The sequence below is a fragment of the Cheilinus undulatus genome, linkage group 18 (genome assembly GCF_018320785.1).
Source record: "Cheilinus undulatus linkage group 18, ASM1832078v1, whole genome shotgun sequence".
NCBI classification, from domain to species: Eukaryota; Metazoa; Chordata; class Actinopteri; order Labriformes; family Labridae; genus Cheilinus; species Cheilinus undulatus.
The window spans coordinates 37,134,874-37,206,962 of record NC_054882.1 but is presented as its reverse complement, the minus strand read 5'-3'; the positions used below and the strand labels follow the sequence as shown (position 1 = coordinate 37,206,962).

The 72,089-nt window shown below is 38.7% G+C and overlaps 1 protein-coding gene across 1 annotated transcript; it reads left to right on the top strand.

The window, feature by feature from the left end:
• The first annotated feature begins 23,578 nt into the window (after positions 1-23,578).
• On the top strand, positions 23,579-50,242 carry osr1 (odd-skipped related transcription factor 1). The gene is made up of 3 exons (XM_041812149.1): positions 23,579-23,909; positions 42,657-43,361; positions 49,560-50,242. The coding sequence occupies exons 2-3, from the start codon at positions 42,658-42,660 to the stop codon at positions 49,690-49,692; spliced, it is 837 nt and encodes a 278-aa protein (XP_041668083.1). The 5' UTR covers positions 23,579-23,909; position 42,657; the 3' UTR covers positions 49,693-50,242.
• Positions 50,243-72,089: the final 21,847 nt, after the last annotated feature.

Below are 72,089 nucleotides of genomic sequence, written 5' to 3'. Positions count from 1 at the left end.
ACCATAGGTGAGGGTTGAGACAAAGATCGACTGGTAAATTGAGAGTTTTGCCTTCTAGCTCAGCTCCCTCTTCACCACGACAGTGTGGTACTACGTCTACAATACCGCAGACGCTGCACCGATCCACCTGTCAATCTCACAGTCCCCTCTACCCTCACTCATGAACAAGACCCTGAGGTACTTAAACTCCTTCACTTGGGGCAAAGACTGGCAAAAAATGGCGTGAGAGCTTTCCTCCATTTAGAGTGTAACATTTTTTAAATCTGAGAGGATCGTATTTCTTCTGAGTGGGCGTGGCTTCAGCTCATCCAAAAGACACGCCCACACCATCCTGGAGCAGATTTTACTGCCTCATTTTTCATGATTTTGAAGCTTTGTTTTATAAACTTGGAGATGTTTTTTTTTTTTTTTTTTTTTAATACTGAAATTTGATTTAGGGGTTCGTAACGCAGTGACCTGTCATACAACAAACCTAACTACAGATTTATTTTCACTTTACACTTTAAGACTTGTTAAAAAACATTTCACTATGTTTTCCACCCATTTCTGCCATCATTAACCCTTTTTCACTCATTTTTTTGCCCATTTTGCAAATCTTGATGTATTTCACTACCTGTTATGCTCATTTTTACTACTTTTAACCCATTTTTGCCCCCTTCGCCTACTTTTTTGCCTCTATTATCCGACTTTTACCACTTTCACCAACTTTCTGCTACTTTTAAAGTCCCATTCACCACATTATCTGCCCATTTTGCCATCAGGCAACACTCACTGCATTAAACAGTACTGGCTTCTTTTGAGCTGAACCTGGTGTGTGAACTAGTTAGGCCTGGGCGATATGGCCTAAAAATCATATCACGATATTTTTCTTGCCTTTGACGATAACGGTATTATATCACAGTATTACAAAATTAAAAAGAGATCATGCTTTTTAATCCAAATTCAGGTGTTATAAACCCCCTTCTCCCCTTAACCCTATGATGCACAACATGGGTAAAAAGTGACCCGGATGAGTTTCTATCATCTATATCTTTTGAATAAATTAATTTCGTCATTCAGTCCTCCAGGTATTCCTCAATTAACTTGTTTTTAATCATCAAACATCCTCATTTGATTTTTTAATTTCTTACTTTTCAGTTAAACCACTTTTTTCATCACTACCCGTCTAATGCACAACATTTGTCAAAAATGACCCGTATCCATTTCCTGTGTTATTTCATGTATATGGCTGAGAATTTCTATGAAATTTAAAGATTTTTTTTATCAGTAACTATTCCAGTTATGCAGTAAATATCTTGTTTTTGTAATGTTCAAATCATCATTTTTTATTTTCCTTTCCTTACTTTATGAACAATCAGACCTTTTGTATTTCTACATCAGGTTTACACACATGGGTCAGAAATGACCCGCACACGTAAAAGTACTTTGTGGGATATGTTAATGTGTTTCAGACACTTCACAGCTCAACACAGCTGCCCTTGCACATCTGGTAGATGTAAGTATTTGTTTTTTGTTGTTGTTGTTTTTTTTTTAAACAATTGTTACAACCTTACCTCTGAAAATAAAATGACAGTTCTGAAAGATTACTGTAAATACTGTGGTTAATTTGAGGTTACCTTGAGACAGAGAGAATACATTCCTTGTCAGAGAGTGACAGTAATAACTATTAGCTAGCTAGCTAGCTGTTGACACAATTCATTTTATTTATATTTTATTTTATTATTTAGTTGCTAACCTTTGTAGTTAGCATTGCTAGGCTGCTAATCTTATGAACACAGTTACAAGGAGAATTTAATGACATGGACTGCATTTTTGCAGAGTGAATGATTAGTAGATCATAAAAATAGGAGGGCTTTTCCTATTTAAAAAAGACATAAAATGTTAAAATTTTCAAAAAATTAGGAGTATCTGTCCTGTACAGCATGGAACTCTGTCCCTTATTTGTAAAAATTATTTTGATATTAAAGTCAAATGATCATGTTTCCTCTTCAAATTGACCCATTGACATCAAACAAAAAACTGAAAGGGAGCTTAAAAATCACCCTTTCCACACAAAGTGATTACAGTGCAACATGTTGCTTTGTTTACTTGCTACCACAAAATGAAAATAGCACAAGATGCCATCACACTGATGTGATTATGGACTTCTTTGGTTGAAAGAATCCAGAAAGCTTAGCTTTCCAACTCTTCTCTCCACTGATAAACCGAGTGAGTTTAAGCTCAAGAGGATTATGTCACAAAGGTGTGAACAATCATCAAGGAGCTGGGCAAAGAGCTTGTAATGCCACGTATGAAGAGGTGCGTGGAGGGCACGCTGAAACTCCAAAAACATGTCACTGAGGCAGCGGGAAAGATGTGGGTTAAAAAAAGACAACACAGCCACCACTCAGCCACACGAAGACATCAGGCAGGAGGGCCGAAGAAAGAGGAAGAGGTGTGTGATCTGCCCAGTTTCTAAAGACAGAAAAAGCTGCAGCTGGTGTTCCCAGTGCACCAGGCCTGTGTACCAGGAGCACAAACAGACTGATCCTTTGTGAGGCAGGCAAAAATTAGGATGGCAGTTTGTGATTTACTGAAGTGCTGTGTTTAGTTGAACACAGTCAGAACACAATTCAGCAATTTTCTGTTATAAAACAAAAGTACAGTTCAGTTCAGTAGCTGCTTTATCTGTTATCTGTGTATGTGTGACAAAATTACAAATAACACGTTGCAAACATTGACTACAAAAGTGTTTGGCCCCACTTACTGCTAAAGAAATAATACAAGATCGAATCATTCAATTATAAATCACACATGGAAGGATGGGTCATTTTTGACCCATGTGTGTAAACGTCGTAATATAAAAGCTGGTTATTTTCATAGCATAAAGAGGGAAAAAATTAAAATAATAATATGTGGTAATCAAAAAAAGCATATTGAAAGAATGAAGTCAAATGAAATGAATTTATTTTAAAAGATGGAACAAAGATAAACTCAGCAAGCATTAAATAGCCATGGAAATGAATATGGGTCATTTTTGACCCAGAACACAGAAAACATGTTTTTATTTTTTTTTAAGTCTCTCTAGGTTTACTTCTGTCTAACTGCACTCCAAGTTTAACATTTCATCTCTAACCTGATGAGGTGTGTTAAGCTGCTAATGAATTGAACACGTTTCCTAGTGAAGGCCTTCACAATAAAAGTGTTTCAGAAAAATAACAGCCGTAGACTTTTATTTTGAAGAGCTTGAGGGAAGTATTGTGTTTAGCATTGAGTTAGCTTAGCTTTGGCTGCCGTACCGGAGAATACGGCTAGTTTACAGCAGCTGTTCTGACCTCATTTAACATCGCGGCCTGGATCTTTGACTCACTGTGGACTTAGAAAAGAAAGTCTTAAGTTAAAATAGACTTTTAAAATGTTCTTTATGCCGTTGTAAGAGGAAGAGCTGCAGTGCTGGGCTCAGACCAGCCAAAGCAGCACTTAGCTTGTGTTAAAGCCCCAGGCAGACCGACAGAGACAGCACACTGACTTTGTCGCGGTACAGCCGTCAGACTTTGAGAGGAAAAAACACGTGTTTTTGCCTGCTAACTGTGCCTAGTTACAGCAGCAAGAGTCCTTGACATTCGGTTAGTCACCTGGCTACACACTATGCTAGAGCTAAACGTGCTATCGACTCAGCCTGAGCTGTGTGTCACAACTCACTCTCTCCACCGCCCGCCTCTACGTAGCACCGTTTTTTTAACCAGCTCCTCCTGCTCCGCGGTCTCTGTGCTTGAAGCCATTGTCACACTGAGGCAGAAACAATGACGTCATCAACAAGTGTTATCACGATTGGTCAGTAGAGTCCAAACTCTGCTGTAGGCCAAATTTATATCATTTATACCTCATATGCTGCGCACCCCTGGTGCTATAAAGCTATACACCACTGATCATCAACTGGCGGCCCCGGGGCCATATCAGGCCCCCCAGAGCTTTCTGTGCGGCCCCCAGAAGATCATCAAATTTATAAAAAGAGGAAAAGAAGATGTTGGCTTGTTAAATCCACCCCAAAAATGATTCATATTGAAATAGTTTTAGAATGACTTAACATCTGACTGTTCTTTATAGAAATTTACTTGCCAGCTATTATTAGTAAAAAAATGTTTTAAATAGGGTTAAATATGGAAGAAATGTTGCAAAAATGGACAGATGAATTGGTGCAAAAGGATTAAAGAGTGGAAAAAGGAGCAAAATGGGTTGTAGAGTGGCACAAAGGGACAAAAAATTGACAGGAAAAGTAGTGAAAAGAGGTTGGAAGGTTGGAAAAAAAAGGTAAAAGAGGGAAAAGGGGGAAAGAAGTATCAAAAATGGGTCAAAAGTGGCAAAACAATACAAAAAAGTAATTTAAATGGGACAAAAAGTGGCAAAAATATACAAAAAGAGGCAAAAATGGATAAAAGTACGGAAAAGTACTAGGGCCACTGAAAAAAAATTTTTGAGACAAATTTTTTTTTTCAATTGTGAGAAAAAAGTCAGAATTCTGAGTTTGAAGCCAGAATTCTGACTTTAATCTCAGAATTCTGGCTTTAAACTCAGAATTCTGACTTTTTTCTCAGAGTTGTGACTTCTATCTCAGAATTCTGACTTTAATCTCACAATTGAAAAAAAAAAAAGTCTCAAATAATTTTTTTTTTCAGTGGCCCTTATACTCTTCGGTATAAAAGAGTGGCACAGAGGGGATAAAACATGCAGGAAAAGTGGTTTAAAAGGGTTAGATAATGGAAACAATTAGGTTAAACTATCAAAAAGGGGCAGAAATATAGCAAAAACAGCCTGGCACAGCAGTGAAAAGATGTTAAAGAGAGGCACACAGGGGCAATGGTTAGCAAGTGAGTTGCAAAAAAGGGGTTAAAGAGTGGCAAAATGGGTGAAAAGTGGAAAAAAAGTTGGTTGAAAAGTGGCAGAAAAGTACTGAAAAGGGGTTAGTAATTTGCATAAATTGATAAAAGAGTGGCACAAAGGGGATAAAAAATGCAGGAAAATTAGTTCAAAAGGTGTTAAAGAATGTCAAAAACTTGGTTAAAGAGGCAGAAAATTATCAAAAAGGGGTTAAAAGTGTAAAAAATGAGTTTTTACTGGTGCTATGTGGGCAGTCCTGCTGCTCATTAATATGTTAATCAGACCAAAATATTGATGTAATTTTAGTTTATTTGAAAATCCTGCCCCCAGAGTTTCTGCCGAGGCTAAATTTGTCCCTTGCGCAGATGTACTTGATCACCCCTGCTATACACCCAGACTACTCCATTGGAGGCCCTGGGGCCAAATCAGGCCTTCTAGGTCCTTTTTGTGGCCCCTTAAAGATACAATATGTATAATTCTTGCTCTATAACATCTATATTGATTTAAAAATTGACCACAAATTCTTGCTTGCAGTTGTTGCTGCAAAGGGTGGCACAAATACTTTCCACATCACTGGCCCTTCATTAGGATGCTTTATGAGGAAGTGGCCCCCACTCCAAACTAATTGAATAGCCCTGCTACACACACTTAATGCGAGAGTATTACCACCTGATGCCAAAGCTGCATGTTTCTGAAAGCCAGGAGCATTCTATGGGAATAAGGTTGACACCACTTTTCCTGTTACTCCTCATTCACGCTGCAAGCTGTGTGTAACTTATTTGCATAAAACCTTAAACGTGCATATACTTACACACTGTTCGGTTTCTTTTGCACTTTTCCCCTATTTTTTCTCAGCTTGCTTTTATAAACTTTGTCTTTGTGTTTATGAGAATCTTGACACCAAAAGTACTGCTGTTTAATAGCCATTTACTTCTTCAGTGTTCATTATTTTCGCACCAAAACACCAACACTCTTTTCATGTGTTAACAAGCTGGAGAATAAACCAAATTCTGACTTTAATTGTGATTAATGGTTAATAGTGGTCTTCACAGGTAAAAGTTTGGGATTTATAAGTTGTATTGTGGCTAATCCCAATCCCATGTGTGTCCATCAGATGGATATACAGGCATACTGTGGCCTAACAACACTGCTGCTGCTACGTCCCACAGCTCTTACTGACTGGATGACTCGTATCACGACACAATCGACCCCCGCTGACCTCCACGCCGCTCCCTGTGCATGCATCCAGGCTGAACTTCTTTCTCGGTACAGCCGTGTTAAGAATCTATCACAGAGAGGAAAAACAATGCAAAGCAAAGTCACGCTGCTCGTGCCAAAAGCTGTCGACCACGTTGCTGTGAAGCATTGTTTCAAACAGATTCCTGAGACCAAACTGCACTGAACTACAGAGAACAATGTGAAATCGTTTCAAGCAATAAAACGCTGCTCTCTACCAGCAGCAGTCCGAGGCATGCTGAAGTCATAGAAGAGGCCTGGTGCGTGCAGTATGGCGTGTGTAACGTGTTTGTGTGTATGTGCACGCTAACACACCTGCACGCAGTCCTAAATTTGTTCAAATCAAAAGCAGCTCCAACCACAAATAGTTCCAGTGTGAGTCAACAGTGTTGGTTTCTACGAACAACCACCCTCTGTGGTTTCATACGCTTGTAAAATTACACATTCCTTTATAGTCTCCTGGCTCCGACCCAAAGGCAAGTGCTAAAACGCATCAGGAATATTGTCACAAGGTGAAGAGCATTACATGCACTTAGAGAGGAAAACAAAAGGAATAATTAGAGAGAGAGATGGAGCTCTGTGTGTGTTGTGTTTGCTCCGCTCAGCTCTAATCATGACCTGCTGTTTGAGCTCAGCTCAAACTAACAAGGGCCCCAAACAACAAATAAGATTAGATGGGATAAAACTTAATTGACGCCCATGGCTACACTGAGTCACTGCAACAGCAGAGAGTTTTATGACACAAAAGAAAATATGTGGAATATAAAGGAGTCGTGTTACTACGGGAGAGTACCGGGGTCAGGCATGAGAAAGGAAAGTGAGAGGACAACTATTTCTTTATTCAGCGTACTCTCTGAGAAAAGATGAAATGTAAAAAACAAAAACAAAAGTTACGCTGAAATAGGGTTTTGGAGATGATGTTATTCTCAGCTCTTTATTAACATTTTAACAGGAAAAGTAGAGAAAACATTTAAAATGTTACAAAAGAAATATTAAAATGATCATAAGCAAGATAAATGTTCATGAAAAAAGCCAGTATGACCAGTAAGAAAGTCAAACTGTCCAGAGAATGAAAAATAAAATGGAAATGTCTTGAAGGTAAAATATAAAAAAGAAAAAATGCCATTGAGGAAAAAGTCGCAGTGTCCAGAAAACTAGTCAAAAATTTCAGGAGAAGGTCAACACTTTAATTACGACAAAATTAAAAAGTAGAATTTTTGAGAATAGCAAAGACATTGACAAAAAGTCCAAATGTTGGGGAAAAAGTTAAATGTTTAAACGTTGTAAAAAGAAGAAAAATGTCCATGAACAAAATTAACATCGTGAATAATTGAAAAACTTTTCAAGAAAGTTAAAATATCAAAGAAAAAAGTTGTACAAGTCAAATTGTCCAGACAAATAGTCAAAATTTAGTGAAAAATAAGGTTAAGATATTTGTTTTAACAGGTCAGGATGTTAGGAAAAAAAAAAAGTTGCTAACTTGTGGCAAAATACTCAAACTGATGGTTACTACAGAGACGACACTTTAGAGTCAACTATCAAAGTTCAGATTTCCCTGCGTTGGTCCTGATGATGCTGAACAGCATCAGAGTTTAATCAGCAAAGATGTACAAGCTAATGACTGCAGAAGGCTAAGAGAACCCCGGGTTATACTGAGACAAAGCACTAAGTCTACAGACCAAACAGGGGACTTTTTTAAACAGGAAGTAAAAGACTTCAGTCACTGAAGACATTCAGCATCATAAACACTAAGACAGCTTCTGCAAGTGCAGGTATTTGATCATCAACAATGATCAAAAGCAAATACCAGGCAAGGCTGAAGGTGGAGGATGATGAGCATTTATATAACGTTCCAGATGCAAACTCAAAGTTCCCACTAAATTAGAGAGCAGAGCATAACAGTTAGGTAGTTTTGGTAATAAGTTCAACTCAATAACTGATTGCCTGAGTAAGATGGATGTTTGAAGACATATGCAGACCAAAATATCAAAAATATAGAATAAAAATGTTTAACAATGAGATATAAATGGTTGCAAATAGAGTTGTTCACATTTTTCCAGTCTTATTTTTTCTTATGGGGATGGGGGTCCATGGGATGAATAATTTTCTCTGGGAGGTTCACTCTCCCACACTTTGAAAACTCCCGTCTGGAAAAATGTGCTGAGGAAAAAGTGAAAATCACGTAGCAAATGTTTAAAATTTGAGAAAAATTTGAAATGTCAAGAATAATGGCCCCAATTTTCAGGAAGGTGGAGATTTATTTACATTTTTCAGAGAAAAATGTAAATAAATAAACAAATTTAAATGTGGAGGAAAAAGAAAATCATTGAGGAAAGGGTTAAAATGTTGGCAAAAAATTTAAAATGATGAGGAGGAAGTCAGCCGTGAGGAAAAGTCAAAATGCTGACAGCAAAAAGTCAGAATATTGAAAAAAAAAGGCAAAGAAGTCAACAAAAAGGTTAAAAGTCTGAAGGAAAAAATCAAGATATGAGTAAATGAAAATGTGGGAAAGAAAGTAAAATGAAGAAAAAAGTCAATGTCTCAATGTTTAGTAAAAGTACAATCCTTGAGGGAAAATGTAAATGTTGAAAAGAAGCTAAAAGAAAAAGTCAAAATATTAAGAAAAATATGAACATTTTTACGAAAAATTGAAGTGAGAAAGAAAAGTGGAAATGATGAGGAAAAAGGAAGAAGATGTCACAATTTTAAGGGGAAAAAAGCAGAAATGTCAAGAAAAATGTCCTCAGTTTTCAGGAAAAGGTCAAGATTTATTACAAAGGTTGAGAAATGTTTCGGTAAAAATAAGACAGGTGAGTAGAAAGCCAGGTTTTGAGGAATAACTCAAAATGAGGAAAAAAGTCAAAATATCACTAAAGAAAGACCAACTGTTGAGGAAAAGTCAAAATATCACTAAAGAAAGACCAACTGTTGAGGAGAAAAGTCAAAATATCACTAAAGAAAGACCAACTGTTGAGGAAAAGTCAAAATATCACTAAAGAAAGACCAACTGTTGAGGAGAAAAGTCAAAATATCACTAAAGAAAGACCAACTGTTGAGGAGAAAAGTCAAAATATCACTAAAGAAAGACCAACTGTTGAGGAGAAAAGTCAAAATATCACTAAAGAAAGACCAACTGTTGAGGAGAAAAGTCAAAATATCACTAAAGAAAGACCAACTGTTGAGGAGAAAAGTCAAAATATCACTAAAGAAAGACCAACTGTTGAGGAGAAAAGTCAAAATATCACTAAAGAAAGACCAACTGTTGAGGAGAAGTCAACATGTGGAGGTTAAACAAGTTGAAATGTTGAGTAAAAGTAAAAACCTTGAGGAAAAAGTTAAACTGATGACTAAAAGTTTAAGAAGGACAAAGTCAACACTTTGAGGAAAATGGTAATATTTTGACAAAAAAACAAACAAACAAAAAAGAAAAAAAAATGTAAATTAAAAAGCCAATATGTTTTGAAGAAAAAGTCATTTTTTAAGTTAGAAAAGTAGAAAAAGTGAAAACATTGATGATAAAGTAAAAACGCTGAAAAAAAACGACAAGGATGAAAGTCAAAATGCCGAGGATAAAGTCGACCATTGAAGAGAAAAGTCAAAACTTTAATGATCAAGTTCAAATGAGAGATAAAAGAGTTCAGGGAGGAATAGTTCAACTGTTGAGGAAAAATCAATGATGGGAAAAAAATCATCCCTAAAACTGTACTTCAGCATTACTCTTGACCTTTTCTCCATTTATTATTTAACATTCTGACTTTTATTGACATTTTTCTCATTTTTTCTGTTTTACTCCTCCTGATTTCTCAGGATGAGCTGAGGACTGAAACAGTCTCTTTCCCTCATCCTTCAGGACGACATGTGGACCTTCAGTTAAATCAAGATAAAGCCGGTAATAGATCTGGACAGTCCAGGTTAGAGGCCAAAAGAGAAAGCCAGGAGTCTCCTCGGGACGGCCCAGGAGATTTAAAGGAGAGGCTCAGAGTGAGAGAAATATTTAAGCTTTCTCTGTCAGAATCATTCCTTCAAATCAAGACTCAACCTACGGACATGGCACAGATACGTCAGGATGTTTGACGCAGCATTTTCTGCAACACCGATCAATGATTAGGGTGTTTCCACATCAGGGATGAATGTTGTGGTACCCTAGCACCATTACTCCCCCCTCGGTCTGCGTTCACCTGACTTCCATTGTTCAATTATTAAGCAAAGTTGGTTTGTTTGGAGCATTTTTCTTCCTTTAAGGTCAAATGTCTTTAAAATGTGAAACACATGTGAAGCAAATCTTGGTACAAATTGATTAAATGTAAAGCAATCCACATTTAGATTGAAAAGCGGACCGAAAGTCACTCTGTGCAGCTTAATTTAATTCATCCTCCCTGGAATAAATACAGTATGTGTGCAACATGTGAAAGTGATGATATTTCTGTCAGAGAGATGCTGGTTTGATTCTTTGGGGATGTTTGTGGTGTACACTGTGGATTTCCCCTCATTACTGCGATTCTGTAGTATCATGTAGCCTTGTTAAGGCTTTTGATTGGTATATCATGTTGTAACTTAATAATTACTTCCCCTTTAATACAGAAACACAATATTATAATGTCATGACGTTGTCATCATTTCCTTGCGAGCAGTAATTATTCTGTAAAGACGTGATGAAACACCATTTAAATTTGCCGGGGGGTGTGGAGGAGGCGGGGGTCCCAGGGGCTCTCTTGGTCTGAAGTGTTGGCTGTGCCGCTCTCTAATCGAATCATGCTGTTTCCAGAGTGACAGCCACCGCGATCCAAGAAGTGATGCAACTCTGCAGCGCAACAAATTGCAGGAGTTTTCACTTTACTCTTCACGCATGTTTCGGTTACGGGGATACAGTTTCGGTTTTACCCCCGCAACAGCAGATTCAGATGGGATGGGATGAGGAGGGATATAACAGCGGTGAGGACTTTCATCAGCCAGAACCAATCAGAGGAGAGCATCCCAGTCAAGATTCACCATCAGAGTGTCTACATGCACCTCATTACTGCAAGCAATATTCAACCCTATTTCTATTTTTGGAGTCATTAAAAGAAGTGAAACTTGAGCTCTACTTTGAGGGTTCTCCAGCTCCAACATTGTTGCATATTTCTTTTTCATTCTCAACCTGGTCTCTGTATTTAATACAAAAGCCTGTTAAGGTGCACTCATCCATACTGTGCACATTTAAGGGGCAATGTCCATTTTCTTTTCTTTTAAGATTTTTTGGGCTTTACTGAATTTATTTATAGAGGAAAGTCAGAAACAGTCCAGACTTGATCCCAGGCTGTCCATGTTCACGGAACACAACCTAACGCCGTGCAATCTACCAGAGGGAGTGCTCTGTACTGGGCTACAGCGGGGATACTTTCTTGGCCATGGCATGGATGGAAGAGGTGACCCCCTCACAGCACTGAGTCTGTGTGGATGGGTCTCAATCAGGCTGGCACATCTGGACACTGGAATTTTACTCCATTCTTTTTTTGCAAAACTACTCAAGCCCTATCAGATTGCACAGAGTGCAAAAACTCTCTCTTGGATTGAGGTCTGGGCTTTGACTCATCCACCTTGTTGTCTTTAAACCATTTCTGTTTAGCTTTCTCTGTATGCTTCGGGTCATGGTCTTGCTGGAAAATAAATCTTCTCTCAAGTCATATTTCTCTTGCAGACTGAATAAGATTGTCCTCCAGGATTTTCCTATATTTGCTGCATTCATTTTACCCTCTACCTCACTGATCATCAACTGGCGGCCCAGGGGCCATATCAGGCCCCCCAAAGCTTCCTGTCTGGCCCCCGAAAGATCATTAAATTCAGAAAAGGAGGAAAAGAAGATGTTGTGGTTTTAAGAGTATCCTTTGGCTTTAAATGACTGCAGGTTTTAAATCCAACCCACAAACAATTAACATTGAAATAGTTGTAGAATAACTTAACATTTGATCTGTTTTTTATACAAATTTACTCTCATAATCAGTACATATTTGAAAAAGGGTTGGCAGAAGTGCTGCAAAAATGGCCAGATAAAGTGGTGAGTGGGGTTAGAGAGAAGCAACAATGGGTGATGAGTGGCAAAAAGGGACAGAAATTGGCAGAAAAAAGTTGTGAAAAGAGGTGAAAATGTGGTGAAAATTGGTAAAAGAGGAAAAAAGGGGCAACATATATTAAAAATAGGTTACAAATGACAAGACAGTGCTAAAAAAGTAATGAAAAGGGGTTAAAAAGTGGCAAAAATAGAAGAAAAGTGGCCAAAATGGATGAGTGCAACAAAGGGGATAAAACACGCAGGAAAAGTGGTTTAAAAGGAGTTAAAATCTTGCAAAAATTGGGTTAAAGAGGCAAAAGGGGGCAAAAAGTATCAAAAAGAGGTTAAAAGTAGGATCGGGGGATTAATCAAAAGTTAGATTAAATCACAATATGGCCTGCTGCAATTTTCAAATCGCAAGAATAGTCTACAAAAAGTCCTATCTTCTCCATTTTTGTACTTTTTTCTTATTAAATATGAGGATGACAAAAACCCTTCAATGCAACAATTCATATCCAATTTGCAACACGAGTCAAAATCATCAGAATTAGATTGTTTTTAAAGAATTATTCAGCCCTAGTTAAAAGTGCCAAAAATGAACTAATACTATTACTAAATCACAGTTGGGGAGCGCCCGTTCTCTGGGATTTTCAGGGGCCAGCCAGTTCAGTTGTCAGGTCTGTCTCCTTGTGGCCTGCTGCATTATAGATAATAGGGACAGGTCTCACTGATAATAACTAAAAATCTCCTGCATTCTGAAAGAAAATACAACTACTACTAAATTAGTGTTTCAGTTGGGCCAAAATATTTATTTAATTTTTGTGTATTTGAAAGTCCGGCCCTCAGAGTTTCTGTCGAGACTAAATCTGGCCCCTGTGCAAATGTACTTGATGACCCCTGCTCTAGCTTTACAAGCCTTCTAGGGACAGCTGACAAGAAATATCCCCACAGCATGATGCTGCCACCACTGGGATTCACAGTGGGGATGGTGTGTTTGGTGTCAAAAATGTCTTGTCTCATGGAGAAAAACCACCATTTTGGTCTCATCAGACCGAACAACTTTCATCCACTTGACTGTGGAGTCTTCTAATGTCTTTTGGCAAAGTCTAGTCTAGATTTAATGAGTTTTCTTCAACAGTGTCATTTTTGACACTCTCCCATAAAGCTTTGACTGGTGAGGAAACCGGGCAACAGTTGTTGTCTGCAGAGTCTCTCCCATCTTAGCTGCTAAAGCGTAACTCCATCAGTGTAGTCGTAGGTGTCATGGTGGCCTATCTCTCTACACCCCATTTCAAACGATCATGCAAATGATATTTTTTTCTTATTTTCCTAAAAATTCAATGCAAATAACAGTCAGTATAATTTTCAAGTCATCAACTGTCATCAACTTTTTTTCAAAAATAAAAAAACTCAAAATGCACTGTTCCACATTTTTATGCACAACAGAGTTTCAGAACATTTTATAGGTTGTAAAGAACCAAAAATGGTAATGAGTTGAGTTTGCAGCATCAGGAGATCATATTTACTGAAATCAAAGCTATTTTAATCAAAAACATCTTAACAGGCCAAGTTCCATGTTAACATAGGAGCCATTCTTTGATATCACTTTCACAATTCTTGCATCCATTGAACTTGTGAGTTTTTTTGAGAGTTTCTGCTTGAATGTCTTTGCAAGATGTCAGAATGTCCTCCCAGAGCTGCTGTTTTGATGTGAACTGCCTCCCACCCTCATAGATCTTTAGCTTGAGGATACTCCAAAGGTTCTCAGTAGGGTTGAGGTCAGGGGAGGATGGGGGCCACACCATGAGTTTCTCTCCTTTTATGCCCATAGCAGCCAATGACACAGAGGGATTCTTTGCAGCAGGAGATGGTGCATTGTCATGCATGAAGATCATTTTTCTACAGAAGGCACGGTTCTTCTTTTTGTACCATGGAAGAAAATGGTTAGTTAGAAACTCTATATACTTTGCCGAGGTCATTTTCACAACTTCAGGGACCCTAAAGGGGCCTACCAGCTCTCTGGTCCATCCAGGGTTGCATGGCACTCATCAGTAAACAAGACTGTTTGAAAATGAGTCTTCATGTATTTCTGGGCCCACTGCAACTGTTTCTGCTTGTGAGCATTGGTTAGGGTGGCTAATTAGTAGGTTTATGCACGACTGCAAGCCTCTGGGGGATCCTACACCATGAGGTTGGTGGGACTCCAGCAGCTTCAAATACCTAATTGCTTCTTTGTAATGACATTTTAGCAGCTGCTCTCTTAATCTGATGAATTTGTTGAAAAGAAACCTTCCTCATTGTGCATTTATCTGCACAAACCTGTCTTTGCTCTGAATTAGCCACAGATTTCTTCACAGTATGATGATCTCGCTTGTGTTTTCATGAGATATCTAACGTTTTCATACCTTGTCCACGGCATTGCACTATTTGAGGTTTTTCATCAGTAGAGAGATCCTTTCTCTTTCCCATATTGCTGAAACCTGTGGCCTGCTTAATAATGTGGAACGTCCTTCTTAAGTAGTTTTCCTTCAATTGGGCTCACCTGGCAAACTAATGATCACAGGTGTCTGAGATTGATTTCAGTGATACAGAGAGCCCTGAGACACAATACCATCCATGAGTTGAATTTTTATGACGCTAAAATACAAATTGCATAATAATTTGGAACGTGGAGCCCACAGTTTTGAACTCATCCAGTGCGAACGTGAAAAATCAAAGAGACTGGACAAAACAAGCATTTTTTAAGTGTTAATGGTGTAATTCTTGTTTCCAGGAGCACAATCATGTCAGGTTTTTGGGTCCTGACCCACCAGTGGAGAACCACTGATCTTTAATAGACACTTCCTGGACTTCCATTAGACAAACGTTGAAAACTAACCTGATCACAAATTATGTTTGCATCTCTACATGTTAGATAAAAACAATAATGAAGTGTTCTCCTTCTGCAGCTGTTAAAAATAGCTTAATATATACAGTCTTCTTCTAATATATACTGAGAAAAAAATGGTTCATTCTGTTTAACATTGCTACAACTCCATCAGTTCATGTTGCCACAGAAGCCCAGCTACCCGTCTCGCCCCCGCCTCACAGGGCAATAAAACCCAGCAGTCAGACATCATTTACATTGTGTTAGGCAGCAGAAGACACACTCTGTAAATTATGTCTCTGTTTAAGTGCCCATTGTGAGCTTCTCTGCACACATACACAGCAGTGCGTCTACGCTCGCTGACCCTCCTCTGAAACAATGTTTGCTATTCACTTACACACTGTACACGCTGTTTACATCACTTCACATGTAATCCAAATACTCAGCAGCCGATAGGAAGCGGCTGCCAGCGCGTCCAAATCCATCAAACCCTCAGCACCAGAGTTTCTAATAATGAAGGCAGAGACTGTATACACTACTGGCTTAACCACTGTAACATCATCTATTATATTCTGACTGCCCATTTGAAGCCTCAACAGCTGCCATGTTGGATTTCAGGAACCAGAAGTGACCATATTTGGAGGAGCAAGAAAGACTGACACAGTCCTAATAATCATTACTGTTGACTTGGACTTGAGCATTGGCTCCATTTGGACTAGAAGATGTGGAGGACTTGGACTTATTTAGTAGGAAAGACCCACACTTGGCATTATTTGTACTTGCTGTGTAAAATGTAAATAAAAACAGAATGCAATTAATTTTCACATCTGATAAACCCATATTTTATTCAAAATAGAACATTAACAACATATCAGATACAGAAATTGTGACATTTTACCATTTCATTAAAAAAAATCTGCTAATTTTGAAGAAACTGTCACTTTGATGTACGCTGTTTTATACAGTTACTAACATCTTAAAGGGATACTTCAACATTTTGGCAAATTCACCCATTGCCATAATTCCTTTAGTCTTAGTAATAGGTTCGTTTCCTTTAGTTGTCGGTGCAAGCTGTTTCTAGATATGGGGGGACCGTTAAACCAGCTGCACAGCTAACGCTATGGAAGCAGATGGGGTGTTTTTTTTCCCCTGTCAAACTCATCAAATACACAATCCAACAACTCCAAAACGCTCTCGTGGGCAAGTTGTGACCTGCACATTCACCACGCTTTGAAATAATAACAAAAAATTATGTAACATTACAACACATGAAGCAAATACTCAGAACTATTTCTTAAGTAAACCGCTGGGCGGAGTGACACAGTGCAGCAGCCATGTCTGGAGTGTAGTTCCGGCTGTGTGCCGGTAGTTTCGAGTGTAGTCTTGTAATGTTCCATGATTATTTCATAGCGTGGTGAATGTGCAGGTCACAACTTGTCCACGAGAGCATTTTGGAGTTGTTGGATTGTGTATTTGATGAGTTTGATGAGGGAAAGCAGAAAACACCGTCTGCCTTCATAGCGTTAGCTGTGCAGCTGGTATATCGGTCCCCCCAGATCTAGAAACAGCTTGCACCAACAACTAAAGGAAACGAACCTATTACTAAGACTATAGGAATTATGGCAATGGGCGAATTTGCCAAAATGTTGAAGTATCTCTTTAACCAGCCAGGCCTGAGCACAGACATCACATGGAAATATGAGCTTTACAAGATGTGCTGTCTCACAGAGTCAGCACAATGGAGGAATACACAAATAACATGACGGCAAATGATGGTGCTTATAAAACACGCTGATATTTAACCCTTTTATAGTTTTTATAAATCAATCATGAGAGAAATTACAAAACCAAACCAAAACAGATTTCTACGAAGTAATTTCAATTAAATAAAAACATTTATGGTTAAATCAGTGACTGCATAAATATTCCCCCCTTTACTGAACCAGTTCAGCAGAGGACCAGCCAACTGGTGCTAGTAGTCTCACAGGCAGTGAAATAGGGGTGAAGTGAAGTGAATGTATTTCAAGTGATTGTATGTTCACTGGTTAATCAGTATTCATAGCTACCATTACACCATGAAGACAAAAGAACAGAAAAAATCTCAGATAAAAGGTTATTGAAAAGTATAAATCAGGGGATGGATATGGAAGGAATATGGCACATATGTAACTTTGCCTAGATCAGACTGTCCTCACAAACTGAGTGAGCATGCAAGAGGGAGACTATGTAGAGACCTTCAAAGGGTTAAAGTGAACTCTGAGTTGGATTAACTCTGTCAATACTTCTGTATATTTTACTTTATTAAAGAGATGTGACTTTATCTGAACAACCTGGTTGGGGATTTATTCCCCTGTTGTTCTTGCCAGAAAGGATCAGTAGTTACTCAGTTTCCACAACTTTAAATAAGCTTTAAATTAAAGACATTTTACATTTACTTTAGTAGATCTACAGACCAGTACTTTTACTTTTACTTCCATAATTTTGACCAGAGAAACTGTACTTTTACTTGAGTGCAGGAGTTTAAAAAACAGCTTAAAAAAACAATCTACATGTTGCTTCTGTAAGTATCAGAGACAGACTTTGTCAGTAAAAGACTGATTTACCAGCTTATATTTGTTTATATCCTTAAAAACAGCTTATTCCTTTGAACAAGTTGATATTTTTTAATGCTGTTAGTTGACGCTGAGAGGAAAAACTGGCTAAAAGGTCAGCAGTTCTTTGTCATTCAGGGTCAAGTCGTCTGTAATTCAGAGTCGTCCAGCAGAGGGCAGAGTTCATTCACTGAACACAGCTGCAGCCCAGAGAGCCATGAGGGGACGTCCTGCATTACCTGGAGCTTCATAACTTCATCTCACCGATATTTACAACTGCAGGTGACTTCCACTAACAGAGAGAGCTCTGGTATTCTTTCAGTAAGACAATGCAATGCAACCTTGTTATTAAATACTGCATATGATGACTGTCAGTGTTGGTGTTTATTTCTTCTCCTGTTCTTTTAGAAGTTATTAAATTGAAAGTATGCTGCATCTGTTGTATTTAAATCCACTGTCTTTAAGTGATTATAATCTGTTTTCCATCATCCAGATGACATTGATGTCTTAATGATTTTGTTTAAAGGAGGAAAATGAAATATAATAATCATAATTTTGATTATGAGAAAGGTACAATACTTTTAATAAGCAATACCAGTACAAGAATGGAAAATGTAAAAAGTTAAGATTACAGCTGATGGCTAGTTCTCTTAGATGACCATGAAAGAAAACATAAATAAACTAGAATTACCACCTTTTTGTTTGCATTTTTGTCACACTTAAATGTTTTAGCTCATCCAGCCGATTTTGATTTAAACTAAGATAACCTAAGTAAATACAGAATGCTGTTTTTGGTTGATGATTTCCTTTATTAAGGGTAAAAAGGGATCAGTTCACTAGCCACACCCAGGCCTGATGACTGTTGGACCTGTTGAATCAAGAAATCTCAAGTTCAAGATTCTAACGGACTGCAAAGGGTTACAAAGGCATTTCTCAGGCTTTGGAACTCCAGCGAACCTCGGTGAGAACCATTATCCACAAATGGAGAAAACTGGGAACAGTAGAGAACCCTCCCAGGGAGTGGCCATCCAACCAAAATGACTCCAAGAACGCATGGACGACTCATCAGAAGAATCCAGAACATCTAAAGACCTGCAGGCCTCACTTGACTAAGTTAAGGTCAGAGTTCATGATTCATCAATAAAAGAGACTGGGCAAAAACCACTGCTGACCAAAGAGAACCCCAAGGCTCATCTCACATTGGACAAACAATATCCCGATGATCCCCAAGACTTTTGGAAAAATGTTCCATAGACTGATGAGTCAAAGTTACATTTTTTGAAAGTTGTGCTCCCAGTTACATGTGGTGTAAATCAAACAGTATTTCATCCAAAAAACACCATACTAGCAGTCAAACATGGTGGTGTGATGTTACTTGCTGTAACCATGAAAACATGAATTCTGCTCTCTACTAGAAAATCCTGAAGGAGAATCTCCGGCCATCACTTTGTGACCCCAGTCTCAAGCACATGTGGGTTATGCAGCAGGACAAGGATCTGAAACACAGCAGCAAGTCCACCTCTGAATAGCTTAAAAAAAAGAAGGGTTTTCTTTGTGAGTGGCCTAGTCAAAGTCCGGACGTAAATCTGATTGAGATGCTGTGGCATGACCTCAAACATGCTCAAAAATCCTCTAGTGTGGCTGAATGAAAGCAACTCTGCACAGAAGAGTGGGCCAAAATCCCCTCAGAGTGATGCAAAAGACTCACACAGTTCGATCCAATCGTTCAGCATTGTTACAAGAGGAATATATGAACTCCATCGACAGCAGGAGGGGGAGGTTAGCATGAATCATGCCGACTAATGTGGGCCACATACAAGGGTTTTTATGAGCAGTGCTGCAGAGTCACAAACTCCACAAGAGCAGTAGAAACTGACTAAAAGCAATGAAATATTACAACCAAAAAAAAAAAGGCAGACCTGCAAGAATAGCCTAAAGAATGATCTCAATGTTACCTAAGCTAGTGCCAACGTTTACCTAACAATGATGGAAGCCAGGGAGACGTTTTCATCCATCCGTCTGCAGGACACGCATGAGAACACAATATGTCAGGGGAGTATGGAGATTTTCTTTTCATCCCTTCTGCAGCAAGATTGAACTGATTCGATTTTGGAGGGCAAAGGTCAAGGTCATTGGGCCTCAAGTTCATCCTTTGCTTGTAAATGTAATATCTCGAGGATGCTCCAACCTTGCTTGAATATCCACTCTGTTTCAAGAATAAAGTCCATTTATTTTGGAGGAATAAAACAAATCTTGGCCCTTCTTTTTGACTCACTGACATCCATGACACACTGACCCAGAGATCACACTCAAATGTTCTGATTTCCTCTTCTCTTCATCATTTCATCTTTTTATTTGTCTGCATCTTCAATCTGATGGTCTTCTCCTAAAGGGCTAACATTTGTGGGGTTTTTCCTATTTTTTTTAAATAAAATCCAACATCAGAAAACTCTGCCTTGCTCATTAAACCATCATGTGATGTCATACATTTTATATTGTGTTCATACATGTGAAACAATGGATCCTCTGACCTTTGGCGCCTTTCTCTGATCAGCACCGTATGTTCAACATATTCTGTTGGTCTCAGTGTTTGCTCATTCTTTACTGAAATATTTTATCAACAATATCCAGACTGTTAAAGATGTTTTAGCTTCAAAGAGAAAGTAATACCTCAGTTTTGCACATGTGATGTCATTATGTCTTGTAATAATCACGCGTGTAGATCATATGGGTCAGGCTCTATGGTTACTTTGTGACCTATGTGAATTATGATAGATCCACTGCAAAAAATTAATAAATGATCCATAAGCAACTGCATCCTGTGTGTCCAATTTCATATATAAAGTAAAAAGTAATGCCTGAGTTTCTTATTAAAAAGAAAACATCCTAAAATGAGCTTGTTCCATTTCATTTTTCAAATTATACCACCTTAAAAACTACTGAGGCCCTTTTTACTTTTCATATCTTGAAATAAAACTTTTGTCTGACCTCATCAGTTGAATGAGACTTATATTAAGTCTTATAGGAGGTATTTTTGAGGATACACTTGAGATTTAATTACCACAGGTCACACCTACCCATTCACACCACATTCACACACTAATGGGAACTGGTCATAAACTAATCCCATTGATACCGATCGTACCCATTTACACGGCGCCAGTGAGCCAGTGGGAGCAAATCAGAGTTAAGTTCTCGCCCAAAGGGACACATCGACATGTTACTACAGGAGGATTGAACCCACTACCTTCCAACTGCAAAATGACCGACTGTACCTACTGAGCCACCGTCACTTTTCAATTTATAAAAAGCAAAAAGAAAAAGAATGGAAATAAAGAAATACTGCTCCATTAAATATACAGTATGTAAAATTCTGCCACCAGGGGGCTCTTAACCAAAACGATAACACAACACAAAGAGCTCCGCCCACCTCCACAGCCTCCTTTTCAATACTACTGCTTATTTTGAATAGAGGACTCTGTTCAATAAAGAGGTTCCTCATAGGATGTATTAACTAAACAGAAAACTGGAGTTTTGTTGTCAGTCATAAATTTCTAAAGCATGAGAGGAGAGATGCACCTAAAAGTGCACTTTTGCGTTCACGCTGGAAGTGGTCCCAGAATGCACATGTGCAGTGAAAGTGATGCTGTAGAGTTCATGGGCATCCTGGGATCATAAGAAGTAAACAGCAGAGATGGACTGAGCTGGGCAATGCTGGACTGTACTCGTCTTATTGGGTTTTTATTTTAATTGAGTGCCCCCTGGTGGCAGAATTATGAAACAATCGCTTATACAAGAAAATCTGGGGCGGGGGGGGGGGGGGGTCAATAAAGTTTTAAAATAGTATTTTGCATTTCTGGAATGGATGTTTATTAATTAGTTTTGTTTTGAGTGAAATTTTATGGAATTTCATTGATGTTTTTTCTTCTTTTTAGGCTTGTATGAAATTTATTTTTGCAGTTGTCCTTCAGGGCCTCCATACAGAACCCCTCAAACTACTGTAAAGGAACCTTGTTAGAACAGATATATTTAAGGGTTTTAAGACGTCACTTTTACATTTCAAAAAATTGAAGGAAAACAGTTTTCTGTTCATTTTCATGATGTGTGGCACTCAATGTGCAAAAATGAATATATATACAGTGCTTAACAAATTTATTAGACCACCCTAACCCTAACCAAAGTAAGGTTTATGCCACAGCTGCCCTAAATTAACAGCATTGGTAATTACCACAATCATTTTTATGTTTCTGCAATGGTTAATACACCAATATGTAGAAGCTCTTTAACCCAAATGATATTTTTAATGCCAAAATATAATTATTATTGTTATCCATGAATTTTCAAATTTACTGATTTACAAAAACACTGAAAAAATAGTAAAGCACATTATTATTTCCTGATTCATATGTCAAATTATAGTTATTTACTTTCATTCCTGAACAGAAAAATGAGTTATGCTTGATTAATTTCTGACTTCTCAGAGAAGCCCAGTGAGCCAGCTCAAATTTGGGTGAATTCAGTTTGAAATCCCTCATTCCTGTTTAAAATGGTAAAACGTGGAGAGCTCACTGAAAATGAAAGAGTCCACATTAAAGCACTTCATGATGCTGGATGGTCTCTGAGACAAATATGACAGGTGGTCTAATAAATTTGTGAAGCACTGTATATGTGTATTTTTTTTCCTCCAAAAACAAAACAAAACAAAACAAAACAAAAAAACATTAAAAACTGTTTAATGCAATAAAAAAATATCTAACTAATAAAAACTCACAAAACACTAAAAGATTTGCCAAAACACAAAACAAAATAACCTCAAAAATATAAAAATCCCCCACAAAAAGCTAAAAAAAACAACTCTTCACTTTACTCTAAAATGTTTTATAAAAAAAAATAAAAAGAAACATTTTACAAAAAATAATTTAATGAAACAAAAATTATTACAAAAATCCTTGAATAACTTAAAAACCTGCAAAACAAACAAACAAACATCCCTTGTTGTAAAAATGTGACAAATAAGATAAATCACAAAATAAAAAAAATAAAGTTTAAAAAGTATTTGACTTTTTTGTAAGATATTTTGTGTGTTCATGCTTTTGTTTCTAGTGAAATGTTTTCTTGTGTTTCATTAAACAGTTATACTTTTATGAAATCTTTTTTTGCAGTTGTCCATCAGGGCCTCCATACAGAACCTCTCAACCTAATACAAAGAAACCTTGTTAGAATAGTTTTTTTTTCCTCCAAAAAATCATTCAAAACTGTTTCATGAAATAAAAAATATCTAAGAAATAAAACCCCCCAAAAAACAAACACAAAAATAACGGCCAAAAATGTAAAAATCCCCCACAAAAAGCTCAAAAACCCCCAAATATTTTAAAATGTCTCCTGAAAACTTTGCTTAACTCTTAATTGTTTAATAAAAAATACAAAAAATAATCTAATAAACAAAAAATAATTCACAAAATCCTAAAACAACTTATAAACCTCCAAAACAAACAAAAAATCCCTCGTTGTAAAAATGTGACACATTAGAAAAATCACAAAATACAAAGAAATAAAATAAATTTCAAAAGTATTTTACATTTTTGTGAGGTATTTGTGTGCTCAAACTTCTGTTTTGAGTGAAATGTTTTCTTGACGTTTTTTCTTTTATGAAATCCTTTTTTTTTTTTTGGCAGTTGTCCTTCAGGGCCTCCATACAGAAGCTCTCAACCTATATAAACATGTTAGAATATTTGTATTCTGTGATTTTAAAACTTTACCGTTGAAAAAATAAAAGATTCAAAGTTTTCGTTTCAGTTTCCTGGTGCGCAGCTTCACGCGCACAGTGAAGTATACGCACATGAGGCAGCGGCTCACGCGCCTGTTTCCTGCCTGGATCATATAGCACAGTGATGTTCTGCGTCCTGCTGCGTGTTCTGTACTGTGTTGCGCGCGCGCTGAGAGTCCGTGGGCTGGCTGAGTGACGCTGCTGGTCGGAGTCTGACTCTGTAATAAAGAGGCAGCGGGCAGCGGAGAGCGCACAACAGTGGAGCACAGAGAGAGAGAGAGAGAGAGAGAGAGAGAGGCGGCACAGCTTCGCCATCAAAACCATCACCACCAGCACGACCACCATCAAAACCACCGCGACCACCAGCAGCAGCAACCCGACCGCAGACAGCCTCCTCTCTGTGCGCTCTGACCGCGGAGGAGCAGCGCAGGAACATGCTGCCACTCCGGCCGTCTCATTAACTCAGCCACCGCCAACAACGAGCCTGCTCCGCGGGGCCCCGACACCCTGAAACACCGCCAGGACCCCCACTGGACAAGGACCATTTAAAAAGACGTTTTACTGGTGAGTCTCCAGTTTGTTCTTTTGCATCTGAAAGAGAAATAATGAGGCGGATGGCTCTCCGAGCAGAGACAGAAACCGAACTTTCTGGGAGAGGGTCTGGATCTCATCCCGTTCACTTCAGACTCAGTTATGATATTATTTTTAATCATCTAATTATCTTCAGCTTTTTAGAGCAGCTCTGCAAAAGTTGAAGGTTGTGCAACAAGTGTATTCGTTTTTACGCACAGCTTTTTTTGACTGCACTTTTTCATGCAACTGAAACATAAATATTGAAACAGTCAAAGAAAACAGGATATAATCAGTCTGAGCATTGTGTTAGGGAGGAGGAGATGAGGATTTTAATTGATTTATGGGACTTTATATGAAATTCTTACAGTCTTTGCTTGTTAAATCCTGCAAATATCCCGTTTATTGTAACAAAAATGAGGGGAAAAGGAGGACTTTTGTTGGAATATTGAGCTCTTTGGTAAAGATTTGTTTTTTTGTCATGGCAAATCCTGCAGAAATAACTTAAAAACATAATTTTCTCCCTGTTTTGGCCCTTTTTTCTCCCAAACTAAAAACTAAAACCTTAGTCTGACCCTAATTACTTGTACGCCTTACAAAAGTACCCTTACCCCTAATCCTGACCCTCCATACGATCATGGGTTAATAAATATTTCATGTTTTTTTTCTTAAGTGGTCCTTTAGATGTCAAACTAACAGGACGGCAGATTTAATCCCCTTTCTCTCCTCTTTTAAACCGCTTTAGTCCACTTCCAGGAGTCTTACGAGTCCACATAAAGTCTTAAAAATGCTGCAGATAAATCAAGAGTTAAATAAAGGTTTAGAGGCTGCAGCATTAGCAGTCTGAATAAACATCATGTGTGAAGTGTGAAGAGCACATCACCTCCTCTTTCACAGCTCTCTCTGTCTGCATGTTGAGACTAATTAATGAAGCTGCTCGTTAATGAAGATCTAATAAAGTCTATGAGAGGCTCTGTTGAGAGCAGAGATCAGTGAGGATGAGGAGCAGAGGAGGTTGAACAGAGAGGGCTGACAGTGACACACACCAAAAGTCTTCAGATGAAACTGAGCCACATTCACGAGTGTGAGGATGTTATTGGAGGAACATCCACACTGGCAGATGACGACTTAAAAAGTGAATTATCAGCTCATGAGTTCTAATTTTATCTTGATCATGAAAAACAAGAGAATGGAGATGAAACGTTGAGTGTGGCGCATGCTGTGCTGCGCTTGCTGAGTCTCATCTAAATGTGTGTTTCTGTTGCTTTGGCCACACCACTGCCCCAAAAACACTCATGATTTAAACTTATTTATTCAGCATTACTTTTATTTATTTGCATTTTTATGCACTTATTTCTAACTAATCTATTCTTACATGTTTTTCCACTGTTAAAGTGCTGTGGTACAGATGTTAATCAGCCCAAAACTATCAGTTAAATAGTCCTGATCAGGATTTTCTGGCCTAGTTGGCACATGAAGCTGCTAAATCATCCGCACTTTTCAGCAGATTGCACAAATCTGCAATAATCCTTCACCTTAAAGGGTGAAACTCTCTCACGTTGGTGCAGTTTTGAGCTTCATGCTTTACTTCTTTTTCTTTAGTGCGACCCCAGTGTGAGCTTTGCATCTTGAACGTTACACTCCAAATAATTCACTTCACATTATAAAGAGACAGACTCTCAGGGGGTTTGCATCATGTTGAATTTAACGGCACATTTAAATGATCTTCTTCTCCTCCAAATGCTTTAAATTGACTTGAGAAAACATGTAAATATAAAGCGCAAAAGCACATTTAGGCCCCTTTATAGCCCACCTTTTTTAAAAATTTCTCCTCAATAGTGGCGTTATCTTTTCAGTGTAAGACACGATACAAACATCAGAAAAAGTGCAGCAAAAGTCACACATTTACTTCTAAACTTTAGGGCAATAAAAGTGTAAAATATAAATTAAATTTAGCAATTTTGTGAAGTTTCTGCTTCATTTTAAAGTGCAGCTTTGAGCTTCTAATTGCGCCTTCCTACAATTATGTTCTTTGTAATTAGAAATGTTGCACTTTCCCTTTACTTTGCAGCTTTATTCTACTTCTGTTCACCATTTTCAGAAGCACTTCAACAAACTCCTCATTGCATGATTGGTTTTATCTGTAAAGTCTGTCCTGGTTCTTTCGTCTTTTCTATAGAAAGCCTAGTGAAGCTTTATGGAAGCAGCTAGAACATTTCTACCCATTTCAATCAAGAATAAACAAACAAAAGTCTTCAAGATGAGCATCTGCATCCAGAGACATGAAAGAGCAAACAGGCCGCTGATGTGGATTAGGAAAAATAAACATGATTATGGGAGGAAAAACACGTGGGGTTTCATTGGAAGCAGCTCCGTTTGCTCACAGCGCTGCGTGGAATTGCTCCTGCTTTAATAAGAGATTTTATCACAACACTTTATGTCCAGTTTTTTATAAACGTACTTTAATCATGCATATTTTTTACCTTATATAATCTCAGATGAATCCACCGGTGGAATTTTACAGTGTCAGATTAATCATCTGCATTTGGTGAAGTCTTAACCAGGGGGCAGAGCCAGAATGTAAAACACAGATTGAAAACGACAACAAATCTGTAATTTATTTCTGAAATTATGTTACAGTTCACCCTTAAAAATCCCTCAGAGCCTTGGTTCTCAACTGGTGGGTTGGGGCCCAAAAGTGAGCTGTGACTCCATTCCTCCAGGGTCGTTGATGTGTGCCTGGAGAAAAAGTGTTGCAAAAAGTCTGTGATGTGCTTTTATTTTGAAGGGCAGGCCTTCATCTCTGTGCTTCATGGTATTTTTTGCTCTATTTGAAACCCAAACTGCCTCATTTTCCTTAAAATTGTTTTGTAGTGATCATGATGCTTGACCAGTGGAGAGCAAATGCTCAGGTCTAAGTGTCCTCATTATTTTAAAATCTTAATGCAACATTTTGAAGATCACCAAATTTCACTTCTGCCTCCTAATGATGACCTTTTTTTTGTTTTTTCAAACAAAGATAGGAGAGGAATTTGATGTAAAAATTCATCATTGGCATTTGTGGTTTAAAAAGTGAACATAAAGACCAAAATGTGGGATTAAAGATGTAGATTTATTTGTGAAAAAGTAGAAAATGTTTGTGGGACTAATAAAAGGAAATCTTATTTGAAACATTAAAAGCATTTTTGTACTGTAGTGTTTGTAGAAGCCCTTAGAAGTAGATTTCTAATCCAACACTGATTTATTTGAGCATTTATCTATGATAACACTCAGCAAGAACCAGCCTGAGAGACTCTGAGATCCTGTAAGCCCCCCTCCTCGCTCTGCTGATGGTCCTTACTGAACGACTTCAGTGTAAAACCAAACCTCTGCTGCATGGTGAGGAGGGAGGGGGTCTGCTTCAGTAGATCTTACAGCTGCATAGATTGGGATGGACAACTTGCAGCTTGGGGACCACATGTGGCCTTTCTCCTCACTTCATGCAGCCCCAGTGTCAGTTTGAGATGATTAACATTTAAAAAATCACAAAAAGACATGAGGGTGCTCTGCATTTAGAAGCATTTTGGCTTTAATAAACCAAATTAAGTCATGTTTTAATTTTGTAGATTTTACTGAAATAACTATTCATAATACTGCAGTGTGTAATTCCCAGAAGGGTCTGTGCACACTGACTCCGTCATTTTTGGATGCATTTTTCATCTCTGTAATCTGATTTATTTTTAAGTTGCGGAGCGAGTTAAAATGATCTCTTATTACTAAAAAAAACAGTGAAGATGATTTTGTTGCTCTCTCACTCCTTGAAAAAGAAATCTTGGGTCCATCCATCCTAACAGAGACCTTCATATTTAGCTTTTATACTTGTGGTGGGAATTTGGGCTCTTTTCAGTGATTTGGTTCATTTGGCTCAGCAAGAAGAGTCAGCTCCCAAATGGCTCTTTAATAGGATTGCATTTGACCTGCCAAATTTAGCAACATCATGACATGTGATTGAGATTTGTGCTGGTCTTTTACTCCAACTATGCTATTTCTTTTCAATCAATAACAATATCATGTCTCCCTAAAACACCTTGGGGGTTAGTAATCTTCTCACTGGCTGGGCTGTATGACAAACCTGATATTCAGTCTGCTGTGACATTATAACATCATTTACGTAAAAGAGGCAGCTCGTTCACAAAAGACCCATCCCTATTATAGTGATGGGAATTTAGGCTCTTTTCACTGATCCGGATCATTTGGCTCAGCAAGAAGAAACAGCTCTTTCGGCTCCCAAACTGCTCTTTATTAGGGTACCAATTATGTTCATTACATAATTGGAACCCACCCCCCCAAAAAAACACCTTGTGTGTGATGAAATCTGCTCACTGGTTGGACTGTACGACACCACTGATGTAAACCATTAATGTTATACCATCAAGCTTGTGCCCCTAATGTGGGATGTGCCTGTGGAAGTGTATGTAGACAGGATCATTCCTGCCAATCAATCACAAAACACAAAAAACATACAGAAAAATAATGAGAAACTGTTATAATGATATAAAATGGCTCTCAAACGGGATCCAGCTCTTCTCGTTAACAGAAAAAGAGCCGGCTCTTTGAACTGGCTCGTTCACGAACAGCCCATCTCTACCCTTTTATTTACACAAGCTCATTTCATGGCACTGTGCCAAGTCAGAGAGATAGAGTGAAACTCTTTCTGCATCTGTTACGTGGCTGTGAGAAAAAATGTTGGCATTTATCTATCATGTCCCATGGTTGATATGGAAAGGGAGAGAGAAAAGTCAATCAGCCATTTACATAACGGGAAAAAAAATGGGCTGGAAAAAGTAACGTCAGACAAAAGTTTAAGAGTCAGGCTGCAAACATGTTTGACTCAACATGAGATTGCATTTCTTTTTTAAACATGCAGCCGTTTCGTACGAAAAAAGGATTCAGGGTGCAAAGGCTTTAACACGGATTTGCCCAGTGTTTTTTAGAAAATGATGTCATACCAGAGCAGGTGAGCCATGGCGCCATGTAATGGAAAAGGTAGAGTCAGTTGTCTCGTAGCTGCAAGGTGAAGGGGTTGTTCCCAAGTTTCTACAGTCTTTGGGCAAGACACTTAACCCCAAATCGCTCCCACTGCCGTGTCAGTGGTGTAGAAGATGTAGAAAAGTGCGAACAAGCTCAAGTCCATTTACCAGTTACCAAGAGTGGAGAAATACACTAAGCTTAAGAATCACCTCTCTGTATCCACAAGCCCAAAAAGGACTATATAAGACCCTTACAGTTTCATCTGATGTTCCTATTTAACAGTAAAAGAATAAGATTTTAATTTCCACACGAGCTTTAGAGCATTGCTCCACAGCTGGGGTGTCTATATATAGGAGGGCTTATGCTGCTCAAAACTAGAGCTGTAAATTTTCAGTGTTTTCAGTCTTGTTTCTAATTACTGCCCATCAGTGACATTTCTTTAAATCACAAAATCTGACTGAGAAAGAATCAGAGCAATTGTGCCTTATTTTTGAAGACACCAGAGTCAAAGTTTAAGTTACAATCATGACCACATGGGACAAATTTACAGTTAAATTTTACTTCCCTCACATCATGTTTTACAGGTTATGATTATTGTTAGAGTGGTGGTTCTTTAACGCAACGATTTCCGACTTACAGTAGTTACTTGATTCGTCTTAAAAATGTTTAAGTTGAAGGAGCAGGCTTGAAAATTGTGGGGGCTTTTTAATTGAAAAATAAAGAAAAATCCTTGCAGACTGACAATTAGACTTAGATAAATGCTTAGTAATTTTTATGTGAATATTCCTCATGTATCGTGCATCATTTTAGACTGTTACATGTCTTTTAAATTCTACATTTCTGGAAACTTTAGGGTGTAACATCATGCAGAAATCTGACTTGCACAGCCAAGATTTCTCCTTGATTCATCCAGTTTTTGATTGCAGCAGCAGTATATTTTAATGACATTCCTTTCCAGAGTACAGACAGTTTAATTGCACTTCTTTAGTAGAAAAAAACAACAACATTGATAATGTCTGTGCAGTGCGTAGTGCACCCAACCTGATCACGTTTAAACAGAGGTGAGAAGGAGCGGCGTCTCAGTCGTCACATGGAGGTCGTCCGAGGCGCCGAATCTCACAGCCCCGATCCAAACACTGGGCCACACGGGGGCCACACGGCTGTTGCCTGCTATAAGTGGAGGCCCCTGGTATGCAGACATCAAAGGGTTAAAGGTGAGCGGAGGCTCAGCAGCGCTGCACTTATCTCCTCTAATGACCTCCTAAGTAAAAGTCAATTACTTCTGCGTCATGATCAGAGAGGAACAGACTGCGGGGGGCTGTTCGAGCTCCGCTGCTCCTCATTACAAACACTTCACCGGAGTTCACTGGACGAGTGGCCCGGCCTCACCGTCAGGGTCAGAGAGCTCCTCTCAACTTTTATTTAGCCCACTTATTTAAATCTCTTTTTCTCTTCTCGCTCTGCTCTGGGAGCAATATTCAGAGTCTTTCTGGAACAATTTATCAGGGAATATTAAAGCAAGAAGAGGCAACTTTGATCAGCCTGGAGGGCCACGTTTCTTTTGTTCTCATTACCAGAGGCTCAAATAAAGAAGGGGGCTCTCTGTTAGACTGGTACTCAACAAAAGGAACACATATATGGCTGTCATTAGAACTTACAACCTAACATTTAAATTATTTATAACTCACAGCAATCACTAATGCTTACTTCAATGAGCTAAACAGAATTTTATCTGCTTTCTTAATGCAATTTACCTGTCATAAAAGTATATTTTACTCACTCGTACAGTACATCAATCCTACCATCAGGAGGCGCTCAATCAAAACAACAGAACTCAACAGTGCAAGCCTACTTTTTTGGCGGCTCTGGTTCTGGAATTAAAATTCGCCATTTAACACAAGAACCACCGTGGATCTCTATAGGCCTCAAACAGCCAGTGAGTCAAATTTACCCGTCATTAAAGAGCCTTGATTTTCAGAAATAGCACTGATCGAGGACGGTTAATTAACCACTGACATTAAACAGCTTATTAACCACAGATAGTGAACCAGATCACTGTTGGACGATGATCCGTCACGTTCAAAACCGTCTTTGGACTGTTTGCTAATCCTGAATCACCGGATTCTTCTTCATAAATAGCACTGAGATTTCCTTTTTACTTTTAATGATGGGTAAATGTCTTTTTTTCCCTGTTGAATCCTTGTTGAAGGTTGATCTATTGACTTTGATGATTCATAAGTAGTGGGAAAATCAAGGCTTTCTTATAGTTTAAATTTGACCTGCATGGTGGTTCTAGATATAAATCTCCATTAACAAAATTTGGGTTTAGGCAAAGCTTTCTTTAAATGACACCAGGTGCTATAAAACTAACTTTTAAGGAGAGTCAAAGACTGACTGTCTGTAAAATCGTATACACATCAAGTAAGAGACAATTAAAGCCTTGGGTGAATTTCACCCATTGGCACTTCTAGTGTTAAATCCCCCAACAGACATTTCCAACAATCCTTATTGCAACACTTTTAATGCCTGAACCAAGCTGACCAGCTACCAATATAGTAGGGGCGTGAATCACCCGTTTCATCACAAAATCATGTCAATATTTTGTGTTTTCCCGATTCCAAAATCTGATATAGAAGCTAACAGTCTATATCACATGATTTTGTTCACAAATTTCACACAATTAAAGAAAAAAAAGTAGTTTTGGCAGTTTAATGACTGCAGAGTTTCTATATTTAATAAAAAATATTTAAACAAAAATAAAGTGTTTCACTACAGTAGCTTTCTTAAGTTGCAAATGTTTTGAGTGACTAAAAATGATGACCATGATTGACTTTAAATAGAGCATAAACGTGGACATCTGTGTGAAAACATGTTGACTTTAGAACATTTTCAGTACAGAACATTTTTATTTTGATCAGTCTAACCCTTCTTTAACCCTTCATAGTCATGATCAAGTCTTTTGGCCTTTTTTTCTATTTCAGATTTTTCTCTTGAACACATTAACTCACATGTGCCCTCTAAGAAAGTTATTATATTTCAGCCCCTCATAACTCATTTTATTATAAATGTGACAGTTCATTTTTAGTTTTGTGATGCATTATGAGATTTAAATGAGGTTAAATCTGTGGTATATGATGTTACAGTTAATAATTATTTTTGATTTACTGCAATCTTGATTGTGATAAATGGAGCCAATGTCAAAGGATGGTCACTCTTAACATGAGAGAAGAGTTGAAAGAGATCAGCTGTTCTGCTTGAATCAGGTCAGACAGTTTTTATAATTATTATTATTATTATTATTATTATTATAATAAATCTGCAGCAGGCTTCAATCAGTGTAGCAAAGGGGACATGCAGTAGCAGCAGGGTTTCTATTTCTGCTTACAGCAGTGTTTATATCAGCCTTCACTCAGGAGGAGAGTGTTTTTTAATCCACAAACGATCTTATAAGGCACACGTGAATATGGATAAAAATACAGAGACATGAGGCGAGAGGCTGACCCTGTCAGCCAGCGTGTGGGATGAACTGCAAAATAAAAGCATAGCTTAAAGATGACGGTGTAGATCAGTGTTTTGATTTTCTGTCAATCTGATTGGATAATCAATCAACCAGCCAATGTATCGATACACGTTAATAAATTTGTACACCCCAACTCATGACTATAAAACATTTGAGGTGGCGCAAATGTGGCGCAAAAAGGTTCAAGACTGGGCACACACAAAGGAACTACGTATCCCACAATCCGCTGTGATTCATTGTATTCGTTGTTTTCAAACCATAAATGCACCTTTTTCCTCCACTTATCTTTACTGTAGATAAATAATAAGGAGGGCTGTTAATATTAATGCGTTAACGCTTGTGCTTAATCTTAAAACCTTAATGCGTTAAAAAATAACAATGCGATTTAATCATGTGACTGAGTTTGACCACAACTTGCTCCCGTAGTCCTCCAGCGCGATAGTGGTATCGATAAGGACTCATCAGAATTTTCCATGTGCTGTAGATAGAATTAAAAGCATAAAAAAATAAAACACTTTGCAATAACAACCTTTAAAAATCTAAAAACATAAAAATATATTTAAAGTATTAAAAAATGCTGTCTTCTTGCGAGCACTGTTGACATTTCCATGGTTATTGGAGACCCCGCCAATCAGAGACATGGCTCTTACACTAAGGATTGTGGGTATACACGGTTAAAAATCACATCTGCTATGTAGAGAATGAACGTAAATTTTACTTCTGGAACCACGCCGTCGAGCTCCAAAGACGACGACCAGAGACGCGCTGCTCAGCTCTGACCTCCTCTACTGCGGATGAATTTCACAAGAGAGCAATCCCAGAATGCTTTCTGAGTTGCTCACAGGAATGAGAGAGTGGGGAATGACAAACTCAAGGCAATCTGCAACCGAGGATTGCCACTTCAACAGCTTTTCTCATTCATTTCTCCACATTGTGTTGGGGTTGGAGGATGGAGTTAAATGTTACAGGTGGAAAACAGAGCTCGCAGCTGATGGCAGGAAACAATCGCAGTCCATCTCAAGTCAGCAGAGAAAAACACGAATGAGGTACAGCAACAGAACGGCAGCTTATAGTAGCAGTTCACGCTTCATTATGTAAAATCAAGTGTTTCAATGGCAACGCTAAACATGTCTGTCATGCTGGCCGCTGTTTGAGGACACGCCCTGTCACAGTGATAAAAATTAAAAATCTCTCCAGCTTTGTAGATAGTTGGAAAATATTTGAGGTGATGTACGATGTCAAATGTGATAAATATACATTTTTTGTAATCGACTTAGACATTCCAGTATGAGAATTTTACCTATCATCTCAGTTTTTTCCCCTTAATGCATTTAGTAATGCCTCTAAAAGGGTTTTGCAAAGTCTTGTTAAGAACAAATCGGAACAAATCAAAATGCATTCATATTTGTGCTTGGTGTTCATTTATGTCAGGTGTTATGTTTTGCCAGAATGCAGAGAAGTGAGGAGGGCTGCACGCATCCCTCAGGCTGTCAGTTGCCAAACGCTGCCTGAGAGCGATAAAAACCAACCTTGCTGTCTGACTTGAAAACAGTTTTTCAAATTAAAATAACTCTTTATCCAAGCTGCACACTCCCTGTGGAGCACTTTAGCCTTTAATTGGAATGTTTTTCAGTGTCTTATGCTTCAAAATTAATTTATAACCCTGCATATTTTTCTCTATTGTAAAATAAACCTGTTTTTATCTTCATCTGATTAGTCTGGAGATACCAGGTTTTCCCCCAGCAAAGTCAGTTCTGACACTGATAGTGTCCTTAAAGAACCTTGTAACGTGTGCTCGTGTTTTTCCACTGACTCATGCTGCATTCCACTTTTATTCACTTATCTGTCTGTGTATTTTTAGATGTTTTAAGTTTGCTGATTATGAAATATGATCTGTGGTCATCAGGATGGTTTATGGTTTCATCTTTTTTCAGTGTTAAAATGATAAGAAAACAAAAGGAGTCATTAACATGGAAATGGTGGATTGTTTTCCTTGAACAGTTTGCACAGCAAACAGGACAAGGCCTTTTTATGCAAATATCCAATATGAATGATCACTTCAGACTTCAATATGTTTAAACAAACATGTTTATTCACGGGATTCAGGTACGGACAGTCAAAATTTATGACTGTTCCATTTTGGAGTCTGACAGTACAACATGTTAGTTTTTATTATAACATGATGAGTGAAATTTAAAAATCTGAAGCTTGACATATTTGTAGTAAAAACATATTTATAAAGCTTTTGACCACCTAAGAAGCAGTTATCATCAGAATACGTGAGCCGAAGGACAAGGAGAGTTTGGATTAAGAGGATGAAAACGTATTAAATAACCTAAACATCACTGTGAAAAGTGAAAACGAGGTTAAAAAGTCTCTAATGCAGAAAGAAACATTAGGTCTGTTAAAAACACTTTTTGGTTGTTTTATGCTTTTATTATTTTAAATGGAATCTGAATGAATTTTTCCATTTGTAATTCTCCACCTGAAAAGTTACAACTTGAAAACTAAGACCACAGGTAAATAATAATAATAATAATAATAATAATAATAATAATAATAATAGAGATATCAAATATGTAAAGATATATTTGATCTCATTGGTTATCCAGGTGTGTTGTTGGACGCAGACGGATTATAAAAATTGAAGATGTTTGATATTAATGATCTGAGATCAGGAAGTCTCAGTCGACTGGGAGGGGTTAACAATCATATTGACTTCAGGGTTATTTGGACAAATAACTGGATGTAATAAACATTTTAACTGCACTCCTCCTGAGAGCTGGGGGCAAACTGGGCTCTGCCTCTGCATGGAAATGGTAAAATGTGTAGCCAGGATGAGTGTTCAGTTTAGCTCAGTTTGATTTGTGTATTTTGTTTGATGCCTTTTTGAGTTCAGCTTTAGTAGGACTAAAACATGTGGAAGCCCATTTCTTCCACTTAAATAAGAACAAATATAAAAACAAGGTAATTTAAACAAATCTTAAATCACACATTAAGGATAAAAAAATATAAATATGAGAAAGGAAAGTCAAATTATAAGATGGTAAATTATTATTATGAGCTATAAAGTTGATATCAAGATATAAAAGTCAGAATTTTTAGTTAAATCAGAATTATAAGACAAATCAAGATTAAGAGATAAAATTCAAAATTAGTTAAAAGGCAAATTTATGAGCTATAGCGTGAATATTTTGAGTTAAGAAGTCAAAATTATGAGATTAAAAAGTAATAATTATGAAGTAAAATCCAAAATATTGTGATAAAAGTCAGAATTATACATTAAAAGTCAAAATTATTTTATTAAAAATCTGAATTATAAGTTAAAAAGTCAAATTTACAAAATTAAAGTCAGATTTAGAGGATGAAAAGTCACAATTAAATGGCACAGGAGTCCGAATTATGAGGTAAAATGTCAAAATTATGAGATTAAAAGACAAAATTATGAGTAAAGAAGTCAGAATTATGAGATATAAGTCATAATCATGAATAAAAAAAGCCAAAACCATGAGAAAGTAAGTCATAGTTATGAGACTTAAAAGATAAAAGTCAGAATTTTTAGTTAAAAGGCAAAATTATGAGCTATGAGGTCAATATTTTGAGTTAAAAAGTAAAAATTATGAGATTAAAAGGTAATAATTATGAAGTAAAATCCAAAATATTGTGATAAAAGTCAGAATGATTATTTAAACAGTCAAAATTATGAAATTAAAGTTAGAATTATTAGTTGAAAAGTCACAATTCAGAGATTAATAGTTGATATTTGGAAACAAATGATTGAATTATGAAGACAACAGTCAATATTAGTAAATAAAGGCATAATTTGGTGAAAAACAGTTGAGATTAGGAGATAAAATTCCAAATTTTGAGTTAAAAAGGTAAAACTATGAGATAAAATTCAGAGTAAGTAGATAAAAAGTCACAATTCAATGAAAAATCTTCAAGATTTAGAAGAAGAAGGCAGAATTATGGGATAAAAAGACAAAATTATGAGTTTAAAAGTCAGAATTATGAGATATAAGTCATAATTATGAATAAAAAAGCCAAAATCGTGAGATAGTAAGTCTTAGATGTGAGATTAATATTTATTTAAGAGATAAAAGTCATAATTTAGAGTTAAAAGTCAAAATTATGAGATAAAATTTCGAAAAATGAGAAAGTAAGTCAATAATAGATTTAAATTATGGGGAAATAATTGTGACATAACTCATGATTCTCAAGTTTTGTCCTATAACTCAGAATTATTATTCTCATAATTTCATTTTTCTAATAATATTGACCTTATAGGTCATAATTTTGACTCTTATCTCATAATCCTGATTTTTTTAAATCCCGTAATTTCACCTTTGTTTATTACTATTTTCTCATAACTTCATTATTTTGTCTATACCTAATTTCTGTACTTTCTCCACTTGATTTCCTCAATTTGATTGCTTTTTTTCTTTCTAGTTGTAAAATGGGATTCCATAAAAATAGAAAAAAAATCCACTTTTCCACCGTATTAAATAACAGAGACGTCCTGGTAGAAGTAAAACAGCAGACATATTTATGATGGGTTTTTAAGCCCAGATCTGTAGCTGTGTCTAAACGCAGCCCGTCAGAGAGATTGTGCTGTGTAGCAGTGATGCAGCAGCTTTGAACAGATCCATTGTATTAGACGAGCAGGTGAAGGGCGTGGCCCCGTGGTGGAGAGCAGACTTGGAGCGGCGGCGGCTCCTGTCCATCACCGTCTGCCTCAGACAAAGATACATTATTGTCTATTGTTATTCCTGCTTATCAAACCTGATTTAACAGCTCAGAGGTATTTCTACGGCTCAATGCTGTCATTCTCTCTCTCTCTCTCTCTCTGCCCTCAACAGCCCCGGGCGAGTTTCTGGGAACAGGAAACACCCACATGCTCTTATTTCTGTCAGACACATCTGTGTGTGTGTTCATGCTGCCAATTGTTTTGTGTTCACTTTCGCTGACACATTTACCACACACACACACACACACACACACCTAAGCAGACTGGTAGGGATCTTGATGTTCGTCCCTGCTGTAATTAAACACCCTGTTATTAAAAGACAACTAAAACAGCAAACTACTAAAACAAACTCTACAGCAGCTGCTCTTAACTGTCAGGACAGGACCTAGAAGTGGATCAAGGGGCTGCTTGGAATGCAGATCATACCCATTAGGACCCAGTTCTACGCGCTCAAAACCCAGAAACAGCGTTAATTGGGCAACTTTAGTCCTATTATAGGCATTTTATCCTTCTTAGCTGTCACTGGAGAAAACATTCTCGTCCATTCCAGTCACTTTGTAAGGAAAAACATGATTTGCGGTTATATTTTTTTCTCTTCATAAGCAGTTATTAAGTCGATCTTATCGCCGTTCTCTATATTTGGCGGTGTGGCTGTTCTGGAATCCCCCGGCGCTACCACGAGCCACCATGTGAAGAGCGACAAGCAGGAAGAGCACACGTTCCTGCTCTTCCTGTGCCTACAAGGAAAGCCTGAGGCAGAGAGAGAAGCAGCTGTAAGCCAGAGCAGAGGAGACATCGATGACAACAGAATAACATTAGGTCAGATGACATGAAGGAGGAGCTGGGGTGGAGGAGGGTTGCAAAAAGCAACTTGGAGAGGGAGCAGCAAAGCATAACCAGGCTGGAGCAGTTTTTATATGGCAGCTTAGAGCGAATCAGCTGGCAGTGAGCTTTACTTTTAGTCATCTGTGTACTTCGAATTAGTTCAATTAGCCCTATTATAAAATTAACCAATATGTAAAACACTCATACTAATGCACCATTAATACTTTAATTAAAGTTTGAGGTTTTGGCTCGACACCAGGGATGTGCTCCGGGATATAAGGTGTTTTCTCCAGCATGAATGCAGGAGTGTACAGCCACAACAGCCCGGCACCTCCTCCTTATGCTGGTCACCAGCCCAGTAACACACTGCTGTGGGATGGCATCCCATTCTTCAATCAGCATTTGTTGCAAGTCAGCCAGTGTGGTTGTGTTTGTCACTCTGGTACGACCAGCACGCCCAAGCTGATCCCACAAGTGTTCAGTGGGGTTCAGGTCAGGACTGCCGGCAGCCATTCCATCCTATCCACTCCCAGGATGCTGTAGGTCCCAGACTGTGAAGATGTGGGATTGCCATATCGTCATCTCTCTGCATTCTGGCAGCTGGGGGTACCAGAAAACAAGATTCAGTAGCATCAGTAAAATAAGCTGTTTGGCATTGGCAGAGAAGATCTGACAGATTTTTCAACTGTCATCCTCAGCTCTGCTGCTCATCCCACAAATGCATTCTCCTTACAAATGTGGCTCTATTTAAAAGGGACATTAACAGGCTTTCCAATGGTTTAAGATTTATTGCAAAGAAGCATTGTTACAACTAAGAAATAATCTACCAAACTCATATTCCCATACTTTTTGTGCTAATTTTACAACAAATAAATGGTCACTTCTTAAATTAATATAGCCAATTTAGTGCAAAAATTCTACATATCATTTCTTTAAGATTAAAATGTTCATAAGTGTGACCAAATGTTCATTTTTTGAACATGATCAAGAATAGTCATGTGCAGACAAGGCTGCCCACAAGGGGAGATAAATGGGAGAGCTTCCTGGGGCCCAGCCAAACTAGGGGACCAAGGAGGTCAGCAAAATCATGGTCCACTGTGAAGTTAAGCTGTGACATCCATATTTTTAACATCAATAATAACCACTCTTTTCAAGTAAACCATTTTCAAATTGTGCCATAGTAAGTAGCCTTCATAAAAATGTACATCCCTTTGCTTAAAAACAGAACTAATGGGCTGAAAATGGCAAAAATTGGTGGGAAAGGTTATGATATTGGATTCTGAAACCAGTAAAAATGAATTGGAAGTGGCAAAAAATAAATAAAAGTGGCAAAAAATCAGCAAAAACTGGGTTAAAGTAGCAAAAAGAAGCATAAAAATGGGTAAAAGGGGGTTCAGAGATGGTCAAAAAGGGTTTAAAGTTGCAAAAAATGGGTTAACTGAGGCAGAAAACTATGCAGCAATTGGTTAAACTGCCAAAAATGGGGCATAATACAGTGAAAGGGGGTTAAAATGGGTTAAATGGGCAAAGAAAGTGGTAAAAAAAAGTGGTTAATAGAGGCAATAATGGTTCAACAGAGGCAACAATAGGCAGAAAGTAGCAAGAACTGGTTTAAAAGGGGCAAAACAGGCACAAAAAATAGTGGAAAGGGTTTAAAATGGACAAACCCTGGATTTAAATTGGCAAAAATGTGTTAAAATTGGTGGGAAAAAGTGATAAAAACAGGTGAAATTTCCCAAAATTGGTGTAAAATTGCAAATGTGTAACTTACAAAATATTAATGTGTTTTAAGGCATCTGGACCACCTCTCAGTTTCTCGCGACCCCCAGTGGGGCCCTGAAAACACATTGAGAATCACTGGTTTAGACCAGTTTTTCACAACTGGTTATCAATTAAAATCAACATTTTTATTAGAAATTTAGGACATTTTAGACTTTAGATGAACAAAAGATGCAAGAAGATCCACTGAAAAAAGGTTTGTTACCCACTTTTGGGTCCTGACCCACCAGCTGAGAACCATTTAGCTGGCTGAAACTTGAAAAACGTTTCTATTTTAGTTCTAGTCAATGAGTAAAGTCCTTACATATTATCATTCTTATTAACCAGTTTGTTTCATACTGGAGGGAAACATCTGTGGCTGGATGGGAGAAGCAAGAACCCCTGGAAAAGTCGATAGTTTGGTTCATCCAGGATTCATCAGTCGGGTCACTAGGAGTAGTTCCAGCTATTTTGCCGCCCAAGGACATAAACATGCAATGAAGAATATAAAGATCTCAATAATGGTGAAGATGTGCCTAGAAAAACAACTGTAGTCAAGAGTCTATGATGTTCAGAAGCCCTGAGTTGACAGACATCCATTTATTTGTAATAGTTTTGCCATCATAGGGGGTTAATTTTGTTTGGAATAGTTCTCAGGAACTATTAATCCCCCTCATCTTGGGATAACAAAAGCTTATTGCACATGGTAATGTGGACATTTCTCCAGATCTCTATAAAACATCCAAAGTTTACACACCTCAGGAAAGTTAAATAAGATGCATGCATGCAGGGCTTCTGTTTATTTTGTCCTGATTTTTTTGTTCAGTCATGTTTTGTTCCATCTAAAGGCAACCTTTTTTCATTAAATATTCTTGGCAACTTTGAGAAATGTTGGTGTTGACTTCTCATTCAGGAGGTCACAGTAGGTCCAAACTGAAGTTCTAGAGCTCTCAGACTTAACGATTGATTGCCTTAATTAGCTGATAATGAAAGGCCCTTTATCAGCAGGCCTGACTGGATGTGTAGTGGCTCCTGATAGAAGTGTGTCTGCATGTTGTCGTGTTGTTTTGATAAGGCACCACTGCTCTGGGAGGCTGGGGGTGTGAAAAGGCCTCTCTGCTCATATACATATCAAACAAAGGCTGCCCCCAGCTGAAGATTTTACATGTAGGTGATAGTAAGAGCTGTTTCTCCACTAGTGCTTGAATCTGAATGATCTGAAGTCCTTTTTATAAATAAAAAGAAATAAAGCTTTTTATTGATGAATGTTTAGTGGATTTTATTCATGTAAGTTTAAACAGTGGTGAACAAAGAGGTGCCAGGTTTGGTCATTCTTTTTAACCTTGCAAAGCAGATGTTTCTTACTGGCAAATCCGTCTTGCAAAGCTCCCATCCGAACCATTTGGGCCCGGTTAGAAGGTGACAGGACCAATCAGCGTCGAGGGGCAGTACTTTAAGAGCTAATGTTTCTTCAAGACTAAATCACAAACACTTTGGTTTCTTACTATTTCTTACTGCTGTTTAACTTAAGCTCATTTTTTCATAGTTATGTTGCTGGCACTACTTTTGATTGAGTTTTATTCTCTTCCAGAATAAAATCCCTTTTGTTATTTAAACAGGAAGTAAAGTAATCTTGCTGCATCATGTATGTTTTTGTAAATATGCTTGCCTATATGTGACGCCTGTCACAGGAGGACACAACTAGAGGGCACACAGGAGAGCCAAGATGGTGTACTTGATGTGTGGGATGTAAACCAAAAGCATGGAATAGCATAACCAATGCTATATCTCAGATTTTTGGAGTGAAGAAAGTTCTCTAGTGGACTTTATCACTGCTGTAGACCCGCCACACACTACAGGATTTTAAGCCCCATTCGAGGCAAGATTTTCCTCCCCGGACAACTGTGGGGGCATATCCAGTCACAAATGATTATTTGTCTAAATAATCTGCATGTTTGTGGTGTCAACACGATTATTTTACCGCTCCAAATCGCATCGTATCCTTTCAGACCCCAAATTGTAAATATCAAACATGTTTGATATATTGTGTGCGTTCAGAGGATTAAAGATGAAAAATCTTTTGAAATTGTCCTTATGTCTGTGGTCTCCCACATTTTTAATCATTTTGTTGGTCTAGTGTTAGGCTGGCCTTATACAGCGGGCTTGTCTAAATCTTATGTACAGTTTCTGATTGATGTTATCTGCCGCCAACAGCTGATATTTTTTTCTGTCCGATTTCGTCTCAAAATATCGTGCGCGTTCGGAGGAGGGGTGCTCAGTTTCTTTACTAGCTTCCACACAAACAATTTGAAGGTCAATTTATATCCAGCTCAAATGGACCACTTGATGGAAGCTCTGTCCTCAGCGCATCCTGTCATTCTTGCAAGACATTTCTCACCTCAACGAGAAATCTTGTGATGTTATAGTCCTGGAAGATATTGTTGTACGAGATCTCATCACACCCCCAATAACTAACATAACTAACTCACATAAATAGCAGAGAAACCTCCAATAATTAAGATCCACGTTACAAAAAAATCACAGTTTTACTGTTCAGTAATTTATTGAGGTAGAGTAGTCTAACTAAAGAGTCAAATCCCAGCACAGAGGCTGTGAAGCATGTGCTGAACCCCTAGTCCAGTTTGGGTCTGATTGTGGTGTGGTGTGTTTTCATGTAAGAGTAAATTGATCTCCATCTGCATTGTCAAGATGTGTTTAGAAATTTCTTTTAGCATGATTTCTGTTGGATTTCCATGTTTAGATGCACTTTGAAAAAGTCCAGTTTTACCCAACACAATAATTGCACTTTTATAAATGAGTGATGTTATGTGAGCTTTAAAGCTGCATATTTTTATCTGCTTCTCTTCTCTTTCTCCTCCAGGATGCCTGTTGGATCTGCCAGAGCAGCCATGGGCAGTAAGACCCTGCCAGCACCGGTGCCCCTCCACCCGTCCCTCCAGCTGGCCAACTACTCCCTCCTGCAGAGCTCCACAGGCCTCCAGCTGCCAGCGGATAACTTTCCCAGCATCTACAGCTTCAGCGCCCTGCACGCCATCCACCTCCACCAGTGGACCCTTGGCTACCCTCCGCTCGCCCTCCCCCGCTGCACCATCTCCAAGCTGCCTGCTCAGTTCTCCTCCATGGCCTCCCTCCCGCTGTTCCCCCACCTCCTGCAGCCCAGGCAGGACTCAGCAGGGCTGCTGCAGAGCTCCAAGAACAAGCCCCGCTTTGACTTTGCCAACCTGGCGACGGCAGCCACCCAGGAGGATCACCTGAAGGCGGAGGATCTCAGCATGTCGGGAGCTGCCGCTGCCGCTGCAGCTCAAGTTTCATCTCACCACCCAGCCTCGGCCGGCCTGGGATGCCTTCTAGACGTGACCAAACTCTCTTCTCCAGAGCGCAAGTCAAGCCGAGGACGCCTCCCCTCCAAGACAAAGAAAGAGTTCGTCTGCAAGTTCTGTGGACGCCATTTTACCAAATCCTACAACCTGCTGATCCACGAGAGGACGCACACAGATGAGAGACCGTACACCTGTGACATCTGCCACAAGGCCTTCAGACGACAGGACCACCTCCGAGACCACAGGTGAGAACCACTTCACTAAGAGAGAGTAGTACCGGGTAATACTTGACAATAAGGTACAAACACTGGCAGAGCTAATTTTACCTGTTCCCTCCAAATTCAAATGAATCAACAAAAACCAACAAATTTGAATTGATACCCTTCTCATCCACTACTCTATGTAAATATATGCAAACAACAGGCATGTGCCAAGACTGAGAAACCAGTTGGTTGTGCTCTTTCGTCAGGAAGCAGCACAAAGAGTTTCAGCAAGGCCGGGGAGCAACACTGAAGTTTATCAGCAAATCCGACATATAAAACATGGACGTAGTCTCCAAGGCAGAGTTTTGAAGCTCGTTCATGCAGCTCAAATGATAGTTTATGCAACTTTCAGTAAATATACCAACATGAAAAGAGATGGAGCTCAGGTGAGCATTAAGACACCTGGCAAACAGTTTGGACGAGCCAGTCTGATCGGCCACACCCTTAATTATGCAAACCTTTTAGCCTTAATGTAACATTAGGCACATTGTGCTGTCAAGGGGCTCAATATCATATCAATAATGGACGATGACAAACTAGGAATCATGGGTGCTACCCCATCAACCAACCCTGGAGCAAAACAAACTCAAAGTGGAAGAAGATGATAATCATAGTCATCTGGAGGAATCAGCAGCAACGGGACAGCGCCTCAAATATCAGTAGCTGTAGCTGGAATTTGAAATTCCAAAAAAGTTGGAGCGCTGCGTGAATTTTACATAGAAACAGAATACAGTGATTTTCAAATCTCAGGAACTTGTATCTTATTCACAATAAAACATAAACAACATATCAGATGTGTATCATTTTTAGCTCATTTTGTATTCATGGCAGCAACGCATCTCAAAAAAGTAGGGACAGGACCATGTTTACCGCTTCATAGCATGCCCTCTTCTTTTAACAACAGTCTGCAAACGTCTTGAAAGTGAGGAGACCAGGTGCTGGAGCTTTGGGAGAGGAGTGTTGTCCCATTCAACAGCCCTGCATCATTTTTGCCAGATTTTTTTGTTTTATAATGCTCCAAATGTTTTCTATTGGTGAGAGGTCTGGACTGCAGGCAGGCCAGTTCAGCATCTGGACTCTTCTACTGTGAAGCCACACTGTTTTAATGGATGCAGTATGTGGTTTAGCATTATCTTGCATTGTCTATGTGAGGCCTTCCCTGAAAGAAACATTGTCTGGATGGGAGCATATGTTGCTACAAAACCTCTATCTACTTTTCAGCCTTAATAGTGTCTTCCCAGATGTGTAAGCTGCCCACACCATAGGCACTAATGCAACCCCATACCATACAGATGCAGGATTTTGAACTGTGCGGTATCTGTGGTTTCCAAAATCAAATTTTGCTCATCTGACCACAGAACAGTTTCCCACTTGGCCTCAGTCCATTTTAGTGAGCTTTGGCACAGAAACGACGGCAGTGTTTCTTTATATAGTCTTCCCATGTGGCTTCTTTTTTACGTGATACAACTCTGACTTGCAATTGTTGATGACACAGCCAACTGTGCTGACAGGCATTGCTTCCTGGAAGTGTTCCTGAAGCCTTGAAGGGATTTCCAGTGAAGATTTGGCCTGTTTTTAGTGCAGTGCTGCCTGAGGGCCCAAAGATTACCAGCATGTAAGCATTTATATTGTCCCTTGCGCTCAGAGATTTCTCCAGGTTCTCTGAATATATATGTATTTTTTGGGGGGGCTTTTTAGTGCCTTTATTCGACAGAGGAGGACAGTGGATAGAGTTGGAAATGGGACAAAAGTGGGGAGCGACATGTGGCAAAGAACCACAGGCTGGATTTGAACCATCTGTGCACATGGGTCGCGTCCTAGCGGTGTTTATTTCGTTGACTTAAACTATGACTAAATATGTTCATCGACAGCGTTTTCTTTCCATGAAAACTAGACTAAGGCTAGCCAAAGATAGGTCTGTGATGATTAAAACTGACAAAAAGTTATTTTACTTTTCATCTGGAGGACTAAAACTGGACTAAAATGTAATTTAGTTTTCGTCTGACATTAGAAATCCATGACCTTTCTCCACTGTGGGTAAATACGTCACCAAACAATGCATATGTACTGTATCTCTTCTGCCTCTTAGCAGTAGAAAGCAGGGTCCCAGGTTTGGCAGGGTGCATAGAACACACTGCCATGATTTGGTACCAAATTAAGGTAAGAGAATAAAAGCTTGGACTAAAAGTGAAGACTAAGATGTGAGGAATTTTTTATGGACTTAAACTAGACTAAAATGTTTTGGAGTTTTTGTCTACTAAAACTAGACTAAAACTAAAATGCAAGAAAAGACTGAAATGTGACTAAAATGAAAAGACATGAAATCAAAAGACTAAGACTAAAACTAAAATTAAAAATAGCTGCCAAAATTATCACTACACCCCAGACCACAAGGCCACCTGTGCATCTTTTGAGGATATTTTGAACTGTGCATGTTGGGATAATCAAAATCTTTGCAATTTTACATTGAGGAATATTTTTATAAAATTGTTCCACAATTATTAGAAGCAGTTTTTCTCAGATCTGTGAACCTCTGCACATATATACTTCTTAGAGACTGATTCTCTCTTAAATGCTTCTTTTACACCAAGTAAGGTACTTACCTGTTGACAATTAATCTTTTTATTTGCAAAATGCTCCACCAGCTTTTTTTTTTTTTTTTCATTTGTACCCCTTACTTTTCAAGCCTTTGCTTCCCAGTCCCTACTTTTTTGAGATGTGTTGCTGCCATAAAATTCAAAATTTTATGACATGGTACAGTGTCTCAGATTAAACATCTTATATGTTGTTTATACTCTTTCGTGAATAAATTTCATTCTGTTATATTTATATTTTCCACAGTGCTCCAACTTTTTTGGAATTGAGTTTGTAAATCTTTATAGAGAGGAGATTCACTGTTCGATTTTAACAGAGCAAAATAATTCTTCCTCCTTCTAATTTTTCCACCAGTCAGCCTACGCAGCTTGTCAGAGATGTTTGATTTATTTCGTTTTAAACACTCTTGTCTTTGTTTACATCGGTACCAGCAGTTACTTGACAGGCAGAAACAGGTTAATAAAGTTGGATCAGTTTGAATGGAGCCTATAGCATAGGTGTGGTGCATGGAATAATTTAGACCAGAAACGATGATTTAATTTGCTAGATTTAAATGACATGAAGTGTGTTTACTTTGGAGGATTTCATTATCCAGAGATGTGATGGTCTGACTTGAATAGTCAGTGAGTTCAGGGTGTGGCTGCATTGGACTACTTTTTTTAAGGAGGGATTTTTTGTAGTGTATAGGTGTATGATCAGCATGTTGTTACCTAATATATTTCCTAAGGGTAACACCTGAAGAATTCCCTCACTGATAGGGCACAAATAAAACATGGTTAGTTAGCTTGTATGTTTTGTAACTTTGATATTTTGCCTGGTTAAAAATGCAGAATCTCACAGGATGGCATCTGCGTATCTGCTTTTCATTTGTTATATGAGAGGTGTCATCCGCTGGAGCGCATTGCAAACAGGAAAAACACAGAGAGCACAAAAACACTCATTTCTGAAACCTCCTCTTGCCTCCTGTCAGTCTTCATTAATTTATAAAAGCCGATACCTGCATTGAAATGGGAGTTGGACGGAGAAAAAAGGCAACACATGAACAAAGAAGTCCTGTGGAAGTCCGTTTTCCTCACTGCTGGCTCTGTGAAAAGCTGGCTGCTGCTCCCAGAGGTTAAACTGTAGTCACACAAGAGCCAGTGGTCCAAAAATGTTTTAAGGTCTAAAACAATGGTGGTGTGGCACGCGACAATAGAAAAACTAATCAGATCAAAGCAGAGCTAGACAATCAACTCATATGTCCTGTGAGGAAAATTATTCTTTTAGTTGTCCGAGTTGTTTGAGGTTTAATAACAGGTGGTTTAATAATCTGAAATAAAAAAGGTCTTTCCAGTGATATTTTCTGTGATGTTGATGATGAGAAAAAAAAGGCAGACTATTTTGGGCTGTTACTTAATCACACGTCTCAAAAAAGTAAAGACAGCGCCATGTTTACCACTTAGTAGCATGCCCTCTACTTTTAACAACAGTCTGTAAACGTCTGGGAAGTGAGGAGACCAGTTGCTGGAGTTTTTGGACAGGAATGTTGTCCTATTCTTGTATGATACTGGATTTAGGCTAAACAATCTCTAGTCTTCTCTGTCAGATTTTTTGTTTATGATGCGCCAAATGTTTTCCATTGGTGAAAGGTCTGGACTGCAGGCAGGCTGGTTTACCACCAGGACTCTTCTACTGTGAAGCCATGCTGTTGTGAAGCATGTGTATGTGGTTTAGCATTGTCTTGCTGAAATATGCAAGGCCTTCCCTTAAAGAGACGTTGTCAGGATGGGAGCATATGTAGCCCTAAAGCCTCTGTGAGCCTTTCCACATGTGTAAGATCCCCACACCACAGACTAATGCAACCCCATACCATCAGAGAGCTTTTCAACTGTGCACTGATAACAAGCTGGATGGTCCCTCCCCTAATTAGTGAACAGCACACAGTCTGTGGTTTCCAAAGTGAATTTCAAATTTTGATTAATCCGACCACAGAACAGTTTTCCACTCAGCTTCCAATTTCAAATGAGCTTTGGCACGGAGAAGATGGTAGCACTTTCTGGATCATGTTCACGCATGCTGTCTTCTTTGCATGATGCAGCTTTAACTTCCACTTGTGGACCAGCCAGCTGTGTTGACAGAAGTGATCCTGAGGCCTTGCAATGATTTCAGGACATAATTATGCTTGTTTATGCAGTGCCACCTGAAGATATTACGTACTGTAGATGATTGGATATTCAAAGTCGTCGCAATTTTACTTTAGGAAAAATTTTCGAAGATTATTCCACAATTTTTAGATGTAGATTTTTTGAGATTAGTGAACCTCTGTAACCTTGCAAAGCAGATGGATTTGCCTGTTTCCGTGTTTCTCACTGGCGAATCATTTGCAAAGCTCCCATCTAAACAATTTGGGCCCGGCTAGAAAGTGACAGGACCAATCAGCATCGAGCGGCAGTACTTTGTGGTGCGACAGAGTCGTGATTTAAGCAAGCAGTGACAAGAGGCCGGTGCAGTTATGGTACTCCTCGGTAGCAGCGCACATTGGTTCGGGGCTACGACATCACGTGTTTTGTTGCTCTGATTGGCCCGTAAAGATGTGACACCAAACGTTCATCCAATCACCCTCCAAGTTTTCTTTCAAAGGCTGTGCCCTTTCCAAAACACTGTCTATGGGAGGTTTTCCAGATGGATGTGAAACACATCCATCTGACATATCAGGTTAGAACCTCTGCCCATCTTTACATCTGAGAGACTCTGCCTCTCTAAAATACTCCTTTTACACCCAGTCATGTTACTAACCTAATTAGTTGCAAAATGCTACCACTGAGTTTCCAGCCTTTGCCGTCCCCGACTTTTCTGAGCTGTGCTGCTTTTATTAAATTCCAAATGAGCTAATGTTTTCTGTGAAATGGTAAAATGTCTCAGTTTCAACATCTGATAGTCTGTTTATGTTTTATTGTAATTAAAACATGGGTTTATGAGATTTGCACATCAGTGCATTGTTTTTTTTTAGTCTTTACTCCATGTCTCAACTTTTTTGGAATTGGGGTTGCACTTTCTATGTGAAAGTTCCTTTTTTGGTTAAGTTTATAATGTAATCATCCATATATTATGTAACATGAATTGTAAATGCTGACACATTAACTGAAGATCATTGAGTGTCAGTGAGTCATTCTGTACATGCAGCCCTGCATATTCCTTAATGTATAACTATATAACAGCATATTTGCCAGAATCAGCTCTTTGAGGTGATGGTTTCTGACCACACTGGTGTAGCTGTGCAGCACTCATCAATATAAACTACATCTTTTTGAATGAACTACTCTGATTTTTAAAAAATTAATCCTTTGACAGTGCAGGTTTATCCTTATTCTTTAGATGATCTGGGATCTCCATTGTAGTGTTTGTTCGTTTAACAGACAAAACATGTGCTCAAAAGAAGAAAAACCTCATATGGTTTGTTTTTGACATTGTGCTCTGCTGTTTTACTCTGAGGACATGTTGGAAGGGTCACAAAGCTACGACATGCGTTATCCATTGGTACTAATAGTGATGCTTTAATAGTCCTTCTGAACGCTAACCAGCTGCTCTGCTGTGTTCCCCCTGCAGGTACATCCACTCCAAAGAAAAACCCTTCAAATGTCAGGAGTGTGGGAAAGGCTTCTGTCAGTCCAGGACTCTGGCCGTGCACAAAACGTTACACATGCAAGTCAAGGAACTGAAGCCAGCCAAGATCAAGTGATTCATTCGGTCAGCAGGGAGGGGACGGGGACACTGGAAAAACACGACCAAAGACAGCAACAGTCAAACAACGACCAAAGACTTTTCATCTCAGTGCCGTCCGCAGCCATGGGAATACTTTCAAGGATGAAATGTTTCAGCAGCCGGCCTCTTAAAGAAAAAAAAATCAGCCTTAGTGGAGAAGTGTACGCTTAGTTATGAAAGCCTGATTTGGCAGAGGACCCAGTGGACGTGTGGAATGTGAAATGGACCTGAAGAACATTAAAAAAAATCGGTGTGGCTGCTCACTCGGTGAAAACTTTGAATCCAAAGACTTTTTTAAAGGGACATGACTCGTATGCAATTTTTAAAAACAAAACCTGAGAATGATCAAAGCCATGATAACATCGACGCATTTTCAATATCACATTCCAATGTTATTTTTGTACAGATACATTATATCAGAAATGTATTTTTGCACTTTAACCTGATTATTGATTATTTACATATATCACTGGATTTCTTAAACCTATTTTCTAAATGAATAATCATTTCTAAATAAAATATTTTACTTTAAATGGTTGGCTTTGTGTCTGCTGTGTCTAAGTGAATCTATGTATTACAAGGCTCAACTCTGACCCCTAGCCCTCCATTTCCACTGCCCCCTGCATGATGAAACCGAGTAAAGAGGAGTAAAGTGAAATCTTACCCTTTGTTATGGGACGACCCATCAACTTTCTGATACAGCATAAGGTGCAGGAAGTAGGGGTGCTGTGTCATTGCTATCTTAATTTACACATAGTATGTCTGTGTTACGACCACCAAATTCTGCATTTCCATTAAATCCATCAGTAATGGTCTCTGAGTGCTGCACTGCAAGAGACATGCAGAAAGTCTTTTTGCCAGATGCATCACTCAGCACATATCTAGCAGAACAGAGCAGATTTTCCACACAGGAAGAGAAACAGCTAGAATTACTGGAAGACTTTCAAAATAAAACCAACTGCACCAGAGTAGGAGCACAAAATTCTGAAATAATGCCAGAGAGAAGCGTATATTAAAAAAAGTATGATCTAAAAAGTGTATTTGTTGAATTAATGTAATATTATGCATGAATCTAATCCAGTTCTGTTTCTTAGTGGTGGTAGAGTTCTTTTGTGGGCTATTGTGTGGGAGCGACTAAAACACTTAAAGGAAGATGAACTAATCTCTCTGGAAGAGCACTTTCTTAAACAAATGTGCTTTTGAGTCTTTCACTCTAAGACTTACTAGTTAAAGACTGTTATATTTTTAAATTTAGTTGTGTCAAATAAAAATTCATTACTGCTAGTTAAGCTTTATTTTTCTGAGTAAATAGAATATGTATTTAGTTTGAAATGAACAGTGCTCAATCACTGTAAGTTTTTGTCATTAGGACTCAAATTATTTGACAATCATCCCTTAATATGGATTCGCCCGTTTCTGTGTTTCTCACAGGTGAATCCATTTTGCAAAGGTCCTATCTGAACAGTTTAGACCTGGTTAGAGAGTGACAGGACCAATCAGCGTTCAGGGGCAGTACTTTCGGGCGTGGCGGAGTCATGATGTAAGCAGGCAGCGGCAGGAGGCCGGCGCAATTATGGTGGAAGACATTTGCGTGGATGCTGCTAAAGCGTAAGTTTTATCAGAACTTGTCGATATTTCTTTGTAAAAGAAGAACAAAGAACAGCATTGTGTTGTTTTCTTTTCAAAAACGACAACAGTCGTGTACTGACATGTCTACAGTCGCCATGATTCGTGTTATGCTGTTCTCTATAGGGTTTCTCCTCAGTAGTGGCTATGACATAACGTGTTGTTCTGATTGGCTCATGAAGATTTGACCGACAGAATGCTCATCCATTCACCCTCCGAGTTTTTTTCAAAGCCTCTGCTCTTTCCCAAACACTGTCTATGGGAGATTTCCCCGATCCATCTGGTGTGTCAGCTTATTAATCTGCAGAGTTTTCCAGAATGCCTTTGGTTATGAGACACTTTTGCACCATGTGTGAAGTTACTGACTCAGTTAGAGAAGTCCCACCTGTGCGGAGCAACCACAGTACACAATGGATGGTTCCCTGAACATGGAGGAAGAGGACTTCCTGGTTTAGTGCGCGCCTTTCAGTTACTGTCACTTGCAGTTATTCAAGTCTTTCTACATATAGTGAAATAAATGTTTAAGATTAAAGTATGATAGTAATACAGTGGATGAAGAACACGTAAACTGATGTTTCTAAGTTATGGTTCCCTAACTTTTTCTGCCAGCCCCCCCTTTTGCAGAAGAAAACATTTTCATGCCCCCCACTCCCACCATACAAATCAACATGCCATGGCGGTGGTGTGTGGGTCTCTACAGGTGAGGATCCACCTGCAGAGTCTTTGCATACCGCTGCAATGTCTTTACGCCCCTGGATGCAAGTGGGGGGACGTAGTTGCACCTATGGTAGAACAGGAAGCTGCCCAAAATCTGGTATTATTAAAAATTGCAATTATTATTGTTATTATTAGTACACCATTTATCATTACTATTTATCATTGTTATCATATCATATTTTATAATATTTCATTGAGATCTATCTGGGTAGGGAGGAGGGGGACGTCATTGTTGATTTTGTTTGTTTTGCTCTGTTTTATTTTAATATGCGTCAACTTGAATCATTCAGTTGTTACTACAATGAACTGCATATCTTTGAAATTGATAATAAAAATTTGATCGCAAAAAAAAACAAAAGAAACAAATCAACAAGTCAAAACATGTAAATGCTCTACAAACAGTATCAGTCTGGATTCTTATTAATAAATTCCTTTTTCTTAATTTGCTGCAACATAGAACCTCAAAGTTTTGTAGAAATACCAACAAACGCCTTAGAGTTTTAAAAATCCGACTCTTTGTAGATGAACAGTTCCCTTAAAAAATACTCGAAGATTTTTTTTTAAAGATTTTCCCATTCTCAGTTCATTGTGAATGTCCAGCTTTAATATGTTGTTTGTCTTGATTGGAGCAATCGTAGAAGAACCCATCTCAAACTGGTAAGATGTTGCTAAAGGGAGGGATGTGGTCAGAGCTCTCCTGCCTCTATTTCCACTCAAATCCAACAAGCATGCGAATGTCTTGAACTTAATCTGCCACTGCATCATTGAATGTGAGGTGACATCGATAAATTGCTCCACTTCTGTAGTGCTGAAGTCATCAGATGCAGAGTAAATCTGAAGAAGGTATGATTCAAAATTAAGCTGATATAACATTAGAGTAAATACATTTGGCTTAAACGAACTGTGTTTATACAACTTGTTCATTTTTGCTGGAAAATCTTAATTAAACTGTTTCCACTAGAACTATTTTTCAGTGTAAGCTGCTGTTCACATGTTGCTGTCTAGATTCATTCTTTTTATCACTTGATCTCATGAGAATTTCTTTTATTTCAAGACCTTGTGATCCCAGCAGCTCTGTGCCTTGCTCCTCTGCATGCCGGTTCAGAGGCCGTGTGCCACGTCAGGTGTGTCAGGGCTTGCATGACTTCAATGACTGCCTAAAATCAAAGACAATTAAAAAAATCAGATATTCAAGGCTGCCATTTTTCATAGGAATTACGTAAGTATGTAACACACTAGTAATCAAAACGGCAGTTTTATTTCTTCGTTATTTTTGTTCGTAACTTTAGTAGGCTGGCACTTGTTAAACCATCCTGCAGAGTAGAAACTCTTTTCTGTCGTTGTGCACACATTGAGGGTTTTAAGAATAATTAAAGTAATCAAAGACATCTTGTTGGTGGTGTGGTGGTGCCTGCAGAAGTGGGAATACTCCAGTTTATCCCTAACATTTTTCTGCAGACAGACCGACAAAGAATAGACACCAGGTGTTATAAACAAACATCTTGCATGGATTCATTTTAAGGTAAAGTGATTTTTCAAGTTTACTTAAAAGGGGCCTTTGTTATTTGCACATTGTCATTTAGAGCATATTTCTGTTCTAACTGGCCCATCAGTCTGAGGTCTGCAGATTTCCTCACGTATAAAAATGTAAACATATCCTTGATGATTTAAGATATCCTTGTAAAGTCATAAAATCTGAAAAAGTAAGGAGTAAAAATACTGAGATAAGAAGTCAGGAATGTGGGGAAAGTTATTTATTTGTGTTTTAATTTCAGATTTTCAATTTTACATCTCACAATTAGGACTCAAACTTAGGATTTTGACTTTTCATTTCATATTTTGAGCATTTCAACCCATAATTTTGACTTCTTATTTCATATTTTGAGCTTTAAGATTCAAAATTCTAATTTTTAATTTATATTTTGACCTTTTTTACCAATTATTTTGTATATTTTCTCATATTTCTCATATTCAACTCCAAACTTTGACTTCATAATCCCATAGTTTGACCTTATAGACTCACAATTTAAAATTTTGAATCAATAAATTTCAATAAAATAATATTTTATATTTTGACCTTTTAAACTCATGATTTCGGCTTTCTTTCTAATAAATTTACCTTTAAAAATTATTCTTTTTCAATTTTAATTTCATGTTTTGACCTTTTAGAACTAATAAATATACTTTTCCCAGATTATGAGCCTTTAAACTTATCTTTTTAACTTTTTAAATATATACACATATATATATTTAATTACTGGTGAAATGAGGTTGACAGTTTCTGGTTACAAGGCGACCCTGTTAGGCCCTCAGGTTAGACCTGAATCCAGAACCTGGCCCCTGCTGTGATTGAGTTTGACACTCCTGATTTAAAGGGATATCTTGGTATTTTTTATAAATTAGTTGTGTAAGGTATGATAACTTGTACAATGTATCATTATACTGATAGGAGCAACTTTAACAGAAATCACTGGATGCTAAAGCCACTATTACAGCCACGTACCTTATACAACCCAACTTAAAAAATCAAGAAATATCCCTTTAAGATTCCTTAAGTTTGGTCTAATTCAGTTCAATTTGTCTTACTAAAGAATTGTGAGATTTGATTTGGTCCTTTTTGGTCTAATTTGGTCAAGTGTAAAGACTTTTTTAAAACTCTATCAAGGTCTTGTCTTCCTTCTTTGATAGGACCAGACTATTAAAGTGCCCGTGTTGAACAGTGTTACTTATCAGACATTTAAATACTAAAGCAGAGATCTGCAGGAGCGATTAAATGACAGTCAGAAAAAATCTGTGCCTTCTTTCCTCCTCAGGTTTTTGTTTTGGTGTGTTTGGTTGCCAACAGGCCGAGGATATCACAGAGCAGAACTTTTGTCCTTTCTGCCACAAGCTGGACAAGCAGTGTGTCACGTACACACCGTCCCCCTGCCATCTCGATCTGCCCAGCTGTGTGTGTGTGTGTGTGTGTGTATGCCTCTGTGTGTGTCCACGGCTACTCACGGAGGTGACGACAGACTGATGAGTTCCTGGCTACGAGAGGAATGGTGAGCAACAGGCCGACCATCCGCTCAGCTCTCCTCCTTCCCCTGACCAGCAGCCTTCTTCCTGAACGACACTCTTTACACGCCACCACTCACACCTATACACACCAACATGCAAACATACACACACTTTAAAAAGACAGACACGCTTACAGCTCAGATTTAGAAAACATAAATCCTTTTTTTTTTCCATAGCAGATTTGCTTATCAGCCATAAAGTCAGAATTATCCAAGGTAGAGGGCTGTCAAATCACAAATTAAAGTCCTTGTAAAGTTAAAAAATCAAAATGTGTGTCTTAACACAATAGGTATGATGGAATAAATTTGTAAATGTGAAACACTGAGATCTACAGTGCTTCACAAATTTATAAGACCACCTGTCATATTTGTCTCAAAGACCATCTGGCATCATGAAGTGCTTTAATGCGGACTCTTTCCTTTTCACTGAGCTCTCCATGTTTTACCATTTTGAACAGGAATGAGGGATTTCAAACTGAATCCACCCAAATTTGAGCCGGCTCACTGGGCTTCTCTGAGAAGTCAAAAATTAATCAAGCGTAACATTCAACCACTAAAACTCATTTTTCTGTTCAGGAATGCAAGTAAATAACTATAATTTGACATATTAATCAAGAGATACTAATGTGCTTTACTTTTTTTCAGTTTTTTTGTAAATCAGTAAATTAGGGTTAGTTAGGGTGGTCTAATAAATTTGTTAAACACTGTATGTGTTACTAAAATCTGGATTTATACCGTTAGAAAGTTGTTCACCTCTCTCGTAGCCAGGTTTAATTTTCACAGGGCAAATTTAGCACTCCATGGTGTCAAGCGGAGCTATAAGAATTACCCCACCAACATAACGATATAAAGATGTCACTGCCTTTATTGAACATTAACAGTCAGCTGAATGCTGACTGGTGAGCATAGCTCACCGTAAGGTAAGGGAACAGGCTAATTACTAGAGTACTTATCTCGTTTTCACTGGAACAAGTTGTCACAGGAACAAACATCTCACTGCTGAAGGTGTGTTTTTATCCATATTTCACTTTTCTGTAGTCCTGGATGATTTAAAGAGGTGGGCTGTGGCTTTGTCTCTCTCAAAGCAGAAACAGTTTAATCCTTCATGTCTGTTAGCATTGTGATGCAAAAGATTGGTAAAGTATCTGACGATACACACGTTCAATTCCTGCCAAGCCTGTCACAATGAAAGCCTCCAATCCTAATGCCTGTTGGAGACTTTTATTTTGAAGAGAAACTTTAGGAAACCGACTGATTTCAGCAGCAACTAAACAACAAAGACATTCCCTAAAGAAGTGAGAAAGAAAAGAAAACAGCTCACTGCTGCTCTTTGTTCTTCCTGTAACGAAGAAATGCCGTCAAGATCTGATAAAACTGGTGCTATAACAACATCCACGCTAATCTCTCCTGCCATAATCGCACCGGCTCTTGTCACTGCTAGCTTACGTCACGACTCTGCTGAGTACGGCCCCTCATCGCTGATTGGTCCTGTCACTTTTTAACAACCCAAGTGGTTCAGACGGGAGCTTTGCAAGATGGATTTGCCAGTGAGAAACACAGAAACGGGCGAATCCATCTGCTTTGCAAGGTTAGTAACAAACAGAACGTTCATCTGATTACCCTCTGAGTGTTTTTTTCAAAGCCTCTGCCCTTTCCCAAACACTGTCTATGGGAGGTTTTCCAGACGGATGCGTGAAACAAACCCATCTGGCATGTCAGGTTAGAAATGACCAAAATGTGATGAGATCTAACGAACAGTTTCATCTTACATCTAACACTAGACTTTTAAAAGCTCTCAAATGATCACTGTGTCATTTCTTTATTTTGATATTTTGTTGCTTGAGTGGCCTCCTGGTTAGCTTCCATGCCCCATGTAGAGAGGCGTCATCCACCCAGCCAGGAACTCATCAGTGTGGTATTCTATTTTCTCTTACTGCCTTTACTTTCACTTTGACTCCTCACCCTGCTTTCACTGCAACCATGAGAGCTGGATTCTGGGAAGTTTGGTGTAGTAGAGTCAGAAAGGTAATCACAGCCCAGGGACAACAAAGTGCTACCTTTGAAACAAAAGCAGAATTTAAAGCTCTGAAGTGTGTAATGCACTCCGTGTAGTGATTCCTGACAGAAGTATCATTGCTAATCGGACTGGATGTTTACCGTGTAGACCTTGGCGTTACCTCTGCATCCTCCGGGCCTGGGGGAAATGTCATTCACTGCTACTGTCCTAACTGAATGATTTAGGAAGGGCTGGCAGAGGGCGGGCGGGGAGGGGGGAGGTGGTGCTTCACACAGTAGATGTCGCTCTGGGCCACTGACACTTTAACGGTTTCCTACAGGCAGGGTGAGCTGGAGGGTGGCAGGATGGACGCACAGTGAACTGACAGATCCAGAGCCGACAGGGACCAGCTGCCCCCTCTCAGGCTTCCTCCAGCAAGGGAGGAAAGAGAGAGGAAAAGACCCCCTCCCCCTCCTTTTCCAACAATTATAGAGCAGGATCAGAGCAGGCCAGGAAGGTGAAAGCAGGTCTGATGAAAATCACTTCCACGTGCCGGATGGTAACCATGGTTCATGGCAAACACTTTGCATTGGTAGGACTGATAATGATACAACAGCCGGCACCAGCAGAGCACAGGGCTGCAGAGAAAAACAGGCTGCCGTTTGTAATGGTTCACAGAGGTCACGTTTAGGTCGGTTTTGGGGTCACAGTGTGGAAGATTGGTTCAAAAGGAATAAAATCAAAAGGTTTCTTGGATTTTAAGAGGTAATCGTAGTGAAAGTTACTGTCCATTCCTGTGTTGTTGAGAACAATCGAATAGCTGATCCAGCTTGTAGTGGATTGGAAATGTTACGAGCATTATTGTCACCATGACTGGAGCGTTAACTGCCATGTTTGACTGCTTTAATTCTCCCCCTCATGTTTGTTGTAAAATTGCATACACTGAACTGTGATGCAAAGAATTCTCCTGATAGTGAGTTAAGATCAAGGCTCATCAAAACCACTTGAATTCAGCCTCCTGTCAAAGTGAACATGCACTTGAATTTGAAATGGGAAATCTCCAGCTTGTAATCATTTAAGTGTTGGATGTACCGCGCAGCAAACACAGCCAGCCCTAGTTCCTGTGCTAAATGCTGTATAACCATTCCTACCCTAATCTAGTTAAACTATTGCAGTGGTGCAAGAATATCCTGTGCATATGTGAAATCGACTCTAATCGTCTTGGCTTTTCTAGAAAGGCCAGGAAACCCTGTAAGTTAATAAGAATCAAAAAATGTCCACCTTCCCTGCTGCCAGCATGCTGGAGTGATTAATTTTATATGGCTCGCTTTCATGAGCCATCATCTGAATTTGATTTGACTTTAATTTCACAAAGGAATTCAAGTGGTCAGCCTCTCTCATATTTACTGGCTGGGGCCTAAGCGTTTCTATGATATATTTATGTGGACTGAATATGGATGTATACGGCGAGGAATTAAAGAAAAACCTGACATCTTTACCTCAGCTGTAAGATGATCTGGTGGATGTGTTTTTCTGTGGGGCCTTTTTGTGGTTAAGGTTTGGGTCCACTTGTCCTCTTGGACTGACGGGTTAGAGCAGAGTAATAAAAGATGTACTGAGTGATTGTCTTAACCTATGATGAAACATTTCTCTCCTGATGGGAGATTTCTCTTCCAGGATGACAGTGACCTCATTTCTAAGGTATGAAGGAGAAACAGAGGCGGATGGCCTCAGCAGACACTGTTTTACACATGCATGTGTGAGTCCCATAGTTACAGTTTTAGAAGACAGTGTGCTGTCCAACTGTACATATATTATGTGTTTGTGCTGCCTTTATCTTTATTATCAAACAGTATGTAAGTACAAGCTTGATGTCTAAGATTTTAAGCTGGCAGATTCCACATCCAACATGCAGCAAGTAAATCACTGTCACTATAACCTTGGAAAGCAGATGGATATGCCTGTTTCCTTATTTTTCACTGGCAAATCCATCTTGCAAAGCTCCCATCTGAACCATTTGGGCCCAGTTAGAAAGTGACAGGACCAATCAGCGATGAGGGGCAGTAATCTCGGGCGCGGCAGTCGTGACCTATGCAAGCAGCAACAAGAGGCCGGTGCAATTATGCGACATTAACGTGGATGCTGCTAAAGTGCCAGTTTTATCAGAACTTGATGACATTTCTTTGTTAAAAGAAGAACAAAGAACAGCAGTGAGTTGTTTTCTTTTCAAAAACGACAAAAGTCGTGCTGATATGTCTATAGTCGCCATGGTTCGTGTTATTGCTTGGTAGCTGCGCACCTTGATAGTGGCTTCGCTTGGAATTGAAGTTTTTCTAGATGGATGTGTGAAACACATCCATCTGGCATGTTAGGTAACTATCACTGTCCTTCATACTGAATGCTGTGTGGAAACTGAAGCACAGTCATTGCTATGAACGCAGCACATCATCTCCAGTTGTAGCGGTGCGAACCGACAGGTTTCAGAACATTGCAGAGTGGTTCACTGCAAGCAGATGCAAGTACAAACTTATCACCAATATTTGGCCTGCTTTGCAGTTATGTATTTTCTGTAACAGGACAATCACTCCCACATGTGCACAAATTCAGACACTCCATGTTAAAGGGATATTCAGTATTTTTGACGTTGGGCCGTATAAGGTACCTAGCAGTAGTAGTGGCATTAGCCTCCAGTGATTTCAGTGAGTGTTGCTCCTTTAAGAAGGACTCTCTGGTTATACTGGTCAGGAAGCTAGGCTATACAGATGGGCACAGTTTCTCCTCAGAATAAAAACTGGGCCACAAAGCAATGTTGGCTCAAATTTACACACTGCCAAAAATTTTTGAAGTGTTTTATTTTTACCCAGAAAGCCTGTGTTTTGTCAGTATTATGCATTTGGCATAATAGTAGTGGCATTTAGCTGCAATTTTTTGATGAATTTGGTGACTACAGATGGCCCAGAGAAATGGGCGGGGCTTCTGGATGTTGGCTTTGCATGGTCTTAACTTGCATCGTTTTCACACCTGACAGTCCAGGGACTCGGTCCATTTTGGAACGGAAATTTCAACATTGTTGCACTTTCTTTTAGAGGCACTGTCGTCACAAACGGCGACCAAGAAAAAAAGAAAGTGTAGAAGAAGACGAAACCAGAATTCTATCTCCTACTGCTGGTCTTTTTTTCCTCATAAACAATGAAAAAACACAGAATTTACGCTGCCTTGGAGTTTCTGCTTTTACATTGGTGCATAACGAGCAGCCAGCAAGGCGATGAGCTGTCCAGCATGTCGTTCTTCACATGATACAAATAAATCAGCACTGACTACGACGTGTTGTTATGGCTACACAGATGCAAAGCGAGGTATTTGAGTGTATTAAATCACATATAAATCCCTATATAATTACGCTTTATGCCACTTCCTGCCTTTTTGTTCAGAAGTTCCTCTTTGCTTTCCCCCCCTTAAACCAACCGCACCAGGGTTCGTACGAAAGCAGGCCGAGACCCCTGTTTTCAAGCGAACCAGAATCCGCTTGTTTGGTCCACACCAGAGTTCGTGTGAACTTTCGTACCACTCCAAACGAACTGAACTATCTCAGAAAATGGACCAGAGTTCATTTAGAGCGGACCAAACAGCTTTGGTGTGAATGGCCCTTAGATTTGCAGATGCAGTGATGTACTGTGTTAACTGTAAACAGTTTTCTGAAGTGTTCCTGACCAGTGTTAATTTTGGCAGCTATTTCTAATTTTTGTCTCAGTTTTAGTCTATAAATGAAATGAATTTAAGTTTTAGTCACATTTTAGTCATTTCTAACCTTTTTAGTTTTAGTCTAGTTTTAATCGACCAAACCTCAAAACATTTTAGTCTAATTTTAGTCCATAACTTTTAGTCCAAACATTTATTTCCTTGCCTAAATCTGGTATCAAGCCATGCTAGTGTGCTCTATGTACTCTGCCAAACCTGGGGTCCCTGCTTTCTACAGCTGAGAGGCTGAATAGCTACAGCTACATTCTGACAGTTTTATTGTTGACCTGTAGACAAATTTACTCACAGTAGAGAAATACCACAGATTTTTAATGTCAAAAACAAAAACTAGATTACATTTTAGTCTAGTTTTAGTCATCTTGATGAAAACTAAACTTAGTTTTAATTAGTTTCAGTCATCAGAGATCTGTTTTTGATAGTTTTAGTCTAGTTTTTTTTCATGGAAAAAAGGACTGTCGACATTTTTAGTCATAGTTTTAGTCTACAAAATTAACACTGTTCCTGACCCCAAGACATAATATTCATCACAGATTGATGCTGCTTTTTAATGCAGCACCACCTGAGAGGTCAAAGGTCATTCAGTGTTGGTTTTCAGCCTTGCCCCTTACATGCAGAGATTTCTCCAGATGATTTTGTTGACTATAGATGGTGGAATCTCTAAATTCTTTACTGTTGGATATTGAAGATGGTTGATCTTAAACTGTTGGACTATTTACCTTTGCAGTGTTTCACAGAGTAGAAAACCTCACCTTATCATTGACTGGGAATGACTGAGCCTTACAGGAGTGCTCTTTTTATACCCAATCACCTGTTCCCAATCAACCTACTTGTGGAATTTTCCAGGTGTTTTACAGCCAATTGACAACTTTCCCTATCTTGTCTTGCCCCTGTCCCACATATTTTGCATCAAAATCAGAATTTTTTGTTTTTCCAACACAATAAAATGTATCAGTTTGAACTTTAAATATCTAGTCATTGCGCTGTATTCAATTGAATAAAGGTGAAAAAAAAGAATTCTATTTTTATTCCCATTTTATTTAACATGCTAATTTTTTTTGCACAATTAGGTTTGGCCTGTTAGAGGGTTACAGTCCTCTCCACACTGAAATACCAAATAAGAAAATATTTATTGCATTTATCCCCCGTAGAGTTCAGAGATTTGTAAAATCAATGCCAGGACTCACTGAGGCTCTCCTGGCAGCACATTTAGGCTCAGCACCCTACTGAGACCCATAATAATGATTTTGACATTAATTTGATCATTGTCTCATGAAGTGATTTGTTTATTTGTTTTCTTAAATGGTAATATTTAGTGAAGCATTGGTCCCTCGGGTTGTTGGCGGCAGCACTGTTCCTGGAGTCATTTTAAATGACTATACGTTTTATTTTGAAAGGATTAACTGCAGCAGGACTGAAATGGCTGTTCGCCTATTTAAGCAGCCTCAGGACGTGGGAATGTTGTTTGTCTAAAATGAGCGTACGTATCGAAATACAGACTGTATTTTACCTCCTAACCTCTGAAATAACTCGGAGGCATTTAGCTTTCCCCATGGTACCATTAGTGTTTTCTGCACTGGGCCTCACTATAAAGCACATTACAATAAAGATCAAGAGAAAACTCACTGCAGGAAATGGTAAAGTGCCCAGTGTTCTGGTTACTCAAGCCATATTTATAAAGCTCATAAATTTATCCCCAATTTAACGCTCTGCTCCGAGGTCCGATCCTCTGCAGCACTGGCCATTATACACAGCTCCATAGCGAATATATTGTCATGTCTAACACAGTTATTTAGTCTATAAAATATACATTTATGGCTGTTAAACAAGTTTTTTGATATAATTGAATGCAACAAGTCCCATAACAATTTGTAGATCGTTTCAGAATGCCTCAGGCTGCAAAAATGTGAGTGTCTGCCAGAGGGTGGGACGCCGGCTCCTTTGTGCTGCAGTCAAGAAATGTGCTGCTGTTAACTGCCATGCAAAATCACATTGTTTAGAAGTGACCACATACAGGTTAATGCCATCATCTTTATGCATGCTCTATGGTGTCTTCCATCCCAGCAGCACATGTACTAATTTTATCTGTAGAGTTGAATGACACTACAAAACGTTCAATGGGTGTAATGCAGATGGACAATGCATCTGTGCAACAGAAAAACAGCTTAAAACAAGTAAATTAAAAGAGAACACTGACTTTTATTTTAATATTTAATGTGCAAATACGCAATCTTGACAAAGATGGAGTGTTTTTACAAACACTGTGGTGTTACACCAGCTGAGTTACATCAATAACACAACATGGGTCAAAGATATTTGTTGTTTTAAGAGCAGCAGTCCAGATTTTAGCCTCATGAATGACATAAATTGCAGCATTTGTCAGCAGCGCTTTCACATAATCTTCCCATTTGTTTTTTATTTGCACAATTTTTTTCATGTAAAAAAAACTCTTGTACTGATTTTTTTTTTAATCTTAAAGTGAAGAAAGGGAAAGTGGTGGTAAAGGTGGGTGGAAGGGGAGAATGAAGTAGTTGGTGTGTGTCCAAGTTTGCCAGTGTCCCCGGGTTGCTCCTCAGTGGGGTATGAATGCAGTTACTCTTAGGCTATCATCAAGCATCCTCTGAAGTCAGTATATCCATCCATCCATCTTTATCCGGTTACCCAGACCCGAGTCAAGGGGGTAACAGGCTAAGCAAGTCCACCCAAACGTCCATTCCCCAGTGACACTTTCCAACTCCTGCTGGGGGATCCTGAGGCGTTCCCAGACCAGACAGGATACGTAATCCCTCCAGCAAGTTCTGGGTCTTCCCCGAGGTCTCCTCCCAGCCGAATATGCCCAGAATACCTCCATGGGGAGGCGGCCAGGAGGCATCCTGATCAGATCTCTGAACCACTTTATCTGGCTCCTTTCAATGCAAAGGAGCAGCGGCTCTATTCCTAGCTCCCTCTGGATGTCTGAAGTCCTCACCCTATCTCTAAGGCTGAGCCCAGCCACTTGTATCCAGGATCTCATTCTTTCGGTCATTACCCAGAGTTCATGACCAGAGGTGAGGGTTCAGACAAAGATCGACCGGTAACTTCAGTGTTTTGCATTCTGGCTCAGCTCCCTCTTCACCACGACAGCGCGTTTACGTTTGCAATACCGCAGATGCTGCACCAATCCGCCTGTCGATCTCACGGTCCCTTCTACCCTCCCTCGTGAACAAGACCTCAAGGTACTTTAACTCTTCACTTGGACTCAAGGACTCAATCCACTGTTTTCTGGCAGAGAACCATGGCCTCAGATTTGTAGGTGCTGCCTCAGTATATGAATGTGAATATGCACCAATGAGAAAGTGATCATTTTTACTATTTATGAATGTTTGAGTGATCAGTTGACCTCAAAAGTGCTTTACAAGCAATTTTATGTGTCATTTGTTTTTTCGGAATACAGTTCCTGTAACAGTATTCACCTCTTCAGATGTTTTACCCTTTTCCTTATTTTATAAATCAATCATGGTCAATATAATTTGGCTTTTTTTTTTACATTTTTCAGTGACAACAGGTTTCCACAAAGTAATGTCCTTGAAATATGTGTGATTGCATAAATATTCACCCCCTTCAAGTCAGTATTTAGTAGATGAACCTTTTGCTGCACACAATGTATACAATCTACATTAACACTAAGTTTGCAACACTGACAGAGTCTGGATTAAAAAGTCGTGCTCTCTCTCTCCAGCTTTGCTTAGCACTGTGGCGTACGAACTCGTGCCATATGAAGAACTCCTTCACAGATTCATCTCCAGGGCCTTTTTCTCGCCGCAGTATGAAACCATTTACCACGTTCTACGAATTTTCACAGTTAATACACAAATAAAGCATTAGTGTGAAGGGTTTGAGTGTGAAATGTTTTTTTATTGGATCCAGAAATATCAGACTCAGTGTGAAAATACCTTCAGAGCAAATTCAATGCAGAGGCATCATTGTGTGGTCTCTATGCCTTTGATTTACTACGTCAACTATGAGAAAATCATATAAAAATTGATAATTCTTAACCACAATGGACACTTTTTCCCTTATTTTGTTGTTTCTGAGTGACTCAGTTTTTTGTGGATAAAGTGGACTCAAAGGTTGGGCACCACTTGGTTTTATGAATCTTACAGAATCAATCTGCAGTTCAAATGTTTATAATATAAATCCATTATTAGTAAAATAAGCAGTGAAATAAATGTGATGGAGTAGTACTGATGTTTTCCATGAGCCTCTTTCCCTTCATGCTGTCATGGTAATACAAAAACAGCTCTAATACAGCAATGCAAAATAAATACCTAATCTCTGCTAGTCATTTCTTATTTAAGTTGTGAAAATGACTGTGTTTGTGCCACAGCAGCTGTAGTTTTCCATTCAAATCAAGCTGCTGGTGGTAAAACTTTCCCATTAATAATTCATATTCCATTTGTTCTCCTCTGGAACCTAATCCTGGCCCAAACAGAAGAAATGTTTCAACCTTTAGCTGTTCAAATGCGAGTCACACTACAAAGGCAACACCCTGATGATTTAATGGCATGGTGTGTTCACTGTTGACTCACACTCGCTCACAAATGAAATGTGGTCAATTACAAGTGAAACTGTCACTCTCGATTGGGCCGCGTGGACAGATCCATATTTACTGGCTGCACCTCTATGACTGTGGGGTACGAAGTGTTCTGGTCTTTTTCTTCTCTGACTGCAGCTTCGTTCTGTTTGTTTCATTTTAATGTTGACAGTGAATCACTGCTTCGAGAGGAATTTTTCCTTTTTGTTTCGAGTGGTTGAGTGTGTATTTAGCTTCTCTTTGTCTCAATAAGCGGGTTTTCTTCAGCTCTTTTTTCTACAGTAAACACAACCTGAGTGTCTCCACCTTTAAGGCTGTGTTTGATATGAATACCCTGAATAACATGAAGACGTTGGAGCATTTCTGATTGGCTACAGATATACTTAAGATCCGGACAAAAACACAGCGTGGGTCAGCGTGTTCTCATTAGCAGTTTGCATTTACAATTGTAAGTTATTCATCGTAGTTTCTGCATAGCCAAGGCAATCAAAAGCCAATTCACAGAGTTCGATCACAAACAAAGAGTCCTGGAGGGCAAAAAAAGTGCAGGAAGCTACGGCTAAATAAAAACAACATAGGTCTCTATGTACGGCTGTTTTGTGGGAGGACTTCAGGCTAACAATAAATCAAACCTGACATCACAAGTACAAAAACAGTGACAACAAAATATGATGAGTCACAGACAAAATTATTTTCCCACACCTGTAAATCACATAATTCAGGTGTTTTAATCTGACCTATTGCCACAGGAGAATTAAATAGAGCAGTCTTTCTCAACGTGGGGGTCAGGACTCCATTGGGGGTCTCAGGACACTTAGAGGGGGTCTCCAGATGCCTTAGAAAAACTTGAATATTTTTTTAAATGACATATTTGCAACTTTACACCAATTTTTGCCAAATTTTCACCTGTTTTCATCATTTTTTCTCACCAATTTTAACACATTTTGCTAAGTAAAACCCATTGTCCATTTTAAACTCTACACACTATTTTTTTTCTGCCTGTTTTGCCACTCTCTGCCTATTATTGCCTCTATTAACCACTTTTTACCACTTTCTTTGTCCATTTAACCCATTTTAACCACATTTCACTGTTTACTATGCCCATTTTTGGCAGTTTAACCTATTGCTTCATATTTTTCTTCCTCATTTAACCCATTTTTGCAAAGTAAAACCCTTTTGACCATTTTTAATACCCTTTTACCCATTTTTATGCCTGTTTTTCTTACTTTAACCAATTTTTGCCATTTTTTGCTGGTTTCAAAATCTCATTTCATCACCTTTCCCACCAATTTTTACCATTTTCAACCCACATTCAGTCTTTTTTTAAGCAAAAGGATGTACATTTTTATGAAGGCTACTTACTATGGCCGAATAGAATTAAAAAATTGTTTATTTGATAAGAGTGGTTATTATTCATGTTAAAATATAGATATAAAAACTTAACTTTACAATGGACCATGATTTTGCTGACCTCACTGGCACCCTAGTTTGGTTGGGCCCCAGAAAGCTCTCCCATCATCTCCCCTTGTGGGCAGCCTTGTCTCCACAGAACTATTCTTGATTGTGCATGGCCGTGTTCAACCACCTTCAGGTACAGTAGGGGTCCCCGGTCTCTGGCACCTTTATTTTGGGGGTCACGGGCTGAGAAGGTTGAGAACCACTGGAACAGAGCACCTTGCCATACAGTTTCTGTTCGCGAACATTTGTGATACAAAATGGGTTGTTCCTGAATAGTCAACAGTCAACTGTAAGTGTTATTATTAGAAAGTGGAAGCATTCAGGAACAACAGCAACCCAGCCATGAAACACGACACCATGTAAAATCAAAGAGCAGGGTCAACGACTGCAGAGGCCAATGCTCTACTGAGTCCACAGCTGAAGAGTTCTGAACCTCCACTGGCATCAGTGCAAGTACAAAAGCTATACAGCGGGAGCTTGATGGAATCAGTTTCCGTGGCCAAGCAGCTGCATGTAAGCCTCACATCACCAAGTCTAATGCAAAGCGTTGGATGGAGTGGTTTAAAGCACACAAACATCAAATTGTGTTTTCTGGAATGACGAACCATGCTTATCTGTTTGGAAGTCTGGGTTTTCATGGATGCCCAGAGAACGTTACCTGCCTAACTGCACTGTGCCAAATGTGAAATTTAGTAAAAGAAGGATAATTGTATGAGGATGTTTTTCAGGATTTGGGCTAGGCCCTTTATCTACTATGAATGGCGATCTAAGTGCTTCAGTTTACCAAGACATTTGACAAAGCTATGCTTCCAACTTTGTGGCAACCGTTTGGGTTGCCCAAGTGTTGCCCTGACTTCAACCCCATCGAGCACCTTTGGGATGGACTGGAATAGAGATTGCAAGCCAGGCCGTCTCAAACATAATAAGCGTTTGACTGCATGAATGCTTTATAGAATGAATGAGCAAAAATTCCCACAGAAACACTCTAAAGTCTTGTGGAAAGCCTCTCAAGAAGAGTGGAGGCAGTTATTAGAGTAAATGTATTCAGGCACTGATTGGCTGTTGAAGGTCATGACATGCCAGACTGATTTGAGCTACAACAGACCAGTTTATGCAGCTGCATCTTTTTCTTCAACACTCTAAACCAGTCTAATTGCTTTGTGAGTCTTTGGTCTGGACTGGGCTTTAGATGCATAAATGTAAAATGATCACAAACATTCATACTTCCAAACAAATTCAACCTTTCATTAAAGACCTTGCTCTCCTCTTTTGTTAGGATACCATGACATTAAAATGAACATCACATTTGGGTGTAATCTGGCAAAAGAGCATCTTCCGCTCTGTATTTTGATTACATGGCCATCTCCATTTCATTGTTGTAAATGCTGGGAATACAAACCAAACCATGTTTCCCAAAGTCCATCCGTCAGCATGGAGAACAAACAAACGTCCCGGCAAACATTTCATGGATAAAGATGTGCAGATAAGGAGGAAAAGTCAAAGCCAATCAGATTTACATGAAATACAAGTTCACTGTTTAACAAAGTAACCACACGATGTTTTAAATATAAAACTTTGGCCCTGTATGGAATAACATTAGTCACAATACACTGATATCGAAAAGACACGTCTGATTTTAAAGGTTCAGTGCAGCTTTGTCTTACTGCTGTATCTACACATAAACAAAACTGCATCAGACAATTCCAATCAGAGTAAGACTTTTGTTTTCCTTCAGTTTTGGAAAAATTGACTTATTTCAGCACCGTGAAATCTGGAGGATGAAATGCCCTGAGTTTAACCTCTACTGGGTTTGTTAAAAATCAAAGTAAAGGGAAGATCATCATAGTGAAAGAAGAGAAGCTGATGTCTAAACCTAAGGTCAGCCACACTTGATCGTATTCCTCTGAATGCTTTCACATCGGTGCAGAAACCACATTTGAATCACTTTTAACTTTGTCTTTCACTTAACCCTCTATGACCATTTATATACTGTTTACCATCTATATACCATACAACAAGTCTGCCAGCACATATCTTTATGTTTTTACATGCTGTAGTGTCATTTTTTGGAGTATCTGAATTGGCTATTCATCAACACAAGCCTTGCAACCCGAATTTTAATAATATGTACAGTGGTTAACAAATTTATTAGACCACCTGTCATATTTGTCTCAAAGACCATCCAGCATCATGAAGTGCTTTAATGCGGACTCTTTCATTTTCAGTGAGCTCTCCACATTTTAACATTTTGAACAGGAATGAGGGATTTCAAACTGAATTCACCCAAATTTGAGCCGGCTCACTGGGCTTCTCTGAGAAGTCAGAAATGAATCAAGCATAACATTCAACCACTAAAACTCATTTTTCTGTTCAGGAATGCAAGTAAATAACTATTATTTGACATATTAATCAAGAAATATTGATGTGCTTTACTATTTTTTCAGTTTTATTTTTGTAAATCAGTCAATTTGAAAATTCATGGATAACAATAACAATTATATTCTAGTATTAAAAATATCATTTTGGTTAAAGAGCTTCTACATACTGGTGTATTAACCATTGCAGAAACATAAAAAATGAGTTTGGTAATTACCAATGCTGCTAATTGAGGGCAGCTGTGGCATAAACCTTACTTTGGTTAAGGTTAGGTTTTTTTTTTTTTTTTTCTACACATTTTCCTAAATACAGAGATGTCATAGCTGTATCCCTGTATCACAAAAAAAGCTATTTTGAGTATGGTCAGAACTTCATTTTTGAAATACACTCATCTTTATTAACTGTGGCAAAAACGAAAACAAAATGAAATTGTGCTCAATTTGCAGAAAGACAGCATCTTTTAAAAAGATAAACATTTCTGAAATCAAATCTCTAAGTGTGCCAGATACTTTTGAGCATACATGTGTTTGCAGAACACCAGGTTGAAACAATAAATGTCACTTGTGACTTGCAAGAAAACAACACAGTTATGGCCCGGATTATGTTATATTATATTATTTTAATGTGTGCCCTTTTCAATACATTTCTGCAAGAGAAGAATGGGTATTTCTAGAAGAAAACAGAACTCTGGAACACATCGAATGTGTGATATGTTAGTGGTACTCCTCAGGTTTTATATATGCAAAAAGAATTATTGCTCTATCTCATTTGGCTACAGTTCTATCCGCGGTTGAAAATAGATATACAATCCTGTTGGTTTTTAAGGGTTAAACGGGTAGCAAAAGTCTCTTTTTTTGTTATAGTCCAACAAAAACTGAACTTTTAAACTGCACTTAAAAATACATGATACTAAAATCATACTTCATTAAATTTCTCAGAGTTGGTCTGAAACCTGGAAAATGTGGTTGGAAGTCGATAAACATGAATGCTATCGGTAGCAAAAGTCATTTTGTTATATGCCTTTGGATATTACTAAAAGCTACAGGGATTGTGTTGAATTTATACAAAAAGTAAAACACTGGGTATGAATGAAATGTACAGAACCAGCCCCTCCTCCAGTGGTTGAGTATTTTCACGAGTTATTCTGTATTTTACAGGGCCATGTTTTAGGGACGGGGCTATATTTACCTTGGTGTAGCATCCCCTCTTCTCTTTTAACAAAAGTCTGTAAACATCTGAGATGTGAGGAGACCAGTTGCTGGAGTTTTGAGAGAGGAATGCTGTCCCATTCTTGACTGATGCAGTACAGTCCTGGGTCCTGGCCAGATGTTTTCCATCCGTAAAAGGTCTGGACTGCAGGCAGACCAGTTCAGCACCCAGACTCTGGGGTATGGGGTTTAGCGTTGTCTTGCTGAAATATGCAAAGCCTTACCTGTAGGTGATGGTGTCTGGATGGGAACATATGCTGCTCTAAAACCTTTTCAGCATTGATAGTTCCTTTCCAGACGTGCAAGCTGCCCACGCCACAGGCACTAATGCAACCCCATAACATCAGAGATGCAGGCTTTTGAACTGTGCACTGATAACAAGCTAGATTATCGTCCAAATCTTCCAAAAATAATTTCAAATTTTGAGTCTTCTGACCACAGAACAGTTTTCCATTTTGCCTCAGCCCATTTTAAATGAGCTTTGGCCTTGAGAGGGCAGTGGCGTTTATGGATCGTGTTTCCTTATGGCTTCCTTTAAGCATGATAAAGCTTTAACTTGCGTTTGTGGATGACAGGTGACCTGGGTTGACAGAATGATTTCTGGAAGTTTCCCTGAGCCCATGCAGGGGTTTCCAGTTCAAAATCATATTTTTAATGCAGTGCCACCTGAGGGCCTGTCCCAAAGATCATGAGCATCCGATGTTGACTTTCAGCTTCGTCCCTTGCACACAGAGATTTCCTCAAATTCCCAGAATCTTTTGATGGTACTGTGTACAGTGGATGGAGGGAAATTAGTAGTCTTTGTATTTTTACATTGAGGCAATTTTTCTTAATCTGACACGCCAGATGGATTTGTTTCACAGATCAATCTAGTAAATTTCCCATAGACAGTGTTTAGGAAAGGGCAGAGCCTTTGGAGAAAACACTCAGAGGGTGATTGGATGAATGTTCTGTCTGTCACATTCTAACGGGCCAATCAGAGCAACAAAACATGGGACGCTGTAGCCCCAAACTGAGGTGTGCCACTACGGAGGACTAAACTTCATAGAGAACTGCATAATGTGAACCATGGCGACTGTAGACATGTCAGTACACGACTTTTGTTGTTTTTGAAAAGAAAACAACTCAGTGCTGTTCTTTGATCTACCCCTTGTCGCTGATTGGTCCTGTCACTTTCAAACGGTCCATATGGGAGCTTTGCAAGATGGATTTGCCAGTGAGAAACAAGAAAACGGACGAATCCATCTGTTTTGCAAGGGTAAATTTTTCTGGAATTGCTTAACAAATTTTAGACAGTTTTTCACAGATTGGTGAACCTCTCTGTCTCTCTAAAACGTGTTTTTTTTATACCCAGCCATGTTACTAACCTGCTGCCAAGTAACCCTAATTAGTTGCAACATGCCCCTCCACCTTTTTTTCATTAGAACCACTTACTTTTCTAGCCTTTTGTTGCTGCATCCCTACTTTTTTGAGATGTGTTGCAGCCATAAAATTCAAAATAAGCTTATTTTTTCCTGAAATGGTCAAATGCCTCATTTTTCAACATCTGATATGTTGTTTATGTACATGTGTTCTGTTTTTGCGCACATTTTACCCAGTGCCCCA

What these genes read in the sequence shown, in the direction of transcription:
- osr1 (XM_041812149.1), top strand. Translation starts at nt 42,658, where the DNA reads ATGCCTGTTGGATCTGCCAGAGCAGCCATGGGCAGTAAGACCCTGCCA. An exon ending in GACCACCTCCGAGACCACAG is followed by an intron (nt 43,362 to 49,559) that starts GTGAGAACCACT and finishes TTCCCCCTGCAG; the next exon opens with GTACATCCACTCCAAAGAAA.